Raw genomic sequence first — 68,718 nt, 5'->3', positions numbered from 1 at the left:
CACCAGGTCAAGAGACTGTATTTGGGGTTTTGTTTTTTCCTCACAGATGAATTCAGTCAGATGACTGGTATCTAAATCAACCTAAACCTCCTCCTCACACATGCTCACACAAGAAGGCGTATAAGGTGCTCTCCTTAGTCCTCTGTCACTGAGATTTCTTGGAGATGGGTCTCAAGGCTGCTGGGCTTTGTAAGAACACCATGATTCCTTCCCAGGAGATCTTGGAAAAACTTGTTGATCTTTCTGGGCATATATGAGGAACCATGAAGTAATGTTGGAGAAATATTGTATACAGATGGATTATCTTGCATTCTTGACTCAAAATGAGTGGTTTTCCAGCCTAACTTCAAATGTCACCTAGGCCATAACTTCAGACGTTAGCTAGTCTTGTTTAGTAGCAGCACCACGCTCACGTAGATCTGTGTGTTTGCAGATGGAGACTGATGAGAGCGAGCCTTGGCAACAGTAGGGTAAGCTGATTGATTTAGTTAACTTTGTGAAAGAAACCACCCATCAGCTGGGTATAGATAGCTTTCTGCCACTTAAACAGCCTTGCTGCAGGCATAGTTAAACTGTGAAAATGGTGCCTTTACAGTTGTGGTTTGGTTTATTTGAGGCACTGGATATGTTCTATCAGTAAAAGCTTATCTTTACGAAGAAAAGCTGTCTTATTATGATCGACTATAGAAATACTACTCAGCTGCAAAATTTGCTTCATAGAGAACTGGTCACAGTGATTTCTGTGTCAAGGAATGACCTGACCTCAATTTTCACTCACTACTATTGCAAAGGGCCCTATTTCTTTCCTGTGGGAGTCATAAAATGGCTCTAGGAAAATTCCAGTAGTCAAAGGAGCTCCATGTTTTTTCCTGTTTTTGCAGTATTTGTAGCTGCTCACATTTAGTTTCATTATGGCAGTCCTTCTTACTTTTGCAGTTTATTGTCATCACTGAATGATTCCTTTGTGCTTGACTGCAGCAGTGGAGGAGAGTGGGTAATTCTGTGTGAGTTTTCACAGCCTAGCAGAGCAACTTTGAACTAGCGAGCTGAGCACTGCAGTAGGTAGTGGCATGACCTCTGGCAAAGCCCATTTGAGGAGTTCCATGATTGCCTTGCTAGCAGCACCCCAGCTGGCAGTCTGAAGCCAACTTGAATATGTCTGCAAGAGCTGTAACCATATCTTTGTGGTGTAGACACTGACACCTTTCTTGTAAAAGGGTTAATTGCCACATTCAGAGAAGGATCATCACAAAGAAACTTGGTCATTACAGCTACGAAAATTAATTGAAAAGCACTGAAGCGATCTGTGACTTTGGCTATGACTGCTTCCTATAAAACCTTCTTTAAGCAGATTAGATTGTTTAGGCATAGTAAAGGTCGAAATGCTTGGTTTGGCCCAGGTGGTTGGGGAACAATGCTGAAATGTGGTAACTACAGGTAAAGTCCTGCTTGGTCAGTAGGGTCTCCAGTCAAGCATGCAACATTTCTTTCATTGTTCTAAGACATGTGGGCCCTGGCAAAGTTCTCTAGCAGCTCTGCAAGCTAAGAGGATGGTAAGCTCATTAAGGAAAATATGTGTGTCCCTAGAGGAATAGTCACAGCTTGCAGTTATTTTGATAAGTGATGGAATTTCTTTCAACAAAATGGGGGGTGGGGTGGAAGGGCTGCCACAATTTATTTCTGTGGTCTATGATGTTTTCACTACTGGAAAAAGCAGTCATGTAAAAGATGGTATGTGAAGGTCAGCCAGCTGCAAGGATTCTGTTATGCCAGTGACTCATTTGAGTGTGGATGGGTCATCCAGAACCTATTTTCAAAACTGGGACCTTTACCCTTCTATGTGAAGAGGCTGCGGTCTGAGCAGAAATAGCTCGGTGTGAACTAAACTGTTAAGGCTCTTTGCTGTGCAGCTTTGGTGGCAAATGTGCCAGTCAAACGTGAGTGAAGCTGGAATTTGGTTGCTGTCACTACATCTGCATAAGTCTGAGAGTGGATACTGATATACTAATGAAATTATCTGTCATAGCTGTACACAGATCTTGCACCAAGCTATAAATTCAGCAGTACAGTTAGGCTACCAAGCTAGTCTGCACTTTTTTGGGCAGTGCTTTGCTGTTTTACTGCTCTTCTTGTATGGACAGGACCGAGGGTTATTCAACCCTCTTTTCTGCGTGGTCTTGACAGGCAGCAACAAGGTTTTGGTTCAAAAGTAAAGACGTCACCAATAAAACACCTGCATAAGCTCCACAAAAAATCTCTGGTACTTAGTAAGTTCATTCTTCATACTTGCAAATGTGAATCAAGTTTTTATTAGAGAGGCAAAAGAAAATAATTAACAAGAGGCATCAAGAGGGAAACATGTGACATGTAATTCCAAAAATACAGCGAGTTAAGTCCTCTCCTCTGGTGAGACAACTAAGCTGGCTGCATGCTCCCTCCCTAAAACTCTCACGCTTGCAATCAGCTCGTGGCTGGTACTGAGAAATCATCTTGTTTACCAAAAGCTGACACAAGCTGCACATGATGCTGCCATGTATTTGCTCTCCTGGTCACCAGCAAGGTACTTGAGGCTAAAACAGCCCTCTCTAAAATGCTGAACACATTCTCTGACCTTTCAGCCTCTGAGGAAGATCCCAACCCTTTCTTTCTACTTCACAACTATGCACAACTCTCCTCTCTTCTGAGCTGTAACTTTTGCACTCTGTAGGTAGAAGCATTTGCTTCAAGTGTGGGTGACAGCTTGTGCCAGTCACAGAAAGAAGTAGCTGTCTGAGGCTTTCATATTGCAATGGCTTTTCTCTGCTTTATGGAAAGCCTGCTTTTTAATTTCATTCTGCAGAAATGCCTCACAAATATGTTGCAACAACAGATCTATAAGTGTTTGAGTCTCACCACTAGTCCCTCTTCTTTTCCTCTCCTTCCCTCCTCTAGTTTACAGCGGAGTAGCCTTCCCTGGCTGATTACCCTTCTTCTCTGGAGTGATTTGAGAGGGCTCATCCAGGAGTTTTGCCTCCCCTTGGGATCTCAGCCATCAGACTACAGAGCCTACAAGGACTTTACTGACATAATTGTACCCCTAAAGTCCTGTCTTGGAGTTGTAGGCACTATTGTCATAACAGATCTGAACTGTCTCTCTGAACAACAGTCTGGGCTGTCTGAGAAGGGAACTGTGGAGGAGTAACGTCTTTAAATGCTTTTTCTGACATGGCTACATGAATGCATCTTTATGGTATGGACCTGGGCCAAATGAAATACCACTTTGCCAGGCTTTCCATTTCATTTCTCAGACATATTTTTTGGGTAAATGCTGTGTGGCTGTTCCAGTTGCTCTGTGAAGGGAAGTGTGGATCTTGGTGTAGTCACTTCAAGGTTGTAAAATGATGTTTTCAGAAACAAGAGTTCATAGAAGAGGAATCCGAGAAATGACACTTGAAGATAAGAGCAGGTGCTACCTCTTCTCACCTCTTTCAAGTCTGTCTTCTGTGTAGGCATGGTATTGCTAGCACTTGAATGTGAAAAAGAGCATGGACTTAGGGTCTCTCACAACTGGTTGATAACAATAAATGTTGGAGACTACATTCCTTTTGTGAATATGATGGCATCACTTTGAGCTTTTTGCCATTGACCAACATCTAGCTTCTAAATCCATTTCTTTGTTGGTGCAAAGACTTTTTCTTTCCACCATGACATACCAGAAACTGAACTTGTTCCAGACACATTATGGGAGGCATGCAAATGCTATTCAGAACTTGCAGCTTTCTCTCCCTTTATCTGTTATTATTATCTACTTGGCAGCACAACAATACTCTTGTGTTACCCGGTATATTAATTGCACTACTTTAAGGATGCCCCCCAGGGCGAGCCTGTTTGTGCCTTCAACCCCTGACCTTATGCCTGAAAAGTTTTTTGGATTCATTCCCCACACATAAAGGCTATTTCTGCTTCATCTCTAGTGATAATATATTCTGCAGCTGTATATTGAACTACTGACCACTGTACAGAACAAGCTGGAGGATGTGCTCCTGATGAAGAGCTGTCATTCTTTATTATCTTCTATTATCTTTCTAAACACTTGAGGCTTCCTAGTTGCCTCAGGGCAAACAAGCCCACCTCAGGCAAACAGGGAGTCAGAGAAAATCATTGTTGCATAGTTTTCCCTCCTAAAGAACTAGGTGTTTTTTAAGTCTACTGCTTAGCTCTGGCTTTGTTGTTCTTTTCTATTGCAATATATACCAACCGGCTTGTAGGTCTTTAAGCTATTTTGTGAGCCCTGTCACTGGCACCGTCAGGGCTTTATATTCCTGGAAGAAATGGAAAAGGTCTGGGTAACGCCATCATACCAGAAAAAAGTCTACAATTAGTTTAAAAACAATTATTTATCAAGCCTGCTATTTGTAACTTGTGTCCTAGACTGATTACAAATCACGAAGCACATTTTCAGATATGCAGCTAATGTCAGAACAGAGTGACCAGCTTGTTACTGAAATGGTTGAAAAGGTTGAAATTTTTCTGAATACCTTTGGCAATTCGTTCCATCACTTTACGTAGGGGCCAGCCTCTTCTGATAATCAAAGGTAGGAGTCACGTACATCCAAAAAACAAGCAAGAATCTACACCAGATAATTTGTGTCTTCTTCCTAAGTTTCACCTAATCTTCCTGGACTACATGAATACGAAAGCTAGGAGCATGTATACTTTCACTATTCCCACTGTTTACAGGATCACATCTCAGATCATGCTAGTCCATGTCATCTCTGTTTGTTTGAGGTAAAACCAGTAGGAGCGTAACTCGAACAATGCTAAGTTGCTGAATCCCCGCCAAGCATTGACATTCAAGTAAACTAAGTGTCAACAACGAGAATAAAAATAATCATGAGACAACAATGAAAAAAGTCACGATAGATGATTACAGCAAGCAATAAAGGTTAAAGGAAATAAAAACTGCAACTTAATTGTTGGAGGCAAGCTGCAGAAGTCAAGAAGAGTGAAACGGAGCAAGTAATGCTGCATATGTTCCCTCGGGGACGGGTTATTGAGCAGGGCAAGCCTATTGGCCATGAGTTCAGCAGCGCCTCTGGCACTAATCAAGAGCTTCCACAAGGTGCTGAATGTTTCAGGCTTCTGGTCACTGAGTTGGAGACATTTCTTAAAGTCTTACCTGGCAACCAGATGTTGCTGCTAAAAGCATCAGACTATCATTTAGGCTTTTAAAGCCTATAAAACCAATTCCATTTTAAGGACATGGTTAAGGGGGCATGGTGGTGTTGGGTTAATGGTTGGACTTGATGATCTTGAAGGTCCTTTCCAACCTTAATGATTCTGTGATTCTGTGATTTGTTTTTATAGGAAAACATACATGCCCAGAAGACTAGTGCCTGTGTTCAAACTAAAGAACTGAGCTTAAACATAGAATCATAGAATCTTTGGGTTGGAAGGGACCTTTAAAGGTCATCTAGTCCAACCCCCCTGCAATGAGCAGGGACATCTTCAACTAGACTAGGTTGCTGAGGTAACTGAACCAACTAGACCAGCCCTGTCTGACCTGACCTTGAATGTTTCCCGGGATGGGGCATCTCCAGGCAACCTGTTCCAGTGTTTCACCATTCTCATTGTGAAAAATTTCGTCCTTATATCTAGTCTAAATCTACCCTCTTTTAGTTTAAAGCATATTGTATTTGGCACCTAATAAGAAAATATTTGTCATTTTTGGAGATGAGAGGTGACCCTTACCATTTTGTCTGACTGATCCTAAAAACTCAGTATCTGAAGTTCCTGTCAGTCGTTTCATCTTGTCATCTGTAATTGTAACAAGAAAATCCTTTGGCTCAGGTTTTTATATGTTCATTGCAGTGTCAAAGAGAGGTGAGGATTGCTGCACCTTCCCAGTGCTTTGGGTGCAAAAAAGAGGGGTCATTGCAGAAGAAAACACACACTGCAAAGCATGTGGAAATGAGACTTTATATCAACTGGCTGAGATAGGACACAAAAGCTGCATCCTCTGCTTGTGGAAAAGGATGTCATTAACATGGCTTCTATTGACTTGTCTGAAACCTCAAAAGTGAGAACACTCTCGCACTCCCAAATTGATCTTTCAGGCTTATGTGGCTCTTCTAGAGATTTTTTCTGTACCTGATCTGCATCATTTGCCTATGCCTTCACCACTTCAAGTAAGATTTTCATCAGTTCTTTCCACAGGCTGGAGTTCCCCTTTTGTAAGGCAATGCTAAGGGTTGGGTAGCTCAACCATGTGGAGAAGAAATGGAACATGTATGGAAAATGACTGTAGTGGGCAACTGACTGAACCCAAGGTATAGTGTTTGTTACTGCATATGACAGGTTTCTGCTGTAGAATGCTATGCAGTATCTAATTTTTTACATAATTGAAAAATCAAAGCTTTCTTATGGAGCTCATAAATCAATTCTAAGTAAAATTTCTTAGGCAGCAACATCTAAGGGGGAAGAACGTGAAACAGCATAACATGGAAGTAGCCAAATTTCTCAAATTTACTGCATGAGTTTGAGAAATACATACAGATATATCACAGTGAAACCAGGCCAAACAGCTCCCAAGCTCTATTTTTACCTCTGGCAAAGAAATAGTATGAAATCTCAATGCAGTGAGAGTGTGGGACATACATAGTTCAAATTGTCTGACCTGCATTGAGGTTAAGCGAACTCCTGAGCTCCTGCATCAGCCACTTTGCACTGATGCAAGCTCCATGAGAAAAAATTTGGGTCACTAGTTGTGCTGGAGGTAAAAGAGTTATAGAGGTAAAAAGGCTATAAAATGCACATTTTGCTAGATACCAATCACATTGTCCCAGCCACTCCCTCTCAACCTAGCATTTGGAAATTTGTAGTAAAATTTAAATGCTGTGCTTCTGAAAGAATCTGCATTTCATATCAGTTTCCATCTGACCAGGCTTGCAGTTGGCCATTCTCTGGAATGGCATTAAACAAAGGCTTTTGTTTAGCAGCAGGCTGAGTGTACACAGCTGAAGAAGGTGGTTTGAACTAGCCTGACTGACCACTCTTGAAGCTCACACAATCTTTTCTGCTGACAGGGATGGAAGAACAAGGGGAAGTTTGGGGTTGCTGAAAAGCAGCTTGGCACCTTAACATTGTCAGCATCTCATCTGATTCCTCAGCATATGTCCATCCGTAGTAAAAGTCACCCACAGGTCTCATACAAGCACCGAAACACTGTTTTCAGTGTGACTTTTTGGGTCAAGTATTGTGCTCAGGGGAAAGCTTCTGATGGGAACAAAAATGCTGGGGATAGGACCTCTGGGTTTTGAGCAGAACTAAAAGAGGTGAAAACCACTCACCTCACAAGATCCTTTTCTCAAAATGTCTTTTTTTCCCCCAAAAGATAGAAGCTCTTACCACGCACACTGCATGGCATTCCACCAGAATTGTCAGGGAACAAACTACTCCTGTCCTTCAATAAAGCAAAGCTTAAATTCAAGCCAAAGAAAGCAGAGAGCTCCATTCCCATATTTCTGTCCTACGGACTCACCCTACGGAGAGTATCAAAAAATATTGATGGCATGACATGTACTCATAAATGTTGTTTTATGCATCAAAGTGCCCCTTCAGGCTTGCCTGCATGCACAGTGCTACCACATGAAAAGCTGCTACCTGCCTGATGCTTTCAAATGCCAGATGGTGCATTTAGACAGCTGAGAGAGATGTCAGAGGATGGGGTCTGGTTCTCAAGGGTGTTAAGGCACTTTGCTCACATCAGCCAGGATCTAAATTCACAAAGAGCCTGTGTGTCACCTTAGAGTCCTATGCTCAATTCTTCAGCTGTTTAGAGCAACTGTCCAGCTGATTTATAAGGTTTCCCAGGTCCTCGTGTTGCTGAATTGCTCTGAAGTCTACTTTTCTGGCCTGGACTCCAGTGCCATTCTCAAGCTGAACACCCTCCTGCTGGCTGATCTGCAGAAACTCTTCCCCCATCTCAGGCCTCCTCCAAATGCGCACAAAAGGCACTCAGTAAGAGACTTATGGGGTTGTTATATGTGCTTGTGCTCCACCTGGCTAGTTATCCAGTGGCAAGGGTGGTTGTCTGTGATAGAAGTTATTTGTGAAGTCCCCTGTCTTTTTGGAGAGAAGACCTGAGTCTGTGGGTGACTTGACGCAAGAGTCAGGGTAGCTGGTGGTGAAGCAGACTATGGACATGTCTACGTAGGCCAGTTAACCTCCATGTTTCAGCTTGTTCATGTCTTCCCCACCCAGTTTTGGGCAGAAGGATTTGGATTTGTCTGCATCTGTTGATGCATGACAACTAGGACATGCCCAGAGCCATTCTTTGACCTCAGTGTATGAAACCATCTTCACAGAGAAGATGGTGGAAATGGCTGCAACTTGAGACCCAGTAGATACTGGGACCTTGTGGGGAGAGATGTTTAATTGTTCGGTAGACTGGGTTATTTTTACATGCTTCACTTCTTCAGAGCACAGCTCAAATTGCATACAACTACAACATCATAGAACATGTGAGGAAATAGAAACGGATTTCCAAGGAGAAGAAGAAAGGAGGGGATTTCATATGACTAGAAATGCCACAGTTCAGACTCTCATTCTGGATAGTACCTGGTATTCAGGAACCAAGACTGTTACAGGTTAGGTAAGACATGCTCCCATTACCACTTTTGTGATTTGAGCAGTCAGAGACCAAAGCTCTCCGGCTTTGTTATGTTGGGTCAGGACATGGTCTTTAGGTCCCCAAACACAAGCAGGCAAATTATATCAATGGAAAGGAAGACTCATCCTGTTGCTGAGGTTTTGGATGGAGAGAGAGAGAGATCCAAGACTTGTTAAAAGAAATCAACCTGGAGACCACAGTCGTGACACTAAGCAGGAGCCACTGAGCACACACAGAGGCAGGGCTGTGCTGCAAGAAGGTAAACAGAGGTAGGAGATGGAGTGCTGACACATTGCCTGCTCAGCGTCCTGCAAAAGCTCCCAAGGTTGCAGCACAGCTCTCTGACGTAGTTGAGATGAGTCCATACCTTGCTGAAAGGGACAGTGCATTTTTTCCTGCCTGCTTCCTACTGCTTCTCTGACCCATGGTAAGCCTGATCAAACAGATAGAAGGAAGAAACATACTTTTACCCCCTAAATCTTGTCAGTTTTGAGTTGGGTCCCTATCTTTGATCTGCTTTCTGTGGGGTCAAGTTGAGCACGACTCTAAAGGTCAGCAAAGGCAGAAAAAGGTGAGTGGGTCCAAAACTATGCTGTTCAGCAACACCTACCTGTTAGGCTGGCTTAAATGCAATGTAACTGGAGTTCCAGAGTACTGGGGTCCCATCAGTAGTTTCCCTAGAAAAAGCTGCTCCGCTCTATGAAGTTGCAGCCTCCTGCCTTTGGCTTTTATCCATGAAGGTGCCTGCACAGAGGCTGGTGCACAAGGACTGTTCAAGACAATATCAGTGACTGTTTTTGCATCCCCACAATCCCTTCACTTACAGAGGAGACAAGGTTTGTAATGAAGGGTATTGTATTTGACTAAACCAAAGACAACTGTAATAACCCAACTCATATTGGAGCACAGGAACCCTACTGCACATGTGAACTTGCAGAAAACTGAGCAACAAACCAAGAAATACCTGTACTGGGAGTAAAAGATTGATGAGTAAAGCTCCTTGTCTGGAGGCATGTGTGCATATGCATATGTTAATGTGTGACTCAGAGGAGAAAAACCCCTGCAGAAAATATTTCTTCACACAATGTGGCTGGAAGTTCAGCATAGATAGTCCTTAGCATTGCACTTTTGTTGGTCAGAAACAAGTGGCACATTATTGTCCTGGATGCAGCAAGAAAGGTGATGTCAGTAAGCCTTTGCTGACCTTTAGGCTTTAGGTTCTGGAATTTTATCTTGGTGGAAATACCTGGTGCTAAATCACTTTACAGTTCTTTTTTTTAGATCTATGTGAAAGCTGGTTAAAGACATAAAGAAGAAAGGAATTTGTTTGTGGGATGATAGGTTATATTTTTACAGCTTTCATGTAAAATGTACTTAATTTCTTTCTCTTCCACTCCTTGGGTCTTTCCTTTGGGAACTTCCTAGATGACTGCCTTTTGCAGTGCAATGAAGGACCTATGTATGATTGCTTTTGGCTGCAAGGAGAAATAACATTTAGTAAATTGTTTGAAACTACAGCAGTAAGTGCAGTGCAGACGTGATGGACTGGCCTGCCTGCAGGTCTGGATGTCTTCTGTTGCCTGAGTCATGCATCTTGATACACTGCTCACAGTTGTACCTCATCTTACAGAGCTTGCATCCCTCGGGTCAGTGCTGAGGTTCTGAGAACACAGCAGAGGTTCTTCCTTTGCAACTGTCTCCTGCTTTGAGGTGAGGTTTCTACTGGGTGGTTCTGCTTAGAACAGGAGGTTTCAGTTGATGTACTCCACAAGTCCCTGCCAAACCAACATTTATGTGCTTTGACAGCTACCAGATCTCTGTGTGTTGACAGCTTTCAGATTTCTTTTGCATCTTTCTAGGATATACATGGAGCCTGTGGGTCTCTGTCATGGCTGTCCTTTACCACAAAGGTTCCTGTGCTGCTCAGTGCAGTAAGATTAGTTTCACTTGAGCCATCTGTGGGCAAGCCTGACACCCTACTGAACAGTGCTCTCAGGGTATACAAAGGGCTACTCTTCTCCTACCACTTCCTGTGCTATCCTGTGCTATTGTGTGGTCTGTCTCACAGAAGGCACATTGCAGTTGGAGTAAAGTGTTTGTGGGAATCAAAATCTGCTTTGAGAAGCCCATTTTCATGCTAAATAAGCTAGTCTCTTCCAAGTCAATAATTGGGACTATGTCTAACACCCAGACTGACCAAGCAGCAGCTCAGTGATATGATTCAATTGGCAGATGTCTGCTCAGATTTTTATGGCTATGTGGTCCACCAGTGTGGTCTGGTAAGGATGAAGGTCAAGTCAGGTCACTGCAGACTGTGAGGGACAGTAGCCGCAGTGTGTGACTGTCTGTTGTACCTGTTCATTAAATGAAGAAAGCATGCCAAGAAATTTCTTGTACTTTTTCACCCCTTCATAAACTCCCTGTTACTCTCTTCATTTTCACGCCTTCCAAATCTTCACATTTTTCTCCCTCCAGGAACTCCATTGCATCCACCATTCCTCCCTAACTCCTTTTCAAAGAGTTTTTGTGTTACAGCTCTCTAGTTTCTCCCACTGTTAGGCTTTGACTACAAGGCTTCCATCACATGGGTCAAGCCACTGATACTGTCTGTGCCACAAGATGTCACTGATGTCAGGAAGTCATTATCATTGCTTGACCTGTCCCAGACATGAGTTTTTTAGTTTATGAAATACTTTACAGCACCCGGCTCTAGATACAACAAGGACCGGAGACTGGGACAAATAGCATTGCCAATCAGAAGGTTTTATTACAAAGAGCAGTAAAATATGAGATGTTAATCTGTAGAAAAACTTTCTTTCCAAATAGAGGCAAAAGCTGCATAAACGTCTTTATGTGACTAGAATTCTGACATCTGTAAAATGATTCAGTTCAATCACTGAAAAAGGTGGAGATCAAAGTAATTTCTTCAGAATCTTCCTTCAGGATAAATGGAAAGACCAAAACAAATAAAATCTACAGAAGCAGCAGCAGCAGGATTATTCTCCTAATCTTGGATTTCTTAAGAGGAATCTGTGGTCAAGAATACACGTTTCAGGAGTACCTTTACACAAAGCTCCCATGTATGTCATTAGTTTCCAAAAAGATGGATGGTCACGGTTAACAATTGCACAGAATCTCCCTTGTTAGGAAAAGCACTTTATCTGGAGTTTCTGATCCACGCTGACCCCAAGCTCTTTTGAAGTGTGGGCCAGAAAGACTTATTCTGATCTACTGCAATTTGGGATTTGCTTATTCCTCATTCTTCTATGTGCTTTTCATTGCCCTCCCAGAAACAAACAAGTTTCTTATCCTCTTCTTCCTCTACAAATGCTTGCTGATACCTTCTGAACCATTACCTCTTCTGGCACATATTTGATTTCACTTGGAAGATGGGGAGCAGGGTGTTTTGTATTCTGCAAGGGCATATTCATCTGGAAAGAAGAAAGGAAGATGATATTTGCACGAGAGTAAGAAATCATTCTGACCACAGTCCATGTGCACCTGTGATTAGCACATTATAAACCAGAAAACTTTTGACAGATTTTGCGGTACTCTTCCAGTTGTCAAGGCACCCACTTGCAGGGGTGCACAGTCAGAGCCCAGTGCAGTCCTCTGGCCATGTTTGTCAGAACACATCATTGCTGTGACAGCACAGGATGTGGATCAGGTGGCAGAACATGGACTCCAGGGTCAATTCTCTGGATACTGCTGCTCATCTGCTAGGATGCGGTTCCCAAAGGTTGTGCCAAGCTTGAGAAAAGCATGGGGGAACCTGAGCCACAGTTTTGATAACATATATTCCACAACTGGTTAATGTCTGATGCAATTTTAGTTCCTTGAGGCCAGATCAAGAAAGATGCACAGGCACATAATTTTCTATTTAGGTGCTTAAACTCTTGGGGCTTCAGTGGGACTGTCATTTCTACTTAAGTATTAAATTCCACTAAGGAACAGTTCTTTGAGTGCAGGCTACTATGGAAATATAAGGCAAAAATATGAGATAAACCAGATCAGTGAAGTCAGGAACACTGCTGCCTGTGAGTTACTGTTTTTAACCATCGTGTTTAAACTGTTGAAAAGAAAGTGGAACCACACTTCTTTCTGTATGTAGTTTGTAAGAAAGCAACTCCTGACGTATACCTTCTAATCTACTCTGTGTTGACATGAAGCAAGAAATGAAAAGACAGGGGGGCAGAAACTGCATGCTTCTGCAAACCCTTTGCAGCCTAATAATCAAAAGCAGCAGAACTGCTAGCTTGTTCTCCATTTTTCTCTCCTTAGAAACAGAGGCAGCAAACGCAAAAAAGCAAAGAGAAGCTCACACAGAGAGAGCAAGGGACAATCCACTGTCTGCACCTTGTAAATGCGGAGATCAATACTTTGGTTTTACAGGTTTTGTTCCATCCTACTGAGGTCGCCTACCTGTTTCGTAGTAATCATATATATGTACTGGCACTGGTTTGATATCTGAGACAGGCAGGCTTTGCTCCACACTGAAGGAGAAGTTGATTTCCTTTTGGGAGACCTGGAAATGGCAAGACAAGAAAATGCATCAGACTTTTTCTTTTCATTGTCTACCCCTGAGGCTAAGGTTGAACAGATGCATTTCTGGGTCAGACTGGGTGACAAAGTGCCACTCTGCAGTTCTCTCCAGATTGTAAACTTGATGTCAAATCAGATAATTGTTTAAAAGCTGTTTCTAAACATGTTTAGTTGTTAAAATTGCATGCTCTTTTCTTTCTTCCTCTTCATATTTCCATTGCTAATTACCCCAACCATTCCCGGGATACTGTGGCTTTTAGCACATCAATATTCATCCTCTCACTGAAAGTTGCTCTTAGTTTCTTTCCTTGCCTTTTCCCCACTAAAATCACCTTCAGCACCCCTATGAATCTTCTCCCCATTTTCATCTCTTTAATCACATTGAGCTCAAGATCCACATCCTCCCCTGTGGTTCTGTTCCTCATTCCACACTCTTGCAGCCAAATGTCCCTAACTTTTCTCCTTGCTCATCTTCCTCAGCTTCAAACTTTCTCCTGCGTGCCTGGGACTGTGCCCCTGCTCTCTTTTCCCCTTGTCCTTGTTTTTATCTTGCTGATCTCTTTATAGGAATGGAGCCAAGGACAGGGGCTTTGGAGAACTTTCTGCATCACTGGCACCCTGCTGGGTTAACTTTTCACATCTCAATATCTCAGCTTCTCTGTGAATTCAGAATACTCACTCGAAACTTCCTTATTAGATCTTTGGAGGCCAACTGAAAAAAATTACTGCTCAAGAGGTAGATATTATTACTATTTCTTTTTGCTTCCTCTCTCCTTCCCTTCTTGGTATTTTAAGATCCCTTGTGTTTTAATGTTAATCTTTCTCCTCTCCCATTCCCTTTATTATTAAAAATCTTCAGTGTGGGCAGACTATTCTTTTCACACAGAAATCTCTCTAAAAGGGAAGGGATGATACTGACTCCCTATAAAACACTCTCAAGATCAACTGATGAGAAACATCACTTAGAGGCTGAAGAATATTACATAGACTGGGAACTTTTACAATATGGAATGCAACTTAGCTATGTTTGTGAAATGCTATTTTATCATACAGCTTTCTTCACAAAACGTAATAACAAATACATATCTCTTCACTGTAGGCTGTAACTACTGTGTGTATGTATTTGATGTTGAACTGAGTGAAGTACCTTTACATCTTTAAGACATGTGTATTGCTGATCTGCTATTAATAAGATTATTCTTTTATCTGTTTTAAACTTTGAATTTAATAAAATCACAAAGAAACCTCCCAAACTTACCTTCTGAAGGTAGAAGAGGATGTGGTTGTTCTTGATGTCCACACGATCCACAACAGAATTCTGGTACTGAAGCTTTAAGTAAGGTAAATGATAGCAATGTTAACATAGGAGACTTGCCGAGGAGACTTGCAAAAAACTATTCAATAGCAAAATATGTTTAAAGTGGCTGCCATGCTCCTGTTGTGCCACCCTGACATCTCGTGGCCAAAATAAGAAATGCAAGTTGAGTATTTTCATAACAGGACCAGTGAGAATGTTAACATGACCAGAGAAATTATGAAAAATAGTTTTAGTAGTCAGCTTTGCAGTGTGTGACTTTTATCATTAACTTGAGTGCTCTCATTTCAATGAGAATTCACAATTACACGACCATTTCTGCAGCTCAAGCTGACTCACTTTCTAGTGCATTGTAAATTTTAAAAACCAAATTTAAAAAAGTTTCAGAAAAACACGAGCAAAATTATTTTACTATAAAAATACACAAAAATATAATATTCCAAATGTTAAAAACCAGCTATTTTTCCCCATACATATAAAGAGGAGTACATACAAAGTACATATAAGTACATAAAATGTACATAAATTACATAGGAAGAGGAGTAGGATGCCAAACAGTGTAATATCTCAATGGAAAAATCTTCCAAAGAAAAGTTATGAATTTCATACAGTTCTAGTCAAAAAAACAAATTCAGACCTGAAAGCTGAATGGTTATAAATTCACCTAGCTATGAGTAGACTCTACAATGAATTGCATCCTTCTTTTTATGTACTTGAAGATTAAGGCTCATGGCTTGAAGATAATGCATCTGCTGCAGAACCTAAATAGCGTTAGGAAGTGAAATGAAGTGCTTATCAATGATATCCCCAGAATTGTCTTTATTGTGACCAGATGCCTGGATAATACAGGAAGAGCAATACCCACTTTTTCTTTGTTTGTTCAAGTGTGCTCCAGAGGAAGGAATAACCATGTCAAAGGGATGACACTGCAAAATGCCCATTTGAGCTACGGGAGTATTTCTTACATAGATTCTGCTAGGCTGTGTGATTGAAGGCTCCTCTGCACAAACACAAAGGAGCACAGAGGAACAAGGGCAGGTGGGGAAACCCCAGTAACCTGCGCAGAGCCACCAGAGCACCCTGATCCGGCTCCCCCAGGGCTGCCACAGGGCAGTGACCAGCCCCACTGTGGGGGAGTGAGACCCATCAGATGAGTAACAGCAGAGTATCCCTGGATCACCTTACTGACTTAAGGGGAACGCTGCCTACAGCGGCATGGGGCTGAGTGTGGGGTGCTGAGACTCGAGAAACATGATGTTTAGTGGAAGAACCAGAAGTGACAAAGGGAAGGATAAAGCCTGACTGTGAGGAAAAGGGTGAGAAAATGCAATCAAAGGGTGGGAAAATGCGATAAAAGGGGCCGGTCGCACGTAAACGTGTTGGTGGTTGGTACACTTGTCTGGCCATGCCCTGCACCTGATCACTGCAGTCTCGCCTCTCTTGTTATTAAACTCTGTTCCTGATTATTTTCCTGGGGTCTCTAGTCTGTGTTCATGTGTGTGTATGGAGTGCAAGCCACTGATGAGGGGACCGCAGATCACAGGGACTGTGTGTCTGGGGTGCCAGCATCTTGAGAAACCAGACTTCAGGCCTGTTGTGTGTGTCAGTGGGTGGTCACTACTGAATCTAAAGCTGGACTAGCTGGTGAGTAAGTAAGTGGCTTGGCAGCCACCTACTGAAGCTGGCATAAGTCTGGGCCAAATATTGAAGATACCAGAGGATCTGAGTTGGCTACAGGAGGGACCAGGAGGTCTGAGCCTATTGCTGGGGAGACCATAAGGTTTTAGGGACAGATACTGGTCAGGCCATTGGGCTGGACCAGCTAGGAGAGACTCATTTGTGTGTGTTTGTGTGTGTGGATATGTCATTCTGAGGCAACTGGAAGACCAGGGGATCCAAGCCCAGCTGCTGCAAAGACTGCACATCTAAGGCTGGTTACTGGAGGTACCCACCATGCATATGTGTGCATGCTGGGCGTTTCAGTTCCAGCCACTGGAGTGGGGCTGCAGCCACGAGGGCGCATGTGTCCAGTGGCTGGGTGGAAAAAGGATCCAGGGGCAGCTGCTGGGCAGACTGAGTGGTTGAGGTCAGCTACCAGAGGGATCAAGGTTGTGTATTTGCATGTACATATGTGCGTGTGTATACATATAGAGATTTCTATATATTCATTTATCTCTTCCACAAATGAGCTTTCAGTCTGATCAGACAGAAAGGGGAACATGATAAGGCCATTTGTGCTATCTGTCTTTGTGTAAGTGTTGTGTTGTCTATCTATGTTGATCTGTGTGGCCAGCCATGTATGTATATGTATATGTATATGTATATGTATATGTATATGTATGTATATGTATATGTATATGTATATGTATATGTATATGTATATGTATATGTATATGTATATGTATATGTATATGTGTGTATATGTATGATATGTGTATGTGTATGTGTATATGCTTATGTATATATGTATGCATATGTATAGTGTGCATGTCTGCCTATTGGGAATCCACATTCAGCCTTGTTGTTGGCTGGACCTGGGGATATGAAGCTGCAGCAGTCCCAAATGCCAGTCCCGGTTGGGCTACTGTATTTGGCAACTCCTAGCAGGTTTGTCTTCAGCAGATGAACATCTACAAGTCTGAGACATAGAGTACATGACACAAGACTTTGATGAATTCCCATGGGGCTCCAGTTTGCTAATCAGAGACTGGTTTTATCAACTTCCTGTGTTTTTAGGGTTTACCATTCACTTTGCTCCCATTCTTTACCTGTATCAGGGAAGATCTTACAGGAACAAAACCTGAGAGCATCTTCACATCAATAATAGCCATATTGGAGACTTTGCGGTTTCCTGTGTAACTAAAATGAGAAAAGTTCTGTTAGTCTAGTCTGCAAGTGGAAGGGAGACCAGTGAATGACATTTTCATCTCCCAATGATCCTGTTTGTTTTCCTACAGCAGCACAGCAGCAATTAACTGCTCATACTTAAATCCTTCCTTGGATGCTTCACCAAAGTGTGAATATAAGGGGGTAGGTCAATAAGAGGAAGTTACCTGGTAGAGAGGACAAGGTCAAACTTTGGTGGGAAGTTGCTTGTGCAGGATACATTGGCCGTCCGTACAGAAAGACAAAATCCTGCAGCTTTTTTTGGCAAATAGATGTTGTATCTCAGGGTGGTCTGAAAGAGATGGGAACTGTGAGACAGTCACAGACTTACAGGCTTTTGTGGCGTTCTCATGAGGTATGGAGGGGAATGAGGTATGAAGAAGCCCCTGCTTAGTTCTGAGAGGGGTGGTGCTGAGATTCCAGCTTGCTTACCTGCAGATAGACACAGCCAGTGCCATTCACTTCCACACTGTAATTCCCTGGAATAGTGGGTAAAGAAGCCTGCTGCAGTAGGAAGCGGTTCTTGTCATTCACCTGGAAAGTCTTACTGGGGGACTCCATGAAGTTGACTTTGACTGTGTTAAGACTTATTTTAGAGAAGGTGAGGTATCCATACTGGGCTAAAGCTTGGAGAGCAACAACAGTGTCCTGAAAAGACCAACATGATCCTTAATTAGATAGTTACCCAGCTGTAAGATGGTGCATGAGACTAGCACAGCTCCTATTTCCCTGATGCTTTGTCAGTGCTCACAAATGGAAGGGGACTTTGCAAAGAGATAAGGAGACAAGATACAAGTTCTGGGGTAATAGATTTGAATTATCCCAGGAAACCTGGGATAATGCTCTGTCAACAGTGACTACTGTTTACTGCTAACTTGAAACTCAGGTAAATTCCCATTTCCTAAAAATAATATATGTATGAAACTGCCTATGAAGAGCATGACGTGCCCTGACAAGAAGACTTATGTGAGCACCATTTATCAAATGTTGTTCAAATGAATATGCAGTCAGGAAGATATGTCATGCTATGGAGATCCAGCTTGCAGGCTGGACTGCTCCCAGAAGCTTTCTTTTTGCCACACCCAGTTGTTACCTGACTGGAGGAGAAACCGCCATATGGATTCTGTTGTTTGACAAGCCAGTGCACAATGCGAGAAATGTAAGATAAGTCTTCTGGAGTGAGTTTGGCTTTGTTGAGCAAAGCCAGGAGCACATAGCTGGTCATTTCAATCTCAGCAGAGGGGGCACGGGAATAGAAGACAGGGAAATCTTCTGCTGGTGGCTTATTTTCTCTCTGCCAATGAACTGAACCACCTGAAAACAGAAGTGTGGGGTGTAAAAAGTGTGGAAAAATTACTTGCTGGTCAATTCACTATAGTATCATGTGGGAGATAGCCATACAATTCTCTCTCTGCCTTTACCCAAAAGTTTTTCAACCATCAGTGTCCTGAACTGGGTAAGTTCCAGGATATAAAGGAAAACAGGAAGGGTTGGAAAGATCATTAATAAAAGGGGTCTGTAAATGTCAAAGAGGGGTTGAAAAGAAGGCAGTGCAGCAGAAGGATGCTTAAGGCAGTCGCAGACTGGAGCATGTGACATAGTCAAGGGAACTGGATTTGTTCAGCGTGTAGAAGAGGAGGTTAATGGGGAAACTAGGTATGATATTCCACAACCTTGGACTGAGACTTCCAGAGATCTCTCCTCACCTACATTATTTCATAAATATAAGAAAATCAGGCAAAATGAAGCCAAGAGACAGACAGAAAAGTTCTTAGTGATAAATTCAGTAGCATAGCAGGCATGAGATGAGAAGGGAGCAGCATGAATGAAAAGACTGTACATCAGAATAGCTTAAACCACACCACAGGCTGTTCCATCAGCTGTATTGCCTGTATCATAGCCATACAGTGCTTACCATCTCTGGTAGCTGTCTTGTCCAGCTTCTCAAGGAAGAATTGGCATCTTTTCTCTTTGTCAGCTAAGCCATAAACATAGGCAAAGAGGGCCTGGTTATACAAGTTGTGGATCCCATTGCCAAATGCAGTCTCCAAACAGTTCATGCCACTCTGAACAACAGGGTGCTAGTAATGCAAAACATAGGAGGGTTGTCAGGTACTTGGATTTGTGTCTCAGCTTCTCTTTAAATACTTCCATCATTGCTTAAGCTCCCATCTCTTCATGCTAAAAATATACATGATCCATGGCATGTTTAAGGGCCTACAGCATGTATCCTGTAAAAAATGCCCTTCAGGTCGTGCTGCCTTCTTTCTGCATTTATTTAGAGGCAGCATGACTGGACTAACAGAGTCCAGGTTCTTTTCCTGACTTGCAAGATGACCTTATGCAGGTGAATCCCTTTTCCCTTGATTGCATTTTATCTAAAATGTAGATCATTTTTACAGAACTATGTAAATTATATTGAGATCTCATGATGAAGCAGGCTGTCTTGGATATTACTGATCTGCTAGCTATAGCTATCAAGAGAAGTCTTCAGCACTTTTAGCCTTACAGACTATCTCTGTGAGCTCTACTTCAGCTCAGATATCACCAGCACATTACTAACCATGTCCTGTCTATGCAGCTTCATTTATAAAAATGGCACCAGGTTTTGGAGCTTCTTATGAAGATATTGGGAACTAAATTCATCTTGCTGAAGAACTATTTGATTCTACACTATGTTTTTAACCTGCCAGTCTCACATATTTCAATGATGCCCCATAACAGAGTATATGAGGGACCTGCAAAACTCAGCAGGCCTAGAACATATTTGTCAGACTGGGAACAATTCTCACCTTCCTCATTTTACAAAGAACAAAAAAATCAACAAAAAAACAGGGTCTCAAGGATATGTAGGAAATATATTACAGAGAACAGAACTCGGCTCTCATTCTCCCATGCCTAGCAAGTATTCCAACCAGCAGCTCATCGTTTCCTTCCATTATTAACAACGACATAGGGAAATGGAAACACAGCTTGGATCTAAATGCACAGAGAGAGTTTGTAGAACTGAAGATTTCGATAGCTTGGAATTTGGACTGGGCAAATTCAGAGAAAATTACAAATTGGACTCTTGGACAGAGTGGGCAAATTCAGTCTGGATTTTGCACCTACATAGACTACCATTGTTTAACACAACTGGGTTCCTCAGGGATTTTGCAAAATAATCCATAGGAACTGGATACTTAACTGATTTGTAACACCCATCAAATACTTATGGCAACTGCAGCATTCTGGAAACAGATTTCCTCAGCTGACCCTACTGTCCTACGGTCAGTATTTACCACATTGTTAAAGAATACGGATGTGAGGACTATAACTTGTGCACTGTTTGGCAAATGACAGGACTAATAGAGCATAACAGTATCAAATACATACCACAGCAGAGTGTCCAGCCTCCAGCAATGCTGCCACAACATAAGCTGTGAGTGAGTATTCACCTTCTTCTCCACCCTGAAGAAAAAACAAATAAAGAACAGATCAGTACAGATGTCCTAGAAAGAAACAAAATATGAATTAATTCATAGTTCAGATACCAGTTAGATTTGAGCTCAGAAGTAAATTCTGTCTCCATGTGTGCACAGGAACAAGAAAGATCAAGTTCACTCAGGATAAAGCCAAAATTATTTCATGCATTTTCTTGGCTTTTGCACATATGCAATAAAACACATTATAACCTGTGGCTGAACACATAATGCTGTGGTCAAAAATAAAACCTGAGACTTCTGACTCAGAAAGTTCTACTTGTTTCTACCTCATCATCAATAGCAGATGTAGGAATCATGTCCTGTTTGTGTATGAGAGACATGAGAGAACAGTAGTAGGAAGAGTAAAGGTGTGGTGATAAGCTTGTGTCTGGCAGAAATAATCCAAATAAATCCCAATGGCAGGGCTGGAAGTTTGGCACTAACTTGTCTCAGTTACCTTCAAAGCATTGTTGAAATGTGACCCAGCATTTTCAAAGCAGCCATCCGACTTCTGCTTGCTTGCCAGCCAGATCAAAGATTGAGACTGGACATTGTCGTCAATGTAGATGTAGCGTCTGGCTTGTGCAAATGACTTGTACACAAAGGCAGTGAGCCTGCAGGTGAACCAGAAACAGAAAGCAGGTAAGATGTGAACAAGACCAAGAAGGTTTACCGGCAGCTGAATATGCATGCAGAAAATGACGTAAAATGAACTCTGTAACGTCTGAGGTAAAAGAAACAAGTGTTTTGTAAGTTTTAAATAAATAAGATAAAAAAAAAGTTTAAGTCCTGGTATTAAAAAGTGACCCGAGATTTCTCCATTACTGTGCTGAAACCATTCTTTCACAGCAGGGTAAATTATAGACACAGCTTGATGACTGATCATAGTACTTTCTAATCTTAATTAAGAGAATTACGAAATAATCTAGGTGGGAAGGGACCTCTGGAAGTTTCCAGTCCAACCACCTGCTTAAACTAGGGCCAACTTCAAAGCTTTATTAGGTTGCTCAGTCTCTTGTCTGATCATGTTGTGAAAATCTTCAGGGATGGATATATCCACACCCTCTCTGGGCATTTGTCTCAGTGTTGCAGCCTTCTCCTGGGGAAGATTTGTTTTCCCTTACACCCAGTTGGAGTTTTCCCTGTTGCAACTTCAGTAAGGACAAACTCTTGTCCTTACTCTGTGCACCTGTGACAACAGTCTGACTTACTTTGTCTTTTCTACAGTCTCCATCTTTACTTAGGTTCCCCATCAGCCTCCTCCTCTACAGGCTGAACAAACACAGTTCCTTCAGCCTCCCCTTGAACATTATGTACTTCAGCCCCCAATCATCTTATCATCCTTTTGTTGCACGGTCTCCAGTTTATTAATCTTTCCTTTACGAGGGGATCCAAATTAATTGAGCTATGTCCATTTAGTCTATTAAAAATAAGAATCGCCTAATATTTTAATAATTTTTCAAAGCCTAAACATCCTGCACTAGGGAAATAGAAAGTGTCATCACTTACCATACACTCCCTTCCCTATCTCGTATCCCAAAGGAGCTGTAGGATCCATCCTGGTGTTTGTATGATAGCTGTTTTTGGTACCCTGAAAACACAATAAAGAATACATATTTTCTAATCACAGGAAAGGACTAGTTCTGCTGTTTATTCAACTGAAGCAGTAAGACTTTTGGATTTATTATTAAGTAATGTATCTCTGGTGAATAATGTCAGCCACTAAGAATTCTAGCTGCTTTTGCTGCTGGAAAGTATGACATGCTGCTTTGGCGTACTGTCATTGCCTGCTCCTATGTAATAAACATGGCGCTAGAATTCAGAGATCAGTGTTCACCATGTAGAGCTTTAGAGTTCAATGCACACAATCACAGTATTAGATGGAAAAATCTGAAAGCCTCTGACCTGTGGATAAATATCCAGTACCCTTGACTCTAATCTCTTCAGTCAGCTGCCCAGTCTTATTCAGGTAATCCAGGACATAGATGTTGGGTGTGAACAAGGCCATGTTCTGTTCTCCGCAGCCATAAGGCATATGGAGGAGGTTCTCCATGTTCCTCAAGGCTGTACCTAAAATGTCTCCTGAAAAATGAAAGATGTAAGAAGTCAGTTCAGTTCAAACATATTTTTATTACACAGCATTATACATTGCTTTATATTACCTTATTATGAACCCAAGGGCAATGACCAATATACAGTAATCACAGTAAAGAAAGAGACAGTTTAGAAGAAAAGCTGAAATTCCCCCATTTTTTCCTGCTGGACAGCTGGGAGAAACTGAGAATTTGAGAGAAAACTGAGCACAAATACTGTCTGGCATGGGTTCTGAGAAACAGCTATGAACACTTAAGAAGGGTTAGACTTCCCTGCCCTTTACAACCTGCTTCCCATTTTGTGTGTACATGTGAAAATTATGTGTGGGGTATGATGCTGATGGGCTACAGAGGCTGTATTGCACAGTATCAGCACAGCTCACACTGACCCAGGCATGAAAAACAGCTGTGATTAGGAAACATCTGAGTTCAGAACCTCAAAAAATTTTCACTGAAGAAAACTGTCAGTCTTAATAATGGCTGTAAGATTAGTAGAGTTGACTGGGACCTGAAAGTCTTATTCTATGGGAACTTACCGACTGACAAATATTTTCCATTATGCAAAAGCATAAATTTGAAACTACGCAGTTAGCAAAGTTCTGAAGTCTTCTTTCCAAGAAATCAAAATAATTTTTTTCAAAGAAGTCTGCCTTATCATAGAATCATAGAACAGTTTGGGTTGGATTTACTTTTCTGTTGAATTAACTGTTTAATTATACAGAACAGGATATGCTAATGCAGTATAATCTGAAAGGTAATGTAAGTTGAAATAATTTTACTATTTTGTCCTCTTTTGATATTAGAGAATTACAAGCAATTTTTGTCCTTCACTGCCATTTTGCAAAGTAGGAAACATTTTCTCTAAAATCAAGATTAAGTATTTCCTCAACCTTACATTAGTTTTGCACATGTATACATGATGGCACTTGATGCAGCACAAGAGAAATGTCATTTACTTCTGTTTTTAGTCTAAGTACTAAACTTACCAATGACAGAAAAATAAGCTCTGGATGATCCCTGCACTAGGTGTCTTGGCAGGCTGAGAGACACTGGTTCAGAAATCGTTATGCCTGATGAGAAATTGTAACAACAAGAATTGTTAAAATCATCTTTTTTCCAGAAGTTTTCACTTTACAAACATTACTACAGTGACTGTTACAATCTACAATCTGGGTAAAGAAAACGCTGCAGTGACTTGCCCAATGAGTCAATAAGTATCTCAGCAAGTCCTGAATTGTAGCCCAGCACCTTGACCGTGAGACCCTCTTTCCTCCCCTGGAAGGGTCTCTGGTCTTGTAGGACAAAACCTACAAGACAGTGAAGCTGTTCCACTGACTCCCTGGAATGAATGAATGAATGAATGAATGAATGAATGAATGAACGAACTTGCCTTACCTTTCGTACAGACGAGGGAGCTCTGAGTCAATTCCTTTTTAATACCTTCAGGCTGTTTGATTGCAGGGAAGTTGTAGGGAAGAAGAAGAAAAGTGCAGAACATCACCATGAAAATTTAACGGTGACAATTTAACGGTGTAAAACAGTATGTGGATGTGGCTATCCAGACCGTACCTGTACCCTTGTACACTGTCTCCCCTAGAATACCTCTTGGTCCATGGCTCCTTCTGTCTTTTACCCAACACACTGTCCAGAGCACCTTAGAAAGCAGTTATAAAATAGACATTTCCAGCCTCTGAGAGGGACTCTGTCCAACTAATCCTATATGGCTACTGCTTTATGATGATTTATCTTATGACGCTGCTCAAGATAAATAATTTTCCTTTTATATCTACCTTTCCCCCCCCTCTTCCCGCCTCCCCCAGCATGAGAGTCACAGGTTAAAGGCACTTATAGGTAAGGTATGGAATCTCGTCCCTTCTCGCCACATCTCTAGTGACATCTGTGGGGTGTCAGGGCATGCATGCTCATAGTCCCAGGAGAGACACAGTGGCAGGAGGACAGTGGATGCCACTGAACATTGTGATTTACGCTCTAATTTTCACCTGGGGAATCCTACTGTACACAGCTGTACTGTGTCAGCTGCCTTGCCTCCTCACGCTAGCTAACTGCTTCTAGCCCACAGCTATAGGAATTGCAGTTTCCACAAAGCAGAAAGCGCATGCAGATTTCCTACTGTACCTCAACAAATAGGGTTTGAATCAGGGTGTCCCTGTGAATTGTTCCCTCTTCTGGGGATGTGCTGTTTCCAGTGCCTCTGGTATTCAGTTTGGCCTCAGCAGTAATTGTGAATTTCACCTCACCTGGAAAGCCACCCAGCAGCCCAAGAAAAGAAAGTTATCTTCAGTGTCTACAGTTACCCCTGGTTTTCATTGCCTCTTTCTTCTAGGCTGATGGACTGCTGAGAAATGTATTCTCTCTGAAGGTAGCTCAGTAGAAACCAAATTCATGAAGGCACCACGTCTGTCCACTAGTGGCAAGGAGCGGTTGCCTGGGGCCCTAGCATGAGGTGATCCTGGCCAAAAAACTGACAGTACTCACTACCAGTTTCCACCTCTTCTTAGCCTTGTGCTGAATTTTACCTGGCCTAGGGCGGTGTTTCAATAGTTCTAGCTCCGCTGCCTCTTTCCTTCAGATGGAATTTGTTAACTGAGGGACAACCTTGAAGTGAGCAGGTGAGCAGCTTTGCAGGCATTGCTCACTTCACCCCTGTAATCATTGCAAACTGGAAATTCAAATGAGTTTTTTATTTGGAACAAAATGCATTATTATTAGAGTTACCAGGGAGAGACAGAAACTTTCTTTTTTTTTCAGCTCTGCAGTATTTTTTTCCCTGCATTTTTCCAGTTTTCATCTCACTATAACTTTGCATCTTTCTCAGTGAATTTGAAGGAAATCAGTTATACTGACTATACGTGTTTTGAAACAACGTTTTAAAGAAAGTGTCCATCTGTGGTTCATTTTGAGGAGAATCTTTGCTAGTTAAAAGTTTTTTGTACTCACATTTTGGGGCACTTACTTACACACGCAAGCTGTTATAACTGCCTTTTTTTTAAAGACAATGTTGACTTGAAGGCAGTGTGCATTAACACAGCTGAAAAATTGGGGAGGAGCAATGTCCTCTTTGCCTATTGAGAATCCAGTCCAAAAGTATTAGTAAATTTTATTCTTACTGAATACAGTTGGATAGGTGCAAAACTGTCAGCTGAAAGATTATAGGTACATGATATCCTGACAGTATTTCATATATAATATGACATGTGAAGAATTCTTCCTAAAATGGACAGGAAATGGACTACCAAAAATCAAAAGAGATAAAACACCAGACTATTAACTTCTCATTCAGTGCATCTAAGAGAACTTTAGTAGAGGTCCAATACTAAATTTCTGGAGCAATTAATGGAGCTGTCCAGAAATGCCTGCCTGTGGTTTATTGATGCTGCATTAAAGGGTGGGAGTGACAGAGGTAGAAGGAGCAAACAGGGGTATATCAAGATGGTGAAAAGACAAACTTACCAAGTTTGTGGGGGCTAACAGCCCAAATATAAGTTTTTCTTTCATTGGCACACAACCTTGCTGTGTTGCCCTCTGGAGAGAGGTTTTCTGCCTCGTAGTCACCGGACTTTGCCAGTATGGCACTGATCTGAAACAAAGAGAGAAGGAGCAAGATTACAAATTAAGTAGGTTGCTCCTAAAGTCAGGCTGCAGGGCAAGGGAGACTTGCTGGAGAAGCTATTTGTCATCTGAATCTGTGGGATGGTACCAGGACAGAAAGATGGGGCATTTCTCTGATGAAGTGACAAACTGGTCTCTTTTCTGCCCACTGTTAGTGTATGTTTTTGACAGAAGTGTACCAAGGCTCATTAGTCAAGTCTTCTTACAAGTTACTGCTATATACAACATATCCAGTATGTATTGTGTTTTTCACAGCACAGTACCTATACCCTCTGCTCAAGTTCCTCCTTCAGGAACAAAAAGAAGAACTAAATTATGTAGGGATAAGGAGCAAGTTCTTCTCTTCCGTGGACCAGCCACAGTGATCATTGGCCACATTTTCCTAATGTTATGACACAGAGACGGGTCCAGGGAGAGCAGATGAGAGAGTAATGTGTCAGGCTAAAGTGTAAGTTAAACACTTATTTCTCCATTTCTGATGCATTATGCAGGAGAATGCTGGGATCTCTGGGAAATAGACAAACATATAGGAAGTAAAAGGGAACTTGATATACCTGGATGCATTTGTTGAGGTAGTTGAAGACATTGGCTATTAAATTAAATGTTTCCCCTCGAATGACAGAGTATGGCAAGGTGAGGTCCACAAAGAATGGTTGAAATGCTGTCAGTGAAACAGGTGAGGAAATGCCAAATCCAGCATCATCCTGCACACAGAAAGCACTGGCTTTCCATTCTGTGATGGTGTCAGGAATGGTATAAAAGACATTGACCTCTCCCCTGGAACTGAGGAAAATAAGAAAAACAGAATGAGAAATGATTACAGGGAAGTGGTCAGGAAGAGGAAGAAAAGTGCAGAACATCACCATGAAACCATGACAATTTGTCACGCTCCCCCGGAACTGAGGAAAATAAGAAAAACAGAATGAGAAATGATCTTTGGCATTTGCAAGCCAAGTTATAAAATAGGCTCACTTCTTGAGTTAGTACTTCTGTTTTCATCTCACTTTTTGCAAGATACCTCTCCATATTTAAAAGCTGTAAGTAAAGGCAAAGGTGCTGGTGAACTACATGTTAAAAAGCACTTGGAAGAATACTCAGCTTTTTAAATTCAGAAACACCATTTGTTTAAATACCATACTTCCCAAATATACAGTTTAGAACCAACAAATTTGGATTAATGTTCTAGAACAGCCCCTGGATGCATAGTTAAGATGGAGATATTCTCATTGCAGATGCTATGGTAGTCTGGAAAGAAAAACAAAAAATCTGAGTTTTCTGCTGCTGAATTAAAAAATATGATGAAAATAACAAGTTTTATTCCTGCTCTCTCCTAAACAAACACTCTTACTTTACTCTTAACCCTTATTCTTTATCCCCATCAGGACAGGAGGTGGAGCAGAGAGCAGATGTCATTCACAGTTCAAGTAGGTTTGACACTGTGTACGAGGTTGGGAGCTCAACGGTCATTGAACAAGATGGGAAAAGGAGACCCACACCTACAAAGCAGACATATGTTCCATGGCTTCTTCCCAGAATTCATTTCAGCAACATGTGTCAACTCAAAAATCCACATGAGAGGTAAGAAGTGAAGAAAAATACTCACTCGGTATGAACCAGATCCCAAATCCAAGTCTCAGGGAAGAATTTCCGAACACTGTTAACACCACGCCCAGGAAGAACCCTTGACTCATCTAGAAGATTGTGTATGGTTGAAGTATATTGTTAGAGAGGTCAGGCCAGAAGAATCTGAGCTTCTGTCAAACATGCTCAACACCATAAATGAACACTAAGTATTCCATTTGAGCATTTTTCCATTCTTTTTCACATAAAAAAGGAAAATTCTAACATATAGGGTATGAGAAGAAACAATTTCTTATCTATTCTCTTTTCCCATGGGAAGATATTAGAAAATTTAGCTATTTCACTTTATTTCATATTAAAAGTTCTCATCACCCAGTTAGAAAGGCATGTTCTCCATCGTCTACCACTAGCTCTCCTTGATTTACAAACGGACAATAGTAGCCAGCATTGTCACTGAGGCTTATAATGCTTAACAAACCTCCCTGAGAACTCAATCATTTTTACCCTGTTCAGTAGTTAAAACTGGAGCTGAATATCTGGTCCATTGGAAAACTGCTTTTGCTCATATAGTCAAACTAGAGGTCTGATGCAATGAACCAAGGCCTCTTTCAGCTTTGCCACGGATTCAATTGTGATGTCCAACAACTCATTTAGAATTGACTCTACTGCAAGGATTGTCAGAAAGAAATTACTTGAGGCAAACTGGGACACATAGACCTATTCCTCAAAAAAACCTCAACATGCTGGCTGATATTTTATACAGGCAACAGTTTTGAAGACCAGGCGGACTGGGACTGGAGATACAGTATGAACCTTTTTTTACCTGTAACATAGCCACTGACATGGGTGTCATCATAGTCAAAATAGGCAGGGTAATCTTCCACATCTGATTTGTCTTCATTGCACAGAACTGGCTTCCGTAGCACAGAGTTGGTGAAAACCTTCAGGCCCATATCCTGAATGTGAAAGAATCAGTCATGTCACTCAGGGTATGCACTAGCTACCAGCGCACGCCACTTCTCCCACCTGGGTTATCACATCTCATGTCTCTCCTCCCTCCTCACATCCCACCCTTTCAACCCTGAATGCCACAACTCACTCTTCCTCTCCAATCTCCGTGTCTTTCTTATGGAGCAGTGACACCTTTGGTGTTCTGTGAAGAGCAGTAATGATGGGGCTTATGTTAGGTCTTAGGGTGTGGGACCAGTGGGAGTGGAGGCAAGTGTATCAGGACCAAGTGGCCTGCATCATGGACTTGGATCTTTACTAGGAATGCCAAGGCCATAGTCCTGCTTAGGAAATGTCTGCTGAAGCATGGGCAGGATCCTAGCAAATATGTCTAATAGTGAGTCTTCCTGAATAAAAGGTGGGGATGAGAAGCCAGAAACTGGGTGATTGGAGACTTTAGGCAGTTCCAGGCATCAGCTGCCTTCTCTTAACAGTAAGAACCACCACTTGAGAACATTTAATGCTAATGTACGTGAATTCTGGAATACCTCCCACTTGAAGAACCACACAGAGCACATACCCTGAAAACCCTGTAGACATCGCCATCACGACTGACATTCACAGGTTCATAGTACAAGCCATCAAAAAAGGCGGTTTTGACTGGGGTACATTCCTTTGGCCTGTCATCTTCCAGGTTGAGCCCATTGTAGTAATAGCCATATAAATCTCTCACACGAGTTTGGTAGTACACCTGGGAGGTGAGAACGACTAGTGTAAAGACAAAGAAGGTCCCAAGTGGGTGCGAAATCACATATATTCAAAGCTAGTGGTAGCCCCTGGGCGATCCCATAGACTGTGCTGTGTTTGCCTAGTGATGCCTATCTAGACATGAATAAGCAATTTGGCTGGTGATATACAAGAAGGATTGGACTCTGCTTTTGAAATGCAGTGGCTTTGTGGGGTGAACTTGAGCCAAAAACATGGATATATACTCCTGAGTTATGCAGAGAGGAGACTGGAGTCCAACAAGATACCAGCTGACATCTCCAGCTTTTATTCTGGGCCCAAGACCTATTTGAATCACAAAATGCAATTTTGACATAATCGCTCCTTAGGGAGGTACTATTCTTTCAAGGATTTACATTAGGCTTATCCTTAGGACATGTCTTACACTAACATGCTTTCCAGAAGTAAATGTTACACTATCAATTTCTGTCTTTGAAGTGTAAAACTGCCATAGACCTTTCTTTAATCACCAAGATGTCTGTCTCCAAGGGAAAAATAAAAACACAGCCAGCAGCAGAGAGATCACAGGTGAGAACTGTGGTGTCATTCTGGCTGTCCCAGGTCAAAAGAACACAGGACTGGGGACGTGGCTTACGTTCTCTGCAGATAACTCTTGCTCAGGCTGAAGAAGAAGGACACTCTGATCTACAGCTCTCAGGGCACAGTAGGAGTTGGCAGCGGCTTCTAGGTGGAGACTGACTTTAGAGCCTGGAAGACCCTGCTTTTCAGAGAACTCGAGCTGGAGCTGGAAATGAATAAATCCGAGATGACCACACAGAAATTAGGAGAATGTTTGGCACATAGATCTAAACCTCACCTTTCATCAGCACTCACTCTATTCTCCATGGGTCGAAGCTCCTACCGCTAGATGGCCCTTCTGAATGCCTCTTCTGTAAAATTCACAAACTCTATAATCCCCTAGTCACCTCCCTCTCCCCAGTCCATTGAGAGCTTAGCTTGATGCCAAGTATACATGTCAATTCCAGGGACAGCTCCTCATGTTCCCTTGCACATCTGTACCTTTTCCATTCCTAAAGGGCATCCCTAGTGCAGCGCTCTTGATGAAGTCATTCCCTAACTGTTCTCTCAGCAAAGAGACAGCTGATATAGCCCTTGATAACAAAGCAAATGTTTTCACCTTGTTTTTGAAGCATATATTGCTGTGTATCCAAGAGCTGTCAGCCACTATCTCCTCATGAGGATGTACCGTGTAGAGCAACAGTCTGGCGCTGGGGGCAAGCTTCTCAGTGACAGTTAGTGTGATGGAGAATGTACCTCTGGGAGCTGTGGAAGTGACATGGAACAGGAGAGGAGAAGCCAACAAAAGAGATTAGACAAACTTCAGCTTTGGTGGAAGGACCACATATTTATCCATAACCTACCAGCACCTTTAAAAACAGGGAAGTTGGATACTGGAAGGTTCATCTCTCAGCGGCTGAGGAACAGCTCCCATCAGCAAGACAACAGATACAAATTGGAGAATGCTGAGAGCAGGGTGCTTTGCAGAGAGGGGTCTGAGATTAATAGAAGTTGGACAGGGAAATCTGTGTATGATTGCCACGAAAAGAGCACAACATTGCCTTTGGGTCTCAACCCTAGAACCTCCAACACCAGATAAGACAGGCCAATCTCCTGAGCTAAGGGAGAACTCCCTTAACATCAGGAAATATAAACTTCTTATCTACATGAATAACAACTACTAGAGCAGGGACAGGAATTAAGCTTTCACATAAGTTTTGGTGAGTCACACGCTATTACACACCTTAGTGGTAGTCCCCAGTAATATTGAAAAAACAGTGGCTTCAAGCTGATTTCATGTAGGGAAAATCATGTGACATAGTTGCCTTTTGATGAATGGGATGCCTCTCCCTAAACCATAGGGGAATCTACAATGTGCAGCAATAGTGCATGAATAGCTAGAGAAAGACCAAAGATGGCAAATACTAAACAACAAGTCCTATATGTGGAGCGAGGCTTACTTAAACCACCTTAGAAGACTGAAGTCACCTTACCGAAGACTGGAAATAGACCAGATTCTGCAAAAAAAGATATTTTTAACAAAGGAAGAACAAAGTTCAGTTTGTTGCTATTGGTAGGATCATTGTCATTCGTGGGTATTTGGAGACTTCTGAAAGTGAAATGAATTCCAAGCAGTTAATTGCTAAATATCCCTGTCATGTGGGACACCTATCATTTCAAACTTCAAAAAGTTTTAGTCTTGTAATCAGTGAAGGCTTGGATGTCACAGAAACTGTGAAAATGCAAATACTCCTTTGTCAGAAATAAAACAGAAGGTTACATTCCTTGGTGTTTGATGACAACAAAGTTTTAATCTTTCAAGTGACAAGATCAATTTGATTATGATATGGGGTATAGGATAGATGCTGCAGCTAAAGCAAATGATACTGTGATTGGTGACAGGTCATGGGGTTTAAGAACTAGTACCTGATTTAGCTGCTATTCTTTGCTTTCATCCCTTCTTACAAAATTTACTAATGCTCTTGAGCTCAGAATGATGCTCTGAAGTATAAGTAATATGGCCTAGAACTTACCACCAGATATGCTGACTTGCTCCTGGCCACTGAGAATAATTTTTCCTTTTGTCATCACCTGGGCATAGAAAAAAACTTATAAGACAGGATCAAAAGCACCTCCTTCCTTCCTCCATGAAATCATTGATCTTGAGTAGTGTTCTGAGAGGCTTCAAAGGCCATCAAGTCAAGCTGTGATCTGTAACCTCTGTCTGGCCTGGAGATTTCTGCCTTGTATGGTGTTCAAGAGAAGGTGAAAAAAAAAGGTATTTTGGTAGTCAAAGTAGCACTTACCACATAGTAGAAGTTTGTGTGGCTGGCATTCCTGTAGCCCTCTCTGTTCAAGACATAGTGAATGTTGATTGTTCTCTGCTGGCCACAGCTGAGCTTCTCCTTCACTGGCTCGATTTTCACAAAGCTGTTAGTCCGTGAGTAGAAACGCCGGACAAAGAATAAGGCTTGGGGCTCATTATCATTCCTCCAGATGAAGAAGTCTGCACAGTCATCTGGTGCCTGCCTGACCTATGAAGGTGAAGTCATACATGGGGAATCAACAAAGTGGAACATAAAAAAATGGCAGGCAGGTGAGAGGTAAAGGCATCTTCCTTCTAAAATATTCTGTTGGGAAGCTGATTTTGTGGGGCTGTTTAAGTCAAGAGCAAGAGCGGGTGTGAAAAATTTGTGCTTCAACAGCCCAGAATGGGGGGACTTTTGGACACCTTACTGTATCCAGACACCTATGGCACATTAGAGGTAGAGATTATTTCAGATTCTTGCAGGATTGGGACAGGTTGTATAAACTGCTGGAATTAGAAAAATTAGAATAGCATTGTTCTTACACAGCCTTCTTTTTCTCGGTTCTTCCCATCACACCAGAGAAAAGGCCTGAGAACGCAAGAAGACAATGTGATGGCAATAGGCATCAGCAGAAATGCAGGGAAGCAGGCAGCAGCAGGGAAAGAGGCTGGTGTGCATCCAGGCTCAGTGAGGAAGGCAGGGCAGTCTGTGAGGTAGGTCCTCTAGCACACAGAATAAAGAGAAGGAAGACGGACACAGAAAAGGCTTCTGAGCAGATGGAAAAGTAGGGAGGTGCTGAAGATTACTGCAGCCCAAACACTCCTGGGGTGCAGTCTGTCAGTCCTCAAGCACTGGTGCTTTCTCATACCAGTTTCACAAAGGTTGCAGGTGCTGGTGGACTGACTGCCTACTTTCTCCGTCCGAAACAATCCTGTCAGCACCCACCAATTGCTTCTAATCCCTCTCTCCAGTGAAGGATTTTTTCAGGAATTAGACTTAAGCCTGTATTACTTACTCTCAACTTAAAACTGGGATCAAAGAAGTTGGACGTGTCGATGGAAAAGGAAGCAGTGCCATTGTTGTTGGTGGTATAGTTCGCCAGGTATTTTTCGTTGAGCTCCAGCAGGACAGTCCTATTGGCAATGGGCTTGCCATCCACATCTGTCACAATGATCTGAACACAAAGAATACCCAACAGATTCAGAAAAAAAACAACCAAAAAACAGGAAATACTTTGCTTACCAGAACACACTCACTTAAGCACTGAGAACAATTGTAAGGAGTAGAAATCAAGAGTGAAATGTATTTAAGAGGCAAAGGCTCCTCAATATTTTGAAGGAGCAGGAGTTCTGTGATAGGCAAAGGCAGGCAATTCCCATCAGTGCAAGGACAAACTATATGTCACAGAGGGAGAAGGAATTGTTTATATACATGATTTCATATAAAAGATTCTTTTAATGAAAAGTCCTCTGTTTCTCTTCAGTGATGGTTAGTTCAGTGGGCCATCACATTAAAAACTACGGAGTGAGAAATAATGATTTAAATTCTTCCCTCATGCTCTGCCTTTCTGAACAAAGAGAAAAAGAGGGACTCCAGAGCACATACTCCTTGGAGGGCACTGATTAACAAACCTAAAGCAATCAGATGACTTCATGGCCAGAGGTAACCTGTGGAGCTCAGTAGCACCTCCTAGCTTCTAGGCATCTGTGCATACCCTCTATCCCCATTGCATATCAGGATGATGCTGTACAGCTCTTACTCCTTTCTGTGCCTGGGTTTATCCTTCGTGTGTAAGTTTGTAAGAATTTGGAAAGTGCTCCAACACCTATACTGCTTCAAGTAAAAATCTCTGGGACTGTGTGATGCAAGGCAGGGTAAATTCCACCTTCAATTTAGGCACAGCTGTTGCTGAAGTAGTTTCTTGCAGACTCTTCTTCCCCACACATATGACCTTTCACTTACCCACCTTTTAGGCATTCTCTAATTATGGCAGAAGAGAGACCCTAACATTCCAGGTATAATATAATTTTCTTATTTTCTCTAGGAGCATCTAATATAATGAAAGAACTATGCAGCTGTCACTGTTGTGCAACATTATAATGGGAAGTTGTCAGCACAGAGTTAGGGGACATCCATAAATAAGGCAACACAGAGATTATCATGCTGGTTCTCAGGGAGTTTTGTTCCAAATGTATCCTCTCAGGTACCCACCTCACCGTAGTAAGGAATTCCTCTCTTGTAATAGAAATCCATATTCTTGAACATCACTCTGTCATTTTCTTGGTTGACTGCAACATAGTCATAGCCTTTCATCTGGATACCTGTGAGACACAACCAGTATAAAGAGGAAAAAACAGAAATCAGACATGGGCAGAAAACTGTTACTTTTGAAAAGAAAAGTGTATGGAGCAGAGATTCTCTTGAGGGACAGCTACATGAAGAGAATGGTGATTGTTGGATGTTTGCTACACAGATCGGGATCCGGGACATTCTTCTCAGAAAGTACCACCTATTAGCTTAATCAGTTACTCCCAACGTCCACTTGGTGTTACCTGTCCCATTTTCAGTAACGATGCTTTCTACATTGAGGCTGGTATACATCCTTGCATAGCTGTGGTAGAGCTGGAATGTTTTGATGGAGATGACAGTGTTGAGGCAGCCATCCTTCCCCAGCTGAAAAAGGAGCACAAAGCGGAAAGCCCATTTTTCTCAAGGTTTGGAAACTTGCTCCTGAATCTGTATTAGTGGGTCTCTGAAGAGCTTCATGCCTCTGCTCACATCTTCAGCTCCTACTTTCTACTTGCTCCTCTCCTACCTTACACTTCTCACTCCTTGGATCCCTTCCCAGCTCGTCGTTTCAATATCATCTACCCTTGCACCTGGAAACCTCTCTCATTCCCCCCAGTCCTCTCTATGCTCATGTACCTCCTCAAATCCTTCTTGTATGATGCCTGAGCTCTATGACCAGAGCACTTTGAGTCTGATCTAGCGGAGAAATCAATCATTAGTTTAATATTTTAAGTGTCCTCAAAGACTCCCAGTACAGATCGGCCGATTACACTTGGTAAGAACACAGTTCCAGTGTTTTAGGAATGATTGCAAATTTATAGTTTCATAAGCTTCCCTCCCTTCTACTGACTCTTTCTGAGGCAAAAAACAAAATCTCCTAATAAGGTCATTGGTAAAAACTACCTTCATGTTCTTTCAGCAGTGCCTGTGAGACAGTGAGAAAAAACATGCCTCTCGGATTGTTTCTATGGTGTTCCCCAGGAAAGGAATGAGGCCACCAAACACTATGCTACATGGTGGGTAGCTGACAGGTAAGAAAGGCCTCACTCTGTATCATACCAGTCCAGTGACAGCTTTGCAGGTTTCTTTCTTCTTTTGCTCACATCGTGGACTATAAAAGTGCTGCTGACACACATTGATTTGGGCATTCCCTTGCACGGGTTGTCCATAAGTGTACCTAGGAGAGGAAGAGACACAAGAACTCAATAATGTGGACTTAGCATGAAACCTGCAAAGATTTCAGAGCAATGCAAACTCTAAATCCCTCAGGAGTGCCCAGAAAACAGACAGAACAGCAGCTGGAAATTAGGACCAGTTAGCCCTAGCAGAATTCCCTTCAACTATTTTTAGGCTACTTCTGTCATCTTGTTAAAAAAGCCTGCTTTGCCATTGTCTTGGTGTAGTCATTCTTCAAGGTCTGAAGCTGGAAAGTGGTGCAGGGCTCAGGGTTGGGATATCATTCGCTGCTGCTTGCTTTTCTCGTTAGTGCCTTACACAAAGCAGGACATATTGCAGAAAGATCCCTATTCACCCCTTTGGCTCATGCCACCCTGCCCTTTGGCAGTGTCACAGCCAGCAATCTTAATGATAGACTCTCCTTCTTACTAGTTGTCTCCTTTTCTGTAATAATAAAAACCAACAGCTAGTGAGTAATTCTAGACTCTTCTAGTTCTAATTCTGCTACGTAGTGGGAGGAGAGTTACCATATTTCATGCCATGGAAGTCATAGCTAAAGGAGTTGCTCTAACCCATACTCTGAATCAGCAGCAGCGTCCCTGCTTCCCAGCACGGCATACCATCCTCTACCCCGTGTTTCTTGTGCACAAATGTGTTTTTCTCAGCTCTGATACTTACGAAGCACAAACATTCACCCTGACTTCTTCATCAAAGAAAGAGATCCTCTTTGGCACACTGGTTGTCACTTCAAATTTTGGCAGCACTGGGAATGCAATGTGAATATGAATGATGAGCAGTTAAATGCCATAGGCAGATGTATGTGTGGAAGACAGTGGAAAAGACATTTGGCAAAGACATTTTCACCAACTAGGGAGAGGAAATTGTTCAAAGAAAAGTCTACCTAGGAGCTGGCTGTAGGATATTATTGGAGAAAAACTAAGCTTTAGTGGTAAGATTAATAACTTCTTTAAAATGCAATAATAATCATACTTATAATTATAACAGCCACAGTAAGAACTGTGATAAATCACTCTAATTGGCTGTACATTCTTCAAGAGACAAGGTGGGAGTAGTGCTGATGTTTCGAACTAGTTAAGACCTGGAGAACAGAAGTTATTATGCAATCCAGCCCCATTGAAGGAGAAAAACAGCAGATTAAGTGGAATAATAAAATCAGACACGTCACTGTCACTCCCTCTTTTCATCTTATCTTTTGGCCCAGGTCATCAGCAACAATGACAACATAGCTGGAAAAGGCCTCTTTCTCATGCACCTGTACAGGGGAGACTGGAAGGTATGAAAGACCTCTGGAGGGCAAGCAGGAAAGGTGCTTTATTGCCCTTACCAAAAAATCAGACAGCTGGGACTTGTCCAAACCTTCTCTGGGGACTACTAAGAGAAAACTTGCCACTAAAAGATGAGAAAACTTGTAAAATCAAAGCAAATTTAGCAGTTCCTTTGATATGGTCTATTCCAGAAAGTAAGCAGACCACTATGAGGGTTTTGGCATCTCCAATACCCATTGTCTTCCATCCTGTGCATCCACTGGCTATCCAGCTTCCCCCAGCAATAATCTGGTACCTATTAATTAATCTGTGTAATAGATAATATCTTCAGACTTTTGCTGCTTATTTGAGCCTAGTACTCTTCATAGAGTGATGACTTCCACAAATAAGGATGGGCCTGACTTATTCATTTTGCATGTGAACAGATGGAGAATGTAAGGCCTGAGTGATAGGATGTGGATCCCAAAGGCACAAAGTGACTTTGTGCCGAGTCCAGAAAAGAATTAGAGTCCTAATTTAATTCCTGAAAAAAGCTGCCTTTCTCAGGTTTTCTTTTTTCCCTTCTTGCCTTCACTTTCTCTACCCAGCTGTCTCATGTCTTTCCTTCTCAGGCATGAAGTGGACAATTCAAAGCACTTAAACTCTGCACTAGCAGCTCCTATCTTACTTAAGTAGAGCCAGCCTCATTGCTGGTGCAGGACGGTTCACAGCCTTTGCTTACCATATTCCTCCACCCTGAAGAACTGATATTCCTTTTCACCAGATGATTTCTCTACAGTGATGTGGTAGGACCCCAGAATAGGCTCTGGGATTAGTTGAAAAGAGAGCTGGACAATTCCATGCTTAGGTGCTACCTCCAACCACTGGAAGATCTTGTTTTGCTCTGGATCCTGGGGAGTGGGAGAAAGACATGTACCAAAACCTTTATCACCCTGTTTCTTGTCTTCTGGCCTTAAGTTTTGTATCCTGCATATTGTCTAAGTGCATCACAGTGTGAATTGTGAGTTTGGGCTGGTGACATGTACTCTGACTTCCCATTATTTTTCCAGATGTGTTTGTGCATTAAACAAGCCTAAGTTTATGCTTAACTGGAAATTAGCTACACTGCCAGGTGATCTCAGATCACCCAGGAATAGTACATGATTGGGACTTGGTTTGCTTATCTGTAGCTCTTCTAGCGTAAGTGTTTCTGACTCAACTCCTCCTTCTGTAAAACAGGAATATTATGCTGGCCTCCCTTAGAAAGTACTTTGAGATATAGTGATATGAAATGTGGTAGAAGACTGATTCATTGCCCCCAGCAGAACATGACATTTCAGCAAGTTACTGTTCTTACGCTTGTATGACAATGAGGCTATTTCACCAGCCCATTTACTGTAGTCCTACCAAAGTAAGACCACACTGAACATTCCTGTTTGAATCCTAACAAAAGACAGAGCAACACTCCCATGCCATCTCTGACTAACATCTCCAGTTCTGATGATTTCTTCTCCTCTAGTGTTTGACAATGGTACTGCCACTATTCAACCTCAAGTCCATTGGCTTTGGACGTTGTGCTTTGGGTGAGTCTCCCTCAGCTATTGACACTATGGTGAATGATGACGCATACATGGCCTTTCCAAAGCAGCTTCTGCTTTAATGATGTGTTGCATCTCTTACCTCAATGATGATTCGGGGATACTGTAAGAGGGAAAAAAGAGAGGAAAAAAGAAAAAAATATCAAAACATCAAGAAATCGACTGTGGAGCTTGAAAAATACTGTATTTTTCTCTGGATACAGAAGACTGGGTCAAGGAAATTATTTGAAACTCATGTCTGTAATTAAAAAGATAGTTTTAAGGGGATAACCTGTTCGTGAATTTATCTTTTCTACAAAAAACATCCAGTCTCTTTCTACATATCTAGAGCAGATGAAGTGAAGTGACTAAAAAATCTGAGCGCTGTGAGAGATTTCCAGGAGTACTTTCAGACCCTTTGCCCTCTATAAAGGCAGGTAAGGGATGGAGCGTGAAGTTAAGGAGTTACAGCAGTTCTTCAAAAACATCAGGAAGCCTATCCCAGGCCTTTTTATTAAATTTCTAAGTGAAAGAGTCTTAGTGAACAGGTACCCCAAGAGGATGCTTGAAAAATCTTGACTATCACTCATACTTACTGTCTCCTGTACAGGTCTGAACTGGCTGTCCAAAGTGACCACACGAAACATCACTGAAAAAGTTGTAGGACAAAAAAGGATCATTCACTTTAGCATTGGTAAGTCACTTTCAACATACAACTGAAACAAAGTTTGCCCAGGCTTTTAGGGAGAACTAAAGAATCCCTGGAGAACTAGAAAGGATTTGATTATCTTAGCCAGTGAAAAAAGAAAACCAAAATAAACTTGTCAGCCAAAATATCTTAAAATTTGACCTGGGCCTGAAATAACCTCTAAATACAAATACTCTGTACTGCCTTCATTTCTTCTTGAAGGACTCAGTTGTTTGGACCATTTCCTAAACAAAGGTTTATACAAACCAATTCAATGAAAAAATTGAAGAAAAGGAAGAATTTGTCGTTAATCTAAATGTAAACCTTGTGCAGTACTGAAGTATAATTATACTAGAGAGATAACTAACTATACCACAACTAGCATGTCATTTAAATATCATGATGGAATCAGTGCTGGGAATTAATTAGTAGTTAAGTAGAAAGAACTGTTGACAGGAAATTTCATGCTTATTTTATTTTTATATTAATTTTATTAATTCCAAGCTTAACCTATTATTTTTTGTATGTTTAAGGACACTTTACGTGACTGACCTCAGTAAACCTGGCAGAACTCAAGATCCTGTAAATGCAGTTAACTCAGTAAAAACACATGAAGTCTACTAATTTGTTGCAATTCTGTGAATTGGTTCTATTTTTCACTGACTTTTGATGATCCCAACCTCAGATGACAATTATACACTATCTGAACGATTGCTCATGACCATCGCAGTCCATGGTCTTCTTCTCCAGAAGAGGAAGTCCTTGTCATTCTAGACCCACCCTTGCACTTAGTTTCCCAGTTCACTAGCTGACTCAAACTCCTCAGCACCTTTTTGCCCTGGTTTGTAGATGGGTTTGTCTGTCTGGATGAAGACAGTATTATCCACGTTCTGAATCGCCACTGATCTTCTCTCAGCTATGTTGACTGTGGTGCCTTTGGCAGAGAAGGAAATGAATGCCAGGGGGTCAGAAGTAGCAGGAGGAACCTGGAGAAAAACAAAACCCCAGAGGAAAAGTGGTAAATGAGATATGTTGAGGTTCCCTTATGCCCAGGGTTCTTGAGTAAAATACTGACTGTCAAGTGAGTCATAGTTTGTGCAAAGTCATGAGAAGCCCCATCTTTACCAGTGAGATAGTGTCTGGGAATTCCTGCTGTGGAAGTCCCATAATCTGTCACCAGGTACTGAGGTTTGCATTTCCTCATCTCGTGTAGCTACCTGCTTATATGCAGATTGCCCCAGCCATATAGCTCAATTCTGAGGTGTTTTCCCCTGTTGCATTCTGGAAGACCTAACCTTGGGACTTGTTTGTCATATCTGTCCAGATCTTCCAGAGTCACAGGAAAGGGAATGAGCATGTCCCAGATGGATTCTCCAGCTTGACAATTATGACAGTCCCATAGGGCACATGCACGTGTAATGGCAATCAAAAGCTTTTTTCTATTCACTCTGTGAATGGAGATGGAAAGTATTTCTCCAGCTTCCTCCTACAACCCGTAGGTTTTTGTTTTTCCTGTCTATATTGTCAGCCTTTCCAGCAGTTTATCTTTTTTCATCCTACTCCCTGCCTGTACTCTTCTTCTTGCTTTCACTGACAAGAAGAGTTGCACTCAGAAGTATTTCCAGCTTCTACACCTTCTTCAGTAGTCTCAAAATAGAAAATACCTTAAACTCAGAGCACTTGAAAAAATCATTCTTTGTCACAAATTCCTCAAGGAGAGTCTTCTGGATACTGCCATATTCCAGGATGATGCTCAGGGAGAGAGGCTCACTGAGTCTGTGGAACTGCACACAAGCGGTCTGCGGAGAGTCACTCCTCACTACTGTCGGAACCAGCATCACATACTGACTGTAAGAAGGCAAGACCAGATCAGAGAGTTCAGTCATGAAGGAAAGTCAGAACAAACAGAGGAAAATACCACAGAAATGCTGTACTTGTGAAGGAATGCATGGTCCGAAGCTTGCTCAAACCACTGGAAGGACTTAAATTTCTCTCAATTACTTTTGAATAATATGCTTAAGAAAGTACAGATGGCCATTTTTTGTCCTTCACAGTTCTTTCTGGGCTGAAAGACTGGCATCGTTCTATGCAGTCTCTTACCCAGCATGATACTGCATCTTTCCATTACAAGTATTTACACATCTCCAATTACTAAAGTGTCTGAACACCTGACAAGCATAGCTGCATTTATCCTCCCATGACCTATATGTATACTTAAACCTCTGTAACCTCCCATAAGGAGGAGGGATATTTAGCTTCTTTTTGAGATCAATGACAAAAATACTAGTTAATGGCTGCAATAAATTTTAAATTTCTTTTTCTCTGGATATCTGTCCCTCCAGATAAGAACTGACATATCATAAGTCAATCAGCATAATGCACAAGAAATGATCCTGTTTTTCCATTTTACAGAATATTCCAGGGAACGCTCAATCTAACCGGTGTGCTCTATTCTGTTTCCATGCCTCTCCCTGTGTTGCTTCTTTTGCTTCTTTCTTCCATTGGACTTTATTAGTTATACTATGCTCTATAATTAGGGCAGCCTTCCTTCCCCAGATTCTTCCTCTGAAAAACATTCCTTCTGATTTACTACATTTGGTTAAGGTTCTGTTGTTGGCCTCCCATTCTCTGCTGCCCAAACTGGTCTTTTCAAATAACGTATGACAGAATTGATGAGTTGGTTCTGCAGCACAACATGAATCACACAATCTTTTCTTGGTAATCTGATCCTTTTCCTTTTTTTCTCCCACAGCTTTGCTTGCTCATATTGTTTTTATTATTATTTTCACTTGCCCAGTTCAGACTGCACAATATTCAAAGAGCAAAAGTAAAATTACTAGAACCAACACTGTATCTGAGAAAGCTAAACCCTCTGACTTTCACAGTGTTTTCCTTTAGAACATTTGAGAAGGGGATTTAGGCTCTAATGTTGATGTTTTTTTGAAAATTGTGGCTGAAATATTGTGTTTGGATAAAGCCATGGACATTGACAGTGCTGTATAAGCCGTAACAGCACAGCAAGTGTAATACTAATACTAATACTAATACTAATACTAATACTAATGCTAATGCTAATGCTAATGCTAATGCTAATGCTAATGCTAATGCTAATACTAATACTAATACTAATACTAATACTAATACTAATACTAATACTAGGATTGCCATTCAGCATAGTCCCTAGTACCAGCTATTATCTGGCCTGTAGCACCTCCTCATACACCATGCTCTCTCTGTACTGCTGATGCATATCAATTCTTATCATTAATATTACTTGCTAGTCTAGTCTTGATTCTCCTCCACACTTTATCCAGGCACTTCAGAATTCACATACTCCAGTTCTAGGTTTCTGTCATTCAAATCATATTTCCTAGCAGTTTTATGATGGAGTTCATTCCGAATGTAATCTACTTCCACTTCAGACACATCTCAGAACCTAGGTCTCAAACATTTGGTTTATTATATAGCAATGTGCTAGAAGAAATTAACTGGTGGGAAATATAATAAAATACTTCATCATAAAAACACAGAATGTATGATCTCTTACGGTTCAGAAGACACTGTGGCAATCCAGTTCAAGGACAGAATACTCAGAAGAATCCTTGACCACATCTCTGTCCGTGAAGAAGAAAGAAGACAAACTGATCTGAAGTGGACAGCCTGTCTTCTGGCTTTTAAACTGTCCTGAGATGGTGCTCCTCCTCCATGGCTTCAATCATATTCTAACAAAAGATATCTGCATAAAATTTGCATTGGTTCATCTTCCTCTCTCCTGTCTGTTCTCACACTCCTTGAACTCTCAAACGATAGCTTAGGAAAGCTCTCATATTTCACATAGCTTTGTGAGGTACTGCAAGCCAAACCGGTTCCTGCCCGAATGAATATTATATTGAAGCTTACCTCTCTGATTATCATGTCATTGGCTGAAGGTTCCTTAATGTTTCAACCTGTTAGTATTTGCCACCGCTTAAGTATTTCCTTGTCCTGTAAAGATCTCCCATAGACCCATCTCACAACACAGAAGTATCCATAACACAGTGCTGTTGTATGCCTGCATAGGGGCCTGGGCAGTAATAATACAGCATCAGGCTATATCTGCATATAATTGTAATCTGGATTTCTTACTGCACACAGTAACATTCAACAAGGAATGTCTACCATTTTTGCCAGTGGCCAGGACAAACCTGGGAAAGTAATCTTTTTTTTTCTCTAGGGAAAGGAATCTTACAGCATTGCTTCATTTGTTCATTCATTTGTCTGTCAGTCTGCTTTTTCCCCCTATCCCTGCTTCCCCCATCAAATAACTTGTAAGCCTGATGGTGAATTTTGAGTAAATCTGACTGAGAAGTTTCAGAATAATCAATATATAACATCATAAAATAATTTAGATAGAAAGGGACTGTCTGACATTAGGTGATCCAGTCTCTCCTTTCAAGCAGGGTTAGCTTCAAAGCTTGCCCAATCATGTTTTGAACACCTCCAAGGATGGAGAGTCCACATCATCTCTGGACATCTGCTCCCATGCTTAACCAACTATGTTGTGAAAATTTTTTTCCTTAAATCAGAATTTCCCATACTATAACTTGCATCTGTTGTTTCCTGTCCTTTCACACCCCTGAGAAGAACCTCTCTCTGTCTTCTCTATAATCTTACTTTACATAGCGGACGACTACAATTATGTCCCCTCTTTGTTTCTCCGGGATGAATTAATGAGACTATCTTAGTTTCTTTCTGTACATTTGTTCCAGCCACTGACCATCCCAGTGACCTTGCACTGGATTCCCTCCAATCTGTCAACACCTTTCTTGTACTGGGGAGCCAAATCTGGACACAGAACTTCATCTGTGGCCTCACAACTGCTGAACAGAGGGGAAGAATCAATTTCCTTGATGTGTTAGCTACATTGCTGGTACACTCTTGGTAATATAGCCTGAACACAAGATACAAAATAATCTATAGCAGTGGGGTTCTGCCTTCACAGTCTTACATAAGAAAAGAAAAATACCCAACCAAACAAAATAAGGTAGCAAATCAACATGTGTGTAACTGTAACCTAGGGGAAGTAACAGGCAATTTCCCTTCCTTTTCCTCTTCCTCAGCCAGACAGGTGATGAAGGGGAAGAGGAAGTTGTGTATACTGTAGAAGTAATTAGGGATATGGGACTGTTGAAAGCCAGATTCTTTCAATTTCGCTTCTCATGATATAATACATTCTTCCTAATGATTCAGCCATACAGAGATTATTCTTTCCATCAGCACAGGCAATACCCTAAACTACCCATGCCTGACCAGCTTACCTACCCAGAAGCTTTCTGATGACCAAGTTAAGACTCAAGGAAAACTGCTCTGGGTGCTGCTGGAACTACTGTCTATTCCCACTGAGTTACTAATGAGAAACACCGCACAAAGCTTCCCAGAATGACCTGACAATAAAGTGACAATGCTGCATGGCAGGCAGGTGGTGTGCAAACAAGGCAGTCACATTGTGAAGAAAGCTGCTGCATTAGTTGTAATGAGGGCAGACGACAACTAAGGATATGTCGCAGGCATGTTTGCATTTGCAGCTTTGAAATGCCTCAGACCGCATGTCTTTCTTACTTTCAAGTAGATAGTAGGTAATAGACAAAAAAGAATTAAGTAGGGAGAAGGAAATAGCAATCAATTCTAGGGCCCTGCTGCAAATTGCTCCAGAAGCTCATCCTTTATTTAAGTGCAGCCTGCCTTTAGCATGAATGTAAGAGAGCTTTCTTATTGATACACAGACATGGAAAAGAGATAAAACATTTGAAAAAATGAAACCTTAGAAGACATTATGTTCAGATCAATTAAAGAGCACATGTTTCTCTGGAAAAAAGCTATTGAATTCATTACTTTAGTGAAATTACTGATTCCAGAGGACCTCTCTGTATTGTAGCAATGTTGTGATAAAAAAAGTAAGCTCAGATCTTTATCCACATCACTACTATGTCAGGGATAATTCTTAAGAAGACCACAGTGCAATGGGGCATTTATTTCAATTGTCTTTGGTAGGAGGGAAAAAGGAAGTTTTGGGTTGTATGATTGAGAAGCGAGGAGCATGAGAGGATTAATCATCTGGAAGCATGAAGATCAGGATTTAACATGGGGGAGATAATGAACCTTACACTAAGCAGCTGTTACAAGACAGACACATCAAAGGTACCTTGATAGTGGATGTCATATAAAACAATCTGTTGACCTTAGTCTGGCCCTGCTTTGTATTGGCGTAAGGAAAGATGTAATTGGAGATCATAGTTTGGCTAGAAAATTGATGAAATGAGGAACAGTGCCAAATGCACTTCAAGACCAAACCAATGCAAATACAGACTTAAGTATCACATTTATACTTGGTTTTCAAAGTAGAGTCATGTTGCATGCTCTTTGATGGCAGAGAATTAAGGTGTCTTCAACTCATCCAGTCCAGACTTCAGAAAGTTATTGCATTTGCTCTCTCTTATGAATAAATTTTATATACACAAATATTTTTTTCTCCATTCTTTCTCTATATGAGTCAGAGGGATGATTGTTGCAGTTGCGTTAGAAGCGTATGTTTTTCACAACTTAGATTTCTTTCAAATAAAGCTGAATTTGCCAATCCATTTTACCACATCAGATGCAATTTTCCTCTTCTCTTTTACACTGGGCACACATACATGACAGGGAAATATAAAGTTTTCCAACTAATACTGATTCCACTCACTTTCTGGGAGCAGTTAAGTTCAGTGTTTTGCATGTACACTGCACTCACAACAGAGAATTCTATGAGGTTGTGACTAGTCCACCTCTGATACCCCAGCTAGCTTGTGTAGAGCATCTCAAATGTCCCTACACTGTTCCAAAATGCCCAGTATAGCTGTATGTGCAGAATATAGACACTAGGTGTAGTCACAAATTAGAAAATAAGCACGTTAAAGAATGTCCATTTGCCATGCAGAACACCGCATAATCTGAAAGTGGAGTTGAGAAATTCAAATTCTCCGTCAATACAGATCTAAGTCACGCCTGTTTTCCTTTGTGTCGAGAAATAGCAGGAAGTTCAATGGAAATGTGAACAGCTTTCAGCAGTGAAACCTTGGATTTTCCAGAAGAATGAGTAATACATAATTACTTGTTTCTCTTCTATGGCTCCACTTTACATTTGCATAAGACTTAAGGACGGAGAGTACTTTCTAAGCCATGACTTCACCTGAGATGAAGTACAAACAATCCACCCGACACTACAATACCTGCTTTATTGTCTGGTTTCTTTCTCTAAAACAGGTAGATGTGGGACCAGAGCCCCAGCTTCCATTTCATTTACACAAATACCCTCATCAACCATCCCAGCCTATTTGCTCACCTGTGATCTTCTCAGGAAATTCTATTGTAATCTGAGAAATGCTTCCTCATAACACATTTATAAATCCACACTAACAAAACATTTTCATTTAAAAAACCATCATATCTCTGAATAGCATTGTATATGTCTCTGCTTGGATACTTTGGATGAATATGCCTACACGGCCTTCCACTCTTCCAAGGCATATCCCCATCTGCAAGATGTTAAGTATGCAAGTGATGGTATTTCTTAGAAATTTGCCTGGTTGCTGGCAGTAGGCAGCTCATAGTGCAGTTGGTAGAGTATTCTGTATCATTTCATGTTGAATGGATGGAACATTTTTCTGATATTGCTAATTTTCTGTAATAATAAAGATCAGGTAATTGTAAGACTGTTATATTGAGAGGAGTAAACAGCACACTGTTCAGTCCCTGCAATATCTTTGTTAGAGGTAGACTGATAGTAAATTAAGTAATATGGTGTCAACATCATCTTTCTGGAAGATATTTTAGCTCTGCCTATGAAAAATAAAGTATTACAACATCATATGGCATGAAACACTTGAAATACCATCCAGTTTTCTTGATCTATAAATTCTAATGTATACAGACATCTTTGAAAAAAACCTGCTGTATCTAGATGATGAAAATAGAAGGACATGAACATAGCAAGGCAGGCTGAAAAAAGAGTTTAAAAAAGACTAGCAAAGACAATCAAAAATAATAATCAACCTTTCTTCAGAAACAACAGGAGTAGGAAACCTGTCAGAGAATCCACAGGGGCACGTAATGAGAAGGGTAGAAGACGAGGTCAAGAAGAGTGTAAGAGCAGTGCAAACAGTAACTCTTATTCCCTATTAATTTAGTTAATCTAATAAGTATTAAATATTACTGTATTTAAGTGAACCACTTGATACCAAAAATTCATTTCTCAAAAAATAAAATACCCAACAATCTATGGAAAATGTAATTCTGATGTAGTAATTATATTGCTGCCATTCTGAATTAGCTCAAAATCTTGAACCAATGACATATTGATTTAATGTAAGATTTGGTTATTACAGATGTTTGCCATAAGGAACCATGAACTTGCATCTCACTTGATCATAAAGGACAAAAAGGTGTGTCAGGGAGCCTTTTAAAGGTAAAAATAATTTTTCCTTCAGCAGAAATGTTTTTCTGTCTTGACTCTTTACCTTGTTCCCTTATTCATATTGTACTGCTGCTTTATGTGGAGATAGGCATGCTGATGCACCAGGCTTTAAAAAAGGCAAACAGTAATTGAGTTAAAACAGAAAAACATATTTGAAAGCTGCATTTTTGAAATGTCAGCATCTTAAATTTTGGATTCTATTACAAAGAAAATTAATCAGAATCAGTTCCCTCCAGACTGAGATTCTAAATAACCTCTCATTCCCTATGGTTAAAGGAATTCTTTTGGGTTTCATATCTAGGTTTTTATTAAAAAGAGAACAATACACCAGCCTCCAGACTAGCCCACTCAACAATCTCCCATTTCATGGAATCCCCTTGTCTTATCCTTCTAGAAACATCCAAACTCTGTAAGTCAAAGGAATATTTTGCAATCACAGGAAAGACAGACTTGGGACCTAAAAACATTGCTGCTTTTCCTTCTCTGGGATGATCTGGATGATCCTTGCCAATAGATATTTCACAAGGTATGCTCATGTTGAAGTTGTAATTGGTCCACGGGCCAGGACAAGCTCCCACTGCTCACTCTATAGCATCAGCTAGAATCAAGTTGGAACAAGTGCCTAAGAGCAACAGTTCCCCAGCTGCATGGTCCAATGAACCGCTACTAAACAATCATTAAGGCAAGTGGACTACCATGTGCAGGTAACCAGACATCCTGATCGTGAAGCTTCTAATTGAAAACACTACAAAGACTAGATGATCTCACGGATAAGCTGAGAACTAGTTAATATGGTTTTATGGGCTGACAGTGGTTCAGGAGAATCAGTTTAAAGACATAAGAGATATCATATGATGTCATCCCTCTTTGTATTTTACGACATTATTTTCCCAGTCTTTTGAACAATGCGTGAGTAATGGCTCCAACACATGCTTTGCAACTCCAAGACATGTAGTACAAAACATTTTTCAGGTTTGTTATTTAGTCCAGCGAAGTCTTACGGGCTTCTGAAAACTTCTTCCTGCCACATGCAGTTGTTTAAAGCCACATGCACCTGTTGTGTTACTCACTGTAATTTTGCAAGGGACAGTACTCAATGAGTTAATCTGTGAGCAACAGGATGCTGGAGAAGCCTTCAAGAGTGACTGTTCAGGCATCAAAAACAAGGCATTTGCATCCCTCCCCATTCTGCCTGAAAAGCCAGTCATTCTTGCAGGGACCAGGGACCAAAAACTTTGCAACTCAAAGCACTTTGTGTTTCCACCTCACTTTTACCAACCAATAAGATCACCCTGCAGGTCATCCCCTTGAAGAACTTGCATTTTCCAGAAGAAACACTTTAGGTGCTACAAAGCCCTGAACGAGTCTTACAACCTTTCTACCCCTGTGTACCTTCACATACCACCACTGCCACAGGTACAGCTCACATTGTAATCCCCTGCCCCTTCAGCTAATACCTCATCTTCTGGGTATACCTGCACGATCAGATCACTTGGCTCCCATGTCCTGGTTCCCAGTTTGTTCACCCTGGATGGATGTCAATTCACCACAGGGAACTATTTTGGAATGAACCAACCAGTTCCTTCTGGGAAAAAACCAGAATGTAGGTATGGTTCTGGAGATAATTCATGGCAAGGAGCACTATTTACAATCATGATGGGTTGGGCCAGAATATGGTAGGTCCCCTTTTTGCTTTGTCAGTAGGCTTTGCATTTGCAGTCACCCTACATGCCTCTGTTGTGCATCTCAGGACATGTGACACCTAACATTGTGGACTGCAGCAAAGCCCTCATGTTACTTCTGCATTTACAGAGAAGACCTGGGCCTAATACTGTGCAATTCAGACACTCCAATCTCTTCTAAAGCCCTAAGTTGGCGGACACAGGACATGTAGCATCAGGTGGTCTGATCAGAGATTCCTAAAGATGATGCATTTAGCAATAGAGGTACTGTCTCCGTTGTCTCCTTTTGACTGCCCTTTAGTTGCAGCAGGAAATATGGGAGCAAGGTTGTGTGATATTCAGGAAGGTTATTTTTTTCTGCATCAGTGGGGGAATCTATTTACATCACTCAGTGGAGTCACTCTTTCCTGTTGCTAACCTGAAAACCTGCAGGTCACATTGAGTAATTCGAGCTCTGCAGGTCTGCTTGTGGGGTACTGACCAACAGCAACTAACCAACAATGACCTCAGTGGGAAATGCTTAGATAAGATATGCAAGCTCTGAAGTGTAATATAGATCATCCTAATTTTGTTGTCTAAAAGAAAAAGTTCAGCCTATAGAATGGGAAAGTGAAACACAGTGCAGTTGAGAGTCTGGATCTTGATCAAAAGGTGTCAAATATAAAGTGTAAAGCAGATTCCCATTTCCATGCTTTAATTACCAGAATGCTCTTTCTCAGTCAACCTGTACTTGGAACATGATGTTAGAGGAGCACTGGGCTGTGCCCATTGTAAGGTACCTTTAAAGGTTCAAGTACAAGCAGAAGGATCTAACCACTGTCTGATTAGGGAAGGCATTTCAGTAGAGAGGATGGCAAAGATATGAACAGAGCTTAAAAGCATGTTAACATCATTTAAAAACTACTTCTGTGTAAATTCATAATTCAAATCTTTTCCTAAGAGGAAAAGAAGATGAACAGAAGCACCAGCGTCCCAGTCTCTCTCTATTCACCATTGTAAATCATAGAAATTTATTAGCACTCCTAGCTGCTAAGTTGCTAAAAATAAGGCCACAGTGCAAAAAAAAAAAAAGGTTTCCTTAAATTAGCAAAGAAATTCTTTGAAATATAATTCATATTCAGTGTTCCTAGAGAATCTCATATGTAACTGCGTAACTGAACATAGGGAGGTCTTATGCAGAAAGCCATGTCTCTAGAGGCTGCGTACCACTAACTAGGAGCTTTACTTTTTTGTAGCTGAGAAACAACTCAGAAAGACATTTGCAGCAACAGTTAGAATAAGAGAATAAGTCTAGGTGTTGCCCAAACCTGCATCTGATAGGAACAAATCATCTCTCGCTCAAAGCAGTGAATACAGTTTGATCAGTGCTGAAAGCAAATGCTTTGGGCCACCGACAACTGAAGGAAAATCCAAAGATCTCAGAACTGGGCTGCCACCTTACAGTCTGCAACCAGTCTGCTGGGGACTGGAGGTGCTGTGGAGAAGGAGACTACCGAACTCCGAGTCCCTCTGGCAAGAGTCAACAAGTAAAAGGACATCCCGAAACTGAAGGAATAAACCCTTATCACCACAGTGACACCAGCCACTCTGTGGTTTCCCCATGCTACTCTGAACGACAGATGAATATTCATTATAATCCTGGATTACACTGCTGTGTTGCAGCCTTCTGACCTGTGTTCAGGCTGCATAGGAGGAAAGAAAAACAGCAGTTCCTGTGGGAGCACGAGAACAAGTCCTGCCACATAGCTCAGGATGATCCTGCACAGGGGGGAACGCGGCCCTCCCACCACAGTCCAAAGCAGAGCTGGTACAGTGATGATGCTGCAGCCGTAGGATCTTCCCCTGTGTCTCTTGGACAACAGAGCCAAACCACCTTTACAAGATGTGCAAGAATAGCATAGTTACAAACAATGATTACAGTTTTCATAATCTGGGGATGATTACCCAGTAATTAAGGAGCAATCATGCACAGCTCTTCAAATGACGTCCCTGGCTGTCCTGGGACTGCCAGGAATCGGGAGTGGTGGCCCTGGGTGTGGCGGGAGGTGCGCAGACACACAATCAGGAAGCAGAAGGAAACTAAATGCAAAGCTGTGACTGTATAGGTGTTCACGCGTCAAGAAGAACAGGGCAAATACTGACAAATGCTGCAGACAACGGCTGATAAGGAGAGAGATGGTGAAGTGTGCTCAGGAGACAGAGGAGAGGGACTGGCGCACGTTGGTGGGGATGAGCCTAGGCGCATCTCCTGTCAGCAGGCTGGAGTGGGCATTGGGCAACTAATGTCTCAGGGACACCAGGAGCCACCTGACGACCTCCTCAGCAAGACCATGACACCTGCAAGCTCCCTACCCTGTGCTTACGGGGAGGCTCTCGCTTTCCAGGCAGCAGGCAAAGCTCTTCAGCCAGAAGAGGCGAGGAGTGCATGTTTTGCCGTAGCAATGCATGGAGTCAGGAGTCTCTGTAATTTATCTGAGTCTCTGTTACTTATTGCCCCCAAAGCAAGCTGCTGGGCTGCGTGGAGCCACCAGACTTGACACACTGGTCCTTTCTGTCTGGCCCCTGGTGGCTGAGGAGACAGAGCCCCATGGAGGTCCCGGGGAGAAGCCAGGTGGGCAGACTCCCCAGGGTGCCCTGGGCAGCTGCCATGACTGCTACTGTGGGGAAGCACCCGGGACGGGGCTGGTGGGGAGTTTCATGGTGGGGCCAGGCCAGGGCAGCAGCGCTGCTGGGGGTGGCCTGTGCCCCATATGTCCTGGTCCTCGGCACGGCTGAGTGCAGGAGACCTTCTGGAGCTGGCGTGTCCCTGAGCTGCACCCTGCCACCTGCCCCATGCACCACCAGGCCCTGGCACGATGAGGTGAGGCTCATGCAGGAGGGGGAAGCAGTTCTCATGGTGGAGCACTGATGTCCTGAGGATCCCAGCAAAAGTGCACCTGGAAAGCTCTGGGGTCAGTGCAGCAGTGCAACGAGGCAAGGCTAGTCCCCTTGCTGGGCTTTGGTGACGATGACCACATGTCTCATGCTGCTGAGCACCTCCTCGTTGTTTTTCTGTCTTTCTCTCCTTGCACTGACTGTGCTGCATTGTCAGCCTCTGCAAGGGACTCTTTCAGCAGGGCCACCGAAAATTTAAGGACACTGGATTTTGCAAGGTGACCTGGGGTGGCTGGGTCACTGAAGAAAACCAAGAAGGGGGGCTTGCAGGGTGGGCACCAGCCAGTGGAGTGGAAACATCACACTGTGACTTTGAATGCATTTCTCCGCTGTGAGGAGATGTAAAAAGCCAGCATGAAAACCCAGAGGTGCTGCTAGCAGAGTTACAGTGTACCTTTCCGCATCAGTGGGCAAGCAGCGTGTCATGCCCAACATGAAAATGCTCTGTAAACTAGTGACACGAGGCATTGAAGGAAGGTATAAGTAAGATCTGGTTTAACCTATGCTAGGGAGAGAGCTAAGGAGCATTTCAGTGAAAAAGGGCAGGTCTCAGAACTAAGCAGACCAAAATTTCTAAAGCTGTGAGTGGGGTAGGAAACATCACCCCTCAGATGATTTACACATTTTTCTCATTATTTGATGCACTTTCTCTTAAATACCTCTAGCAACATATTCAGGCTCTCACAGGACACGCCAGATGTCAGCTACTCTCAGGCAAATGCAGCTGATAATTAATTCACAGTCCTGCACTAAACTCTGCTGGCAGGTTAAAAGCATTATTAGATCAAAAAAACACTGATGTGTAAGCTAGTCTCTACTGAAGTCTACTGAAACCAGTAAACTTTATTTGAGTCAGGCAATTAATGTTTCCATGAGTACATTTCTTCCCGAAGCCTCAATCTGTACTGTTGGGCCTGCTTAAAAGGACATTTGGTCCTTTCTGGGGCAGGATGGTTCCTCTGTTTTCACTTTTCACAGGTGGGGATTGCTCCCAGCAAAAGATTTTTTAGGCTGATTTTGATTTGCAATTTACGTGATGTATTTTGTTGTGTTGCTTTTTTGTTAAACTGTCTTGCACTATCCTTGAATGTTATTTTTTGTCTCTTGTAGGTGGTGTACCTCTTCTCTTTTGAGTTAGGAGTTAAAACAGTGGTATGTCTCAGAGGAGATGGAATAATGCAGCAGCCTTTGTTCAGTCTGCTTTGAAGTTTCTGTTGAATGTTGAACCTGCAGCTTGTCATGAGCTATTCTATAGTGTTCTGCTATGCTGCTGAATTGCTGCTCACTGAGTGAGCAGTTAACTATATGACTATGTGACATCATAATATGTTTTTGGTCCCATGAAAGGGCAAATGTAATAACCAGGCCAATTCATTTCTCTAGAGATTTACAGCGCAGACTTTCTTACTTGCATCATTTTGAGGTAAGATGGAAAATTCTCTTTCCAACTCACCAGCTCTCTGCAGTTGCTAAAGTGTGCTCTTGTCTTCTGAGTTTCAGCCAGCTTGGATTCTGATGTGCTTTCTTAAGGCTGATTGCAAGTGTGTTTTGGGTAAAAGCTGCATCTGTAATCAGTTTTACATGCAGCAAAAAGATGTTGCAAAGATGGTTTCCAAGGGACTTGATACTGAATTGTATTCTGGAGTTTGATCTCTTCATCCTGCTGGAGAAGGAGAACTTGCATGTTGATTAGTTGAACTCTAATGTTTATACACCAAATCACTGTATCTCTTTTCAACACATGTGGCATTGGTTGAGCTCTTCACTTGCAGCTTTAGACAAGCTAGGCTTTGAATAGAACCACATAAAAGTAATTGCCTTTTCAGCTGGTGTCTTTCTAAAATGGAATTGAAAGGTAGGAGAAACACAGGAAATTGTTTCTGCTCAGTTTGTATTCAGAAAATAAGCTGTATCAGACAGTTCTTACTGCACTGCATTATTGGCAGACTGTAGCATTGTCCTCTGAGAGCCAAAAGCAAATGTTAGCAGGGCTATCTCCAAGTAGCACAGGGGTGGCCCAGTTCTGAGCTCAATGCTTCTTAGTAGGCTGGGGAGTTGCCTGGTAGGTGTTTCCCTGAGCAGAAAAGAAGGCCAGTCCTCATTATTAAAACTTTACAGACTGAAAATCACTCTTTTTATCTAATAATGGTGCTTGAGTGGTAAAGGTCACTGGCATGCACTTTGCTCTGTTTTTTCATACAGAGCTCTGGTGTGTGATGAGGACTCTTCAACATTACATTTTCTTTTCCTTCTGCCACCCTTTCATATAACCATGTCTCTACCTGTTATTTTCTTATGCTGTGGGACTTTGTGGTCTGCTGGCCATACTGTTACAGTTTTCTCTTGCATAAAGTGTTGGATGAAAAAGCAAGCAACATGTTTTTTGTGTTTTGTGTTTATGCAGATACATAAGGATCTGTGAACTAGAGAGTTAACTGCAGCAGGGGTATGGACCACATGCTGAGTGGTGTGATATTGTTGGAAAGGAAATACACTTTTCAAACACCCAGCTCATTGTTCTGGTGTTGTGTTTGCAAATCCTTCTCTTGTTTTAAATTTTAATTAAAATAGCCAGTTATACAAAACTGTTAGTATTCTGTAAGTCAGTGAAGGAGATCTGCTCTGTATGCTGTCTATTTCTACGGATTATAGATCTGCTCTATATATTTCAATATATAGAAATATATAACTTTGTGTGGCACTGATGGTTTTGGCTTTTTCTGCATTTGGCATACTCAATTGTCTGCTTTGAAACATGCAACAGTAATCATCTGAGTTGCCTTTGTCACTGTTGTAAAGCACTAGCATCCAACAAGGAAGGCTGTTCCACTCTTCTGCTGTTTGCCCTTTGGAAGGATCCAGACTGAAGCCTGAATGATGCTTAGTGTCCAGAGCTTGTAGTCTGAGCTCCGCTTGTGTTTACATGGCAGGAGAAGTGTCCTGGGAATATATGATTCTCCAGTACAGGTAGGTGCTCCAGTATTTGGCTACTGGCTCCAAACGAGCATGACCTGCAGGGAGTAAGAGATGGGTCCAGTAGTTTTGTTATTTCATGTGGTTTTGCTGCTTCTGAAAACATGCACTGTACTAAATTAGATTTTGAAAATGACAATTTCCTTTTTTCTTTAGAAGAGGGAGGTAGCATTGCCAACCAAGTCCCACCTTTCCCATAAGTTTGTGGAAACCATAGTGCTGTCAGTAAACCAGCTGCAGCAGGCCAGCAGCTGCATATCCACATCTTAACTTCTTTCTTGGTGTAGCAGCAGTTTTCCTGCTGCAAATTGCTCCTAATGCATCGGAACTATGATTTGACTGTTGGAGGACATTGACAGAGTCATAGGATCATAGAAACACAGAATAGATTGGGCTGGGAGGAACCTCCAAAGGTCATCCAGTCTTTAGGTTTGAATAATTGCTGAGGTCCAGGAAATGGAATAACAGGGTGTCTGTACAAGGCTCATATATGTGATACCTCTTGTGTTAGTATATTTTGATCCCAGAGATATTATCTCCTCCTTGAGTGACTGATGGAACTGTGTCACAACATGATTTGAAGTTGGGAGCTAAGATTTAAGAAAAAATTATATTCCAGTTGACTTTTAGTTTCTCGAGCCTGATGATTATAGGCTGCTCTTCTGAAGGCATTTTGGAGTCAAACTAGTTTTGTTCAGTTCAGGGCAATCAAAGTGTTAGATGCAGGCTAATATCTGATGCCATGCTCATTAGCAACACTTACCCAGCACATCCTAACTTTTTGTGCATTCAAACACCATTCTGAAAATAGCTAGCTTTAAGTAAAATCACCTTTTCACGCATGGAAATGAAGGAGGGAGCAGAAATAGAGGCTGAAAATCTTGCTGTTTCCTTGGAGCTACTCTATACCACAAGGGGTTAATTAGAAGACCAGTGTTTTTTACAAAATTTCAGTGTACGAAGTTTCGGACATACTTTTGGCCAGTAGCACAAATTGACATCAGTTTCTGAAACAATGGCAAAATTAGACTGGAGGAGGAAAGACATAACAAGGTTGAAGATATGGGGGACTATTAATCTGTTACAGCTAGAAACATCAGCTAAGAATCCTCCTTTCCCTTTGTTCATCTTTCAGGATGAAAAGATTTTTCTGAAGACAGAGCCTGCTTGTTTTTATCCCAGGGCCAAGCCACTGTAATAACAATAATGCAACTTGCAAGAGCAGCATGTGCCAGGCATATTTTGAGATCAGACTAACTGGAGTTGTTTTCATGATGCTAAGTGGATGGAACTTTTCATACCAGACCATTTATTTAAGGAGATAAATAAACATATACGGCAATTATCTAGCAACTGTCTCAGTTTTAAGATTCTGGCAGAATTTTAGCAAGGAAATTTGTAAGTGACATGGATTTCTTTGGAATTGGATTTGGGATTATCACTCATTCCAGTGTTCCAGAAACTGCTGTCCTTTATGTCTAGTTTTCTGAATGCAATTGTGAAAATCTTGGCAGGGGACATGCATGTATTGCCTCCATCTGAAGCAGCTGTTCTCAGGAAACATTGAGGAGAGCTGGGCTTGCCCTGCCCTGGGTTGCTCCAGGTCTTTCTCGGCAGTCAGACACTGGGTGCTGACAATGATACAGGCTGGGTTTGCAGTCTGAGTTGAAATGGAAGGAGTATCAGGGGCACTTGGGTGCTGCAGAAAAATCAAATGTCTTGTCTTGCAGTATTACTGTAGGTTGAGTAACTTGGAAAAGTGACCAAGTCACATTACCCCTGAATTTGAGGGGTTGATTCTGGGCTTTGATGCTGCTCTTTTCACTTTCAGCTGAAAAAAGCCACTTATGTGCATATATGTTCATGATAGTGCATGTTTTATACCAACTAGAATTAACTGGAGTCATGGTTTTAAATAAAACAAAATAAAAAACTATAAAATGCTAACAATTTTAAGCCTTGTTTTCAGGGATGGAAAAAGCTCATTTCAACTTGACGCAAAATTCCCTTTCTGCTGTAAGTGTGCAAGTCTGCGTCTTTGTGCACATGCACATAGGCATGTGCTCTCTAATGAACTTACAGTTTTCACGGAGACAGTGAAAACCTCCAAAAGATTAATGAACTTTCTTATTTCAGTCCCCAAATACTGTGTGCTTTCTCGGATCTGCAATAGGATTGTGCCTTTTACCGTTGAGAACTTTGCTGTAAGACCATTCTGTATATACACCAGGAACAGATGTGCTCAGTACAGAAACAGAAGCTAAAGACAGCAGGTAGCCCTGGAAGAGAGGGAAAAGATATTAGCCCAAAGGGAATGATACTTTGTTATTCCTTGAGTATTCTGACTATTTTTCTTGAAAACTGAATTTATACTTCTAAATGTGCATCCATCTTTGTTCAGTGGTTTTCTTTATAATAGTACTTTGTTCTTTTGTGGCTCCTTGTTTCAGCTATGTCTGCATAGCTGAATGACGGCTGTGCCCCAGACATAAATTTTACTCTTCTATCACAGTATCATAGCCCTCAAGAACCAAAGTGTTTCTGGTGAAATGAAACCTAGGGTAGCAAGTTACACAGAATTTCTGTGAGCACTGTGGCCAGAACTGACCTCATGTCCTCCTCCTATGCCAGCGTGTGTATTTGCGTAAGTGCTGGGGTTAGCCAGATGGAGCAATCTGGGGTAGAATGAAGCCTCATAGGATAGTTCCAGGTTGGATCAGTTCACCAGTACAGAACCCAGTTTGTTTTGTAGCTTTGTAAATGTTTGCAGTGGCACACAAGCAGCAGCGGCAACTGCTTTTGATGGCTTAAACTGGTCATAGAATGGCAGCCTTCAGGTGTGAGTCCCCAGTAGATATTTGGTTGTTGAGATTAAGCACCTTTTTATATGTGTGTCTACTTTCTAACTCTACAGTGTTCTCTACAACGGTTTTTGTAGGAAGACTCAACGTGAATTTTTCTGTAAGGGGCAGTTGATTTTTATTTTAAGCACAACTGATTTCACTCCTGCTCCTTCTGCCATGGATTTCACTTACTCATTCTCTCATATTCACAAGTACCAAGACATGTTTGTCTAAGTAATCTGGGAAGCAATAATAGTGTCACAGAGGAGAGCTGTCAGCAGCTGCTGAGTTCTTATCATGTCTCTAGAGGTTCTTCTTGATTGGTAATCATTATTTATCATTAACTGAATTTTGGTTGCACCTTTTGTATCTTCCATGAGTAAAGATTTACTGAGATCTTTTGTTTGACTATCTTCTCTTGCCCTTTGCAAGTCTGAGGAAAAATTTTTGAGTCTCAGTGTTCTTTATTTTCCTACTTGAGTATTTTATGGCTACAGTCCTGTTTTTCAGCTCTTTGTCACCTTACCTTTATGGCTTTAAATTGCTGCAGTCCTTATTCTCTGGTTATTTGAATGACAACCTTCTGCACCAATTAAGGTATGCCATGTTTTTATCTCGTTCCATTCTTTATTCAGATGCCTCTTCATACATATTTCCATTCAGATGCCATTCATTCTGAACTCAAGATTTCTGTTACAATGATCTGCATTTTAATGCAGTTTTTGCCTTAGAAAAATACATAGGGCACATGTGGATAGCTTTTTATTGCTTTGGATGCCAACTATAGAAAGCTCATATGTAGAAAATCTGTGAGCAAACGTGCCACATATTTGAAAAGTAATGTTTACTAGAAAATACAGTTTTTTGTGATATAGCAATTAAACCAGTAGGGTTTTATACTTAAAAATGCATCCTATACTTAGCAATTCTTAATTACTTTTAAATTACACTATAGTATAGTATAATAATATAGTAAGTTTAGGATACTAAAGTTTGTTATACAATGTTATCAAACAGAAACTGAATGCAGTACAAAATCTCATGTGCTGACTTTTAAATATTACTCCATAGCTAATCAGTGCAAAATCCTTTAGATAAGACCAAGAGTGTATGAAAGATAAAATGGGAATTGATTTTTTAAGATAAGCTTTTTCTTTTTCCCTGTGTCCTGCTTATAACTGCCTGTAGCACAGACATCAGTAAAGTTTGCCTCTTTGGACAGCAAAACAACGGGGAATCTCGTAAAGGAAATGGAGGGATCCTGGAGAGTCTCAGTGTTGACCTGCTGCCACCTTCTGGTCCTAGAATTACAGAATCATAGAATCCGTTTAGGTTGGAAAAGACCCTTAAGATGATCGAGTCCAACTGTTAACCTAACACCGCCAAGTCCACCACTAAGCCATGTCCCTAAACGCCACGTCCACATGTCTTTTAAATACCTCCAGTGATGGTGACTCAACCACTTCCCTGGGCAGCCTGTTCCAATGCTTGACAACCCTTTCAGTGAAGAAATTTTTCCTAGTATCAAATCTAAACCTCCCCTGATGCAACTTGAGGCCATTTCATCCTGTTGTTGTGCCACAAACAGGTAAGGGTACTTTGCAGGCATGAACTGTGACAAGGTTTGTTCCATGAGAACTGGAGCAAAAACTAAGTTGCAGACCCTTATCTTCCCAACAACTAGGAATTAGTGATACTTTTAATAGACAGGTGACATTTATGGGCAGAACAGTTCAAGAACAGAATTCTAATTCCTATTGTGGCTTCATAAAAGTATTTGCATATGAAGTATCCTACGATATTTAGTATTTTACCCAAGCTATTTGAATCATATGACATTGGGAATATTGGTTGTTAATTTTAAAGGTAGATTTCTAGTTTCCAGTATACTAAACAAAGCCAGGAAAACAGTATCCAATGGATTTGTAAAATATTGACACACAAGTATTTATTCTATTAAGAATTTCCTGTTGGTTGAGAGAAGATCATGAATATCAGGAGCCTTGATTCGTGGAGAACATATAAGGAACAATTCCACAGGAGTAACAGGGTTCATATATATTAATTTGTATCTGCTTACACAGTCTGAGGCATTAAAAATCAGATTATATCAATGGTAAGAACTCTGGGGAAATTGGAAAGCAACAAGAATTTACTGTTAATACCAGAAGCCAAATATAAAATTGAGTGCATTCCTGCTAGTAGTGTAGGCATTTGAAAACACTCTATTTCTGAAATTACCTCATGCATGGAGGATATTCATCCTTCCATCATCCCAGAGACTGACTGAGGTTCCAAAACTCTACATCTATTCCCTGAACACTAGGAAAAGCACAGATCTGGGTCTATGACATATTGCTCTTATATGAAGCAGCATGATTTACCTCCTCCACACCTCTGCTAGAGCTAATCTGGAGAAAAGGGAAGCAAGTTCAGCTGCTGCCCTTTGACAGGCACAGCCTCTGCATCTCGTCAGGTTGCCATGTACACTTACAAACATGTCCTTGAATCAAGGAGCGTAAGAGCAAACTGGAAAATTTGAAAAGATGTGGGAGGAAGATGGGGCCAAGGGGAAGACCTGGCTTCATTATTTGAGTCAAAAGTGTGAAACCCACTTTGGCAAGGAAGGAAGTGGGTATCTAAAGTATCTAAATGATAGGTTGGAACAAATTTTTAGTAAAAGAAAAATAGTAGAAAAAGAAAAAAATTACTCCTCTGTGCCATCTGGAAAACTATTCATATTTCTACAAAAAGCCCAAACAACTGAATGTGTAGCATTCAAAAGTAAATGTCTCTGATATTTATATTCATGGAAGGTGTTTGAAGAGACCTCATGATACAAATCCAGGCAAAGCACATTGCCTGCATTGCCTCTGGGGTGAAGTACAGGAGACACAGTGCCATAAACAGGAATACTCTGCAGTCCCTGAGATGTTCTCAAGGCATTTCTCCTCCACAGCCTTGCCTGAACACACATGCCCCAGGCAGTCACATCCCAGGTACCTGTGTTTTTGTTAACCACAGCAGGTGTTGGGGCTCATTTGGGATTCCTTTGGCCTAGGTCACTCTCCACCCTGACATGCCCAACAGGGAAGGAGAGGGAAGGGGAAGAGGAAAGGAAAGAGGCATTGGAAGAGAAATGCTTGGGGAAATGTGGGTTTTTGTTGGAAGGAAGAGCTGAAAGAGCTGGGACTGTTCAGCCCAGAGATGAGAAGGCCCAGGGCATTGCCAGGAGAGGCTGTGGAGTCTCCACCCATGGAGCTATTTGAAACCCAATGGGACCATGTCTGGGCAGCCTGTGGCTCTGGGATGCCATGACAGGGGGAAGGAGTTAGGTTATATGAGTAATAACATACAGGGCCAAAATTGCCTACATAACTGTATCATAAATCTCAAATTAGATAACAGATGTAGAAAGACTGGGATCAGTGAGAAAAAGGGGTCAGGTTGTTTATGTGGGAGGAGATTGCAGTGGAGGGACAAGGAATGGGATAATAAAGTATGCAAATCATGATCTGGGCTGTTCAAGAGCATCTGCTGGGCATCCCTGCCCTTCATTACCACAAACTAACCAGGACCGTAAAGCAAACATGTTGTTCTGACCATAGAACACATGTCAAAGCCACTTTTTCAGTCAGGAAGATTTGGAGAGAGCAGGATGCTTTCAGGGGTTAGCAGGGGAACATCTGAGACAGATGGACCAAGCATACTGGTATCACCATACTGAATGCTTTTTGCAGGTCTGATGGTATTGGCATCTTCACAATCACTTCCTAAAAACAACCATAAGGAGATGGACATCCTAGGAAGACTTCATTCTAGACGGGACAAAAATGGCCCAGTGGAAAGAAAACTAAGAGTGTGTTCAAGCAGATGCCTAGGAAGGAGAGTTGCAAATGCTGCTATCCTGCACGTATCTGTACAAAGATAAAAATGAGGAACCTTACAGGAAAATCAAAGGGAATAAGAACAAAACCAAGGCTGATACCTTCTGGGAAGAGAAGGTATTGTTCCCTTTACCCAAAGGGTTCTTTTTAAACATCCTTCATCACAGATCTTTGAAAACTTGTATCACATACGTGCAACGTCTCAGGTGCGATGTCATTAACTCACATGGGGAGTCCCTGCATTTCCCTCTCACACACCTGACGCAAATATCGGGTATTTTGTCCAGCTAAAGGGCAAAGGAGCAGGGGAGAATGGATGCTGGCACTGAAACGTTCATACTCCGGGTGTTGTCAATCCTTAATAAGTCTCTGCTAATGGCCCTTCTGGTCTTGAAAGGCAGGACCCGATGGGACCCGTGTCTGGGGACCCTGTGGCTCTGGGATGCCGTGACAGGGGGAAGGAGGGGGGAAGGAGGTCCTCTCCCCAAGAGTGGCAATGTGGGTTTGGGTTGGAGGGGAGAGGCAAGGGCTGAAGGCAGAGCTGTCGCAGGGCAGGGCCAGGGAGGAGGACGCAGAGGAGAGCGCCCGGTCTTGTAGCAGCTCCCCCCGTGCCAAGCGCTGGGAAAGCCTCTGCTGTGGAAAACAGGAACAGAGCTGGGGAGCAGAGCTGCTCCCTGAGCTCCCCCACAAAGGGCGGACCCAGCAGGGATGATGTCACAAGCAGGGAGGTGAGGTCACAGAGGAAGTCCTTTCCTATTGGTCCCCGCCACCCAAGTAGAGCCCTTGCCCCCACTGCCCAGGTGAGCACAGGGCCGGAGCCTGCACAGGAGAGGCCTGAGCCTGAACCCTTCTTCCGAGGGGCTCGGCCAAAGCGGGGGTGTTCCTGGCCAGAGCACGTGGGGACACCCTGCCCGGACAAGGCTCGGCCAGGCCCAGGCAAAGCCGAGCCCAGAGACAGGAACCGCCAGCGAGGGCCAGCAAGGAAGGCAAGGACAGGCGGGCCAGGCAGGCAGGGCACACGGGAAGGCGCAGCGTGGAGGGACCTGCGAAAGCAAGCTGCGAGCAACATGTCCGGAGCAGAGGAGGTCTGCACGGTGCCTGAGCAGGAGAGCGAGCTCGAAGCAACATCCTTTGGGGGCCCCTCTGAAGGCAGCGAAGCAAAGGCCGGAAAGAGCCGCTCTTCCCGGTCCTCCCGGGCCGGGCTGCTCTTCCCCGTCAGCCGCGTAGACAGGCAGCTGCGCAGAGGCCATTTTTCTGGGCGCATTGGAGCCAAGGCCCCCGTCTACCTGGCTGCAGTGCTCCAGTGGCTAACGCACAGAACCATGGACGTGGCTGGCAAGATTTCCAAGAAGAGCAAGCAGCAGCGCATTTCTCCATCGCACTTGCAGAGAGCGGTGCAAAAGAGCTCTGTGCTCAAGCAGCTCCTGCGAGGCGATGTGCCCAGGAGCCGCAGCAGAGCTGTCCCCCACAGACGGCGCGTGGCCTCACCCTCCAAAAAGGCGACAACCAAGGGTAAGAAGAGGTGCCCCAGGCAAAGGGCTGCACCTGCCCGTGCCACTGCTGCTGTCGAGTGAGAAGAAAGCAGAAGCTCTTGCCCACCCACACTGGCAGGGCAAGGGCTGCTACCTGTGCAAGGCTCTTGACACCTCCAGCGCTATGGTCTAAGGGTACAATAAAAGCTTTTGTAATGTTGTGTGGGACATCGAGCCTTTTGTGCTGTGTGTTGGATGAGCGTCTCGTGCCTGGACAAGGGCACGCAGCTGGACATGGGGATAAAGCTCTGCAAAGGGAAGCTGTAGCGCAGCCCCTGCTGAGAAGGAGGGCAGCAACCTGCCTGGAGGGCAACTGACCCTGATGGGCAGCACTTGCCTCCAGATCAGGTTTGCACTTGGTCTGAAAGCAGCTGAGAGGGGAAGAAGGGATGCGCCCCCCAGAAGATGGGTACAGGCTGTGAGGGATGGTGAGGGTGAATGTTTCTGGAAGAGCAAAGCGTCCTGCAGGTTCCTCTTGCGCTGTCCCTCGGGGGAATATCGGAGGACAGCAAGTGGCCCACAGTCCAGCTGTCTTTGCCCTTCCTGGGTGGGGAGGCCAGGAAAGCGCTTGGGCTCATCACAGCCAGCACCTCGATTCCCACAGCTGTCTGCCCATGCAGAGACCGATGGCCAGTGTCTTTCACACTTTTCCTTCCATCGCTCATTTTCCCTAGAAAACGCGCTAGTTTTCCCTGGAAATGCATGGGAAGAGAGGCAAGAGAAAGGAAGGGCACACACCCCATAGAGAAGTGTGTTGTCTGGTTTCCATAGGCAAATGCATTCCACTCAGAACTGCTGCAAACCGGCGACCCAGATCATTGCAGGATTTCATGGAAACTCAGGGCATGAAGCGCTTTGGCTCAAGAACAGTTAAAAACCCCTCTTCTTTCAAACTCATTCTACTAACACGTTTCAGAAGTGGTTTCTGGTGGAGACAAGGGGGTGACACATCCATCTCCCATTGTCTTTAGGCCTCAGAGACAACTCGTAGCACATAAACATATCCCTAGGACACTTGGGAAATTGTCTCAGTGGCACCACAAACTTCTTGTTGCTGATGTAAATGATACTGATATAAATACTGGTACTGTGGGGAATTGATAAAATCAGCAGGTATTCCTGACTAATGATCGGTGCTCCAGATGCAACAAAGTGACCGACTGCAATACGAGGACATTTAAAATACTTTCAGTATATTAGGGCAACCAAAAAACAGCCCGCGTCTGGAAATTGGAAAATAAGCCAAGGATAACCAGTGTTGCAGTTCTCTCCTTTCCTGGTGTTGAGGTGTGTGGCACAAGATACCCTGCATGACAAAGAGGTACAGGAGAGCATGTCCTTAAGTTTGACCCATACTGAGGTGTGTAAAACAACTGCACTCGATTTTCTGCCTATAAAATTAATTTTCAAATTTTTCGAGGGTGAGGATCTCCCTGGCCGTTTATTTCCAACAAGGATTTGCTTTCTCCTTTTCTTTATAACGATATTCCTTGTTTAATCGTAAGGTATTTTTCTTAGCTACGGGGCAAGACTGGAGTGGAGAAGGAGAGAACGGATGCTGACTCTGAAACTTGCAGACTCCAGGCCTTGTCACTGCTTACCACCCCTCTGCTAATGGCCCTGTTGGCTCAGTGGCTTCCAGCCCCCTCTGCAAGTTTTTTTCCCTATTCTGCATGACGTGGGAAGAACTGTGCTCTTGCTCAAACGTGGGGGTGACGGAAGGAAGCAGGCATCTCCCAGCGAGAGGGGCTGTTTCCACTCCACGGGGCACTGCGGGAGAAACCTTCACAGGGCAGGGGACAGGGCAATGGATGGGGGGGGTTGTGGGCACAGGCAAGCTTTGGCAGAGCAGAGGGACTCAGATGGGGCACATTCAGACCTACATAGCCTCCGAGGCACAGGAAAGGAGAGAAAGCGGATGCAAAGGAAGAAAGGAAATGAATGCAGATAGGAAAAGGGGTCAGCAATGGCTCACAGGTGCAGATTCAATGTTTGGGACAAAAGGGGATCCTGGCACTACAGACAGATCCCTGGCGCCCACCACGAGGGGCAACATGGGGAAGTCAGAGCGGACAAAGTCATGTATTTGCTGGGGCAAGACAGGGGAAGTCCTAGAGGTAGTGACTGGGAAAAGCCCTCTGAGTTACGCCTGTCATGCATAAAGAAATGAAATGGGGCAGGTTTGGTCTCCTAAAAAGAGCAACCCTTGCTTCTTGATCCCGATGGCAGTTTAGCAATCCCACCCACAGTAACACATCTTTGGGTTCAGCGTAACGCCAGCACGAGCTGAGCTTTTATCCTCAACAAACTGCCATTGCAATAAATGTGCCAAAGCATTTGTGCGCGTGCCTGCTAACAGAAGAAGGGTCATATTTATTATGGGCATGAGCGTGGACAAGGCAAGTGATGAGCTGTGTTCCGCATATGCACGGGCGGTACGAGCCTGCTGAGGGTCCCTGGGTGGGTAGGCAGGTGGGAGTCACAGGTAAAGCCTGGAGCCGCCTTCAGCTGTGCCAGACGGGTAGAGCTGCAGACCGGGCGATGCTGGCTGCCCGTGGCCAAGGAAGGCAGAGGAGCAGAGGTCGTCACCCATCCTTGTCCTGGGGAGGACTGTCTGTTGTGGCACTGGCTTTGCTCACAGCCCCAAGGAGCTCCACCAAGTATTGTCCAGGGAGCCTGCGCAGCCAGCCCCTCCCATCCTCACCAGCAGACATGAAAATGGTTTGCAAAAGAAGAACTCTTAACTTTTAACAACTCCCCCCATGGCCTGTGTTGCAGCACAACAACGGCACTGGGAATCACCCGTGCCACTTGCAGAAGCCCCGTTAGACTTGTTATCATTGAAACACTGACTCCTTAATGATGCCTTGTGCGGCTCCTCTCCGGGCGCCATGGGACACTCCCCTGTGCCGCTTGGGCAGGCAGAGCCTCGGCCCGCAAGCTCCGTTACCCGTAGTACTGAGCAGGGCCATGAGACCCACACGCCCCGTTCAGGCTCTGGCACCGTATCGCCTGCACGGCAGGTCAGGCACAGCCACCACTGCTGCTGTAGCATTTGCTGCCCAATCGCTGTCAGATGAAAGTTGGGATTTCACCCTTTGCTTAGGTCAGGTTCAGTTCCCTTCTCAGCCATTTCCTTACACCTTCTTCCATCCGCTGCTCCATCTACAGCTGCTCCCCGGAAGAGCCATTTGCTCCTGCTCCTGCCTTCCCTCTTGTGCTCTTCAGAGGTGCTTCCCTTGCCGTCTTAGGGATGAAGTGACTCCTGTCGGGTACCCCCTGTGAAACCCCTCCACAAGCTCCAAGTCCCAAACCCCAGAGGCTATCCCCAGGAACCAAAACAAACAGAGATTCCTGCGGAGAAAACCTCAGTCAGCTGTGGAGAGGAGGAAGTGGGGAAAAGGCACCTGATGGCATACCAAAAACTAGCTGCAATTTATGTGCTTAGATGCCCTTGTGGGCCCGGCCTTTGTTGAACTGAGAAAGGTGAAGCTCCTGCGGTGCTGGCCTGTGATGGCAATCATGCCCTGTGATTTGCAGGAAGGTCTGGAAAGAAAGGCATGCACATCTTGTGTGCTTGTCTTGGGTCAGCCACGGGGAGTCCAGGGGAATAAAGCAGTGGGGTAGTGCACATTTTCTGGCCAAAGGGAGACATATTGTCAAGGACTTAAGCTCAGGAAGGCCTTAAGCTCACAGGTAATTTCAGAAGCAAAATGTGTTAAACTCCCTCGTAGTTATCCCTGTCACTGTCCTAATGAGTCGGGGCTAGGTTGTGCATCAGTCTTTAAAAAGGAATGGGAAAAATCTTGAGGGGTGCTTGGTGGTGTTAGTGAAGGTGCGCGCTCGAAGCGCGTTATTCTAAGGTGGTTTGCGGCGTGGTTAGCAAGAAGGTGATTCTAGCAGGGCTTAGGTTGCGTGCGTGCAGGAAGGAAGAACACGAGATTCAAACAGCACCATTCTCAGATGGGAAAGAGGTGCTTGCATGGGCACTGAGTGACCTGGTGTTGCTGCTAACCTTGCTGGATCTGACCAGGGAGGAAGGACTTGAGGGAGGAAGGTGGAAGTAAGCCTTGGACATGAGCAGAAAAAGCCCCAGATGCTGACCGAGGTGTGGGATCCCCATCGCTGATATATATATACTGCTCCCTCAAAGTCACAATGGGTGTGCGCAGCCAGCCCAACCTTTAGGTATGACGGTGTTTTGCTGTGTGGTGTAACTGGAGCAGGTGCTTTCTGACAGAGGAGAATCAGAGGCAGATGAGCTCCCTGGCTGGAATTAACAACAGCTTTGTCTGTCTCCCATCAAGACAGCGGGCGCCGGTCGCGATAGGAAGAAGAAGTCACAGTCACTGCTGTCCTTTTCCCCGGCCGTCCTTCAGGTTTATTGACTGTAACCTTGCGACATGGAGTGGAAGGGCGCAAGAGAGCCAGTCCGTTTCCCTGTGTTCAGAGAACAGTTACGCTCCAGATGAACAAGGCATTCCTCAGTCTCACACCAAGTGGCCAAGAGGAGAAGCGTCACAAGCCCAGCTGTGCTCTCCGACTTTCTCAGCTTGAATGGAGCATAAAAGGGCATGGAGATTACAGCCATCAGCTCGGAGGCCCAGGGCCACGCTGTGCCATAGGTCTGATGAAACTCCAGGAGCTTTGTTCCTGGAGGA

The 68,718-nt window shown here is 42.8% G+C and overlaps 2 protein-coding genes across 2 annotated transcripts; one reads left to right on the top strand and one right to left on the bottom strand.

The window, feature by feature from the left end:
* Positions 1-12,028: 12,028 nt before the first annotated feature.
* Positions 12,029-43,345, bottom strand: LOC309406757 (ovostatin-like; the record flags this gene model as incomplete). Its single annotated transcript, XM_082002075.1, has 35 exons — positions 43,266-43,345; positions 41,383-41,566; positions 40,548-40,704; positions 39,627-39,679; positions 39,134-39,154; positions 38,196-38,364; positions 36,867-36,951; positions 36,072-36,189; positions 35,276-35,396; positions 34,935-35,044; positions 33,739-33,897; positions 32,721-32,948; positions 32,448-32,505; positions 31,034-31,179; positions 30,491-30,640; positions 29,690-29,860; positions 28,985-29,117; positions 28,184-28,271; positions 27,135-27,363; positions 26,422-26,548; positions 25,087-25,208; positions 24,346-24,397; positions 23,937-24,020; positions 22,763-22,939; positions 22,367-22,448; positions 21,315-21,471; positions 20,769-20,843; positions 19,309-19,474; positions 18,487-18,707; positions 17,826-18,041; positions 17,561-17,685; positions 17,276-17,366; positions 14,451-14,522; positions 13,073-13,175; positions 12,029-12,081 (listed from the first exon to the last, which is right to left on the bottom strand). Exons 1-35 carry the CDS (start codon positions 43,328-43,330, stop codon positions 12,029-12,031), a joined length of 4,368 nt encoding a protein of 1,455 aa, XP_081858201.1. The 5' UTR covers positions 43,331-43,345.
* A 20,160-nt stretch (positions 43,346-63,505) lies between these two features.
* LOC309406673 (uncharacterized protein) lies at positions 63,506-64,099 on the top strand (the record flags this gene model as incomplete). The annotated part of the gene is made up of 1 exon (XM_082001952.1): positions 63,506-64,099. Exon 1 carries the CDS (start codon positions 63,593-63,595, stop codon positions 64,097-64,099), a length of 507 nt encoding a protein of 168 aa, XP_081858078.1. The 5' UTR covers positions 63,506-63,592.
* Between the last annotated feature and the right edge of the window lie 4,619 nt (positions 64,100-68,718).

The sequence above is a fragment of the Phaethon aethereus genome, assembly GCF_964289735.1.
Source record: "Phaethon aethereus genome assembly, chromosome: 1".
NCBI classification, from domain to species: domain Eukaryota; kingdom Metazoa; phylum Chordata; class Aves; order Phaethontiformes; family Phaethontidae; genus Phaethon; species Phaethon aethereus.
This window is presented reverse-complemented; position numbering and strand designations above follow the sequence as displayed.